This window comes from Cavia porcellus, unplaced genomic scaffold, assembly GCF_034190915.1.
Source record: "Cavia porcellus strain 051 isolate PalLab524CR breed Dunkin Hartley unplaced genomic scaffold, mCavPor4.1 scaffold_1, whole genome shotgun sequence".
Taxonomy (NCBI): domain Eukaryota; kingdom Metazoa; phylum Chordata; class Mammalia; order Rodentia; family Caviidae; genus Cavia; species Cavia porcellus.
In genome coordinates this window covers 83204629-83276717 of record NW_026947484.1, presented here as the reverse complement: position 1 = coordinate 83276717, position 72089 = coordinate 83204629, and positions in this window count along the sequence as shown.

Genomic DNA, 72089 nt, shown 5'->3' with positions numbered 1-72089 from the left:
TTTATTGCCTATGTAAATTTGGTCTTCACTGAAAGTCTATAGGAACTTTAAAATTCACATGTTGGTGTCGCAAGCCACAAAACAGCCCTGTTTTTACTGAAACTTTCAATAGAATAAATTGTTCAGTCATCTATTCAATGACTGTTTATTAAGAAGCTTTTTTCTTTTTTGGATTAATATGTATTAATTTTACATATCAAAAGGGTTCTGTGAAATATTTTAAAATATGAATAGAGTATGTACTACTCAAATCAGGGTTAGTATTTTCCTCTCCTTACCATTTCTTTCAGCTTGGAACCTTTAAGCACTGCTCTTCCAGACATTCAGAAAATAGATGATCAGCTCGTGTGAGCTGTTGTCACCCTCTGTGTCTGCTGAACACCAGAACCTATTCCTTCCTTCTCACTCTGTTTTGATACCTCTTGTGCAATCTCCCCCTCGCTCTATTTTGATATCTCTTATACAATCTCCTTTTATCTACTCTCATCATTCAATTTTCCAAACCTGTAAAAATAACTAATTTGCATTTATGTTTCATGCTTTCATAAGTTCCATGCATGTTAGAGAACTTAGGGCATTTGTTTTTCTGTGTCTGGCTTATTTCATTTACATAATATCCCCTGCTTCCATCTATTTCGCTGCAAATAGCAGAATTTAATTCTTCTTTATGGATGAATAATATTCTGTTGTATATATATTAATGCACTTTATCAACTTAGGGGGGCAGAGATTGATTCCAAATCTTAGCTATAGTAAATAACTTCATAATAATCATAAGACTATAGATCTCTTCAGTGTGCTTGCCTAATTTCTCTTGAGAATGTAGCCAGAAGTGTGATAGCTGGGCCATACTATAGATCAATTTTTAGTCTTCGAGGCACCTTCATATTGTTTATAAAATAACTGTACTAATTTAGATTCCTGTCAACAGTATGTGAGCCCTTTTTTCCCTATATCTTCACTACTATTTCTCATTTTTTTACAATTGCCTTTCAAACTGGGATGAGATGCTAATTGTATATTTGGCATGTATTTCTAATAGTTAATAGTATCAAACATTTTTACATGTATTTATTGCTCACTTTTATTTTTGTATTTTATTTTAAAGAGAGTACAACTAAATAGAACAAGACAGAAAAAGCAGATCAGAAGAAAATAATATAAGTAACACAGATTTCAAAGCAAGGCAACAGGAGATCATCACTGGCTATCATATTGTCTCTTGTTTTCTTCTAAATAGTTGTCCATATCTTCACACACAATGAATTCATACACAACAAAATAGTATTAAACTGATCAGAATAGAATGATGAAGAAATTATAGGCCTTCAAAACTAGACAATAGGAAAATCAACAATGGCTGCCATAATGTCTCTCATTCTCTTTAAAATAGCTATCCATACCTTCATTTATGTTGAAATTAAACAATACAAAACAGACTAAAATCACTCTGAACAAAGAATAATAGTATTGCTGGCTTTCAAAGCATGATGCTGCAGAATCAGCACTGGATACCACAGTGTCTCTTTTTCTTCAAAGTAGCTGCTCATTTCATCATGCATTATATTTCTTTTTGAGACGTGACTAACTCATTTGTCCATTTTTAATTGGATTGTTTATTTTTTGTTTCTAATTTTTTGAATTCTTTATATATAGTCTTGGCATTAATTCTTTGTCAAATGCATAATTGGTAGAAATTTCTCCCATTTTCTTCATTCCTGTTGATAGTTTTCTTTATTGTACAGAAGTTTCTTAGTTTAGTGTAATTCTCTTAGTCCATTTTCACATCTGTTTCCTGTGATTTCAAGATTAAACAATAAAAAATCATTACTTGGCATACATTATTGTGAAGTGGTTTCCATGTTTTTTTCTAGCAGTTTTAGAATTTTTAGTCTTATGTTTGGTCACTGATCTATTTTGAGCTTATTTTTGTTCAGAGTGAAAGTCAAGTGTTAAATTCCTAGATATCTAATTTTCTAAAACTGTTTAAAGAAGAGGTTCTCTCTCTCTAATGTGCATTTTTAAAGTTAGTGGGTTACATATGTGTGTGTTTATTTCTAGGACCGCTATTCTGTCCCACTGGTCTAGGTGTCTGTTTTATGCCAGTACCATGCCGTTTTGGCTACTATGGCTCTGTGGAATACCTTGAAATCAAGTATCATGTTACCTCTCACATTTTTTTAGTTCAAGATTTCTTTGACTCCTTAAGCAACTTTTGTGTTTCTGTGCAAATTTTAAGATCTTTTTCCTGGTTCTGTGAAGAATGTCATTAATATTTTTATGGGGATTACATGGAGTATGTAATCACTTTGTCTAATACATACATGGTAACTGTATCAAGTATTTCAACCCATGGATATGGAACATCTTTTCTTTTATTAGTGTATCTTCTTTAGTTTCTTTCATTACTGTAGATCTTTCACTTCTTTAGTTAAATTTATTTATAGGCAATTCTTTGCCAACCATTGTAAACACAGTTGCTTACCTGATTTGTTTCTCAGCAAGTTCAAGTATTGGTCGTGTTGGTGAGCATTTTATGACTGGACCAAAATATCCAACATGCGTAAATTAAAGGAGAAAAGTTTATTTTCAGTTGGTTTTAGTCCATGGCCAGTTGGGTCCTGGAAAAACCATGCCAGCAGAAAGCTGGTCACTCCCAGCTTCTAGGAAACAGACACAGAAGAAAGGTCAAAGACCAGATCTGGCCCCCACACTGACACACTCATGACCAATGCAGGCATTCTCAGAAGTATACTTTACTAGCTTCTAGCCAACTCACAGCCAGTGAACATTAACTATCACCTTTCTGTATAAAAATGCAGCTTATTTGTGAATGTTGATTTTGTATCCTACAATTTTTACTGAATTTATCCATTCTTAATAGTAATTTAATATTTCTGTGTATATAATTATATCATCCATAATCAAGGACAGTTTGACTTTAGACCTTTCTATTTGTATCATTATATATCTCTCTCTTCTCTAATTGCTCTGACTAAAATTTATACTCCATGCTGAGTAAGAGTAGTTTGAGGGACTATCCTAGCTTGTTCCAGATTTTAGAGAAACTGTTTCTAATTCTGCCTTCAGCATGGTATTGGCTATAGGCTTGCCATATATTTAATATCCATGTTACTAATTTCTGCTGTAATCTTTATTATTTCTTTCCCTCTACTAATTTCTTGTTTTTTTCTTTCCTATGTATTTGAGATGCATCATTAAGTTGTTTATTAGAAACCTGCATCAGAAATAAGCAGACCAATGGACAACATTGTGGGCAGCTGGGCACTGCAAGCAACTTGGCAGGCTTCTTCACCATCTCCGGAGACTGCTCCCTGGCCAGGCCAGAGTGCTCCAACGAGGTGGTGCAAGTCTGTGCCCAGACAACGGGGTTTCTGAGCCTCCGAAATAATTTTTGTTTTCATTTTAAAAATCATTTATGTACTAACTGATTGATAACTTTATTGACTCTGGAGAAATTTTTGAGAAAGACAAACCAAAAGCATAAGCCTCATATTATCTTTGACACAGAACAGCATTCTGTCAGCTGCTGTATTTTTCCATCCTGAGAACTTTTCTAACGGTGCTTTTCTGAAGTAACTTTTATGTGGCAGGTTCTATCTAAAATGATCTAAAAGGAAGGAAGAGAGGAAAAAAGGAGCAAGGAGTATGGCATTGTACAGATAAAGTGAAGACAAACTCTGATGACAGACAAAGATGGAAACAGAGTAGCTCTAAGCCTAGGCCTGTTGCCTTGCAAAGTAAACGCATGTACAACTGAGCATGAGAGGAAGCAGCAGATTCCACTTCAATTGGTCTCCACTCTTTCACTCGCTTTGCATGGGACTTCAGACTCCAAGGTGAATCCAAAACTACGCCATCTTTCTTCTGTGACCCTCTAAGGTGCCTGCAGTTAAGCAGAGACAGACTTTTCAGCTGCCCAGTAGGAAAGTCCCAGAGTTTTCTTCAAGAAGATGGAGATAACATTTTTCCCGCAGGTGAGGAATTTTGATGCTGAAATAAGGCACAGGTGTGAAAGAACATGAAACAGTGTATGACAGCTGGAGATCATTAGCAACTCCATAGTGGCACTATCAAGAGACAGGGTTAATACCCTGCTAGTCTGATTAATCCTATTGTGGTTACACAGTCATCAGTCCCTTGAAACTTGTTACTGTTTTTACTCTGTGACAGTACGCTTAGCTGAACCATGGCTCTGGGCTCTGGGCATGTACCGCGCCTCATCCTGCAGGAATACTTTGCTCTAGATGTTCATAGCAGCAAATGGGCCTAGATACTATTTGAACCTCCAACTAGAATCAGATTCATGGAAGACTGAGGCTCTCAGGGACCATAGCAAGCTACCCAGTTGACAATCTCTGTCTATAGATTGGAGTTACAGAGACAACTAGATACAGGTCAAAGTAGTGCGGCACATACATGCTGAAACTAGTGCTCAGGTTTTTAAATCTGCTCTTCTTCAGTTGACAGTCTTTCTTGTCTGTATATCATGTATCAACAGTCAAAAGAGTGATTTCAAAAGAGATATTTTAATGATCCACCACTTTGAACTATTCATATCAATATTTTTTCATTGGTTGCAGATAATATAAAGACAAATAGGCTTCTCTGTCAGAGCAAGAAAACATTTCCTAGTGATAATAAACTCTTTTCCTTTTACTTTTACAGGTAGATATGTGCATATCACCTGGGCAGAGAGAATCTTTCCAGACTTAATGCTACATGACCCAGATCAGTGACTCTTAAATTATGGATCACCAAACCACCAGAATCAGCCTCAGCTTGGAACTTGTTAGAAATACCAATCATTAGGTCCATCTAGGCCTACATAGTCATAAGCTCTGGTGTTGGTCCTTGTGGGATTGTGACACATGCTCAAGTGTAGAGAGCTCACTGCTTAAAGTAGTGTTTTCAAAAGTAACCCTGTCTGAACTTATCCTTAGACATGGTGAATGGACATACATTTAGCTACAGTGTAACAGATTCAAAGAATTTTCACTGACCTAATAAACTTGCAATTCTTTCTCAAAGAACAATTTACAGACAAAATCAGATACTTGTGAAATGTAGCATTTATTAAAAGCCAGTATAGATTCTTTTCATGTGACAAGCTTGCCAAACTAGAAGCAATGCAAGTACACAATTTGGTATGGACCTTTAGAGAAAATAATTTCACTTATTAATATTTAAACTAATTACAGTATAAAAATATAGTATCCTCAACTGTATAAAACAGAGGAATAAAGCAGCCCATAAACACCAGGCTGGGTACAACAGTTGTAAGAATATCAGATATCTCATTTTCACACCACCTCCTCTTGCTATCAAATCCCCCAGCAGGGTACTACAGAAAAATTGGCTGTCAACAGACAGCAAAGAATAGTATGTGATCCTTGGTATAATTCTCTGGTAATTCAATTTATACTAAATGTAGAAAGAGCCAAGGAAGGGGGTGACAGTGAGATTGGCCATGCACACTCAGAATATTAAACTCTTCAACTTATGACAGAGAATCACTCAAGTCTGTTCCTCTGTGGTGAAAGTATGTCTTACTAAATTCTTGTTCCACCCGCCCCCAAGCTTAAACTCAGACAAATCACCAGGCCTTTTTTTTTTTTTTTTTCCTTAAGGAGTACTGCTTGATTTACCACTTGTCTCCAAAGTGATCTCTATAAAGAGCTGTGAAAATCTTGCTGCAAATTAGGACATGTTTATTTCTCTCCTAATTCCCAACAATATGATTGTGGTAGGCACTGTGGGCTGCCTATTCAACAGTCATTTTTCCTTTATTCCTTGCTAAGAAAGTATAATCTTGTTCATGTTATGAAGAAGACTATTTAAATGGACCGAAAGATTATGTGATGTCTTCATTTGAAAACTGTATTTAGAACTTTTTCTTATAGAATACCTGACTTTATGTTATTTGTGCTTTTCATTGTCTTTGAGGTGTTTTTGGTTTGTTTTGTTTTTGTTTTTTCTTATTGGTACCGGGGATCGAACTCGCGACTGCCTGCTTGCAAGGCAGGCACTTAAGCCGCTGAGCTAAATCCCCAGCCCCGAACCCTGTAGAAATAGAAGTTAACTTACAGAAAATTTATACTAAATATTTCTTATTTAAAATATGAAAGTAAATTCTATTTGATGAAAATCTTAGCCAACTGTCCCTCAGACAAAGGACTTCTATCTAGAACATATAAAGAATTTGAAAAAGTAAGTCCCCCAAAATTCAAAGGCCTAACCCAAAAATGAATATCTTAGATAAATACACACTTCTTAGATGAATAAATACAAATGACATATAAATATAATGAAAAAAATGTTCAGCATCATTGGCCATTAGAAAAATGCAGAAAGAATAGCCAAGATCAAGAAATCAACTGATAATAAATGTTGGAGGGAAAAAAGAACTCTTCCCTACTGTTAGTGGGAGTGTAGACTAGTACAATCACTGTGGAAATCAGTGTGGAGGTTTCTCAGAAAGCTAGGATTAGAAGTGCCATTTGACCTAGCTATCCCACTTCTGGGCATTTTCTCAGAAAAACTGAAAACTTCATACCACAGTGATATATGTGTGCCCATGTATCTAGCAGCACAACTTATAATACCCAAATCTTGGAAACAACCCAAATGCCCATTATCCAAGGAATGGATATAAAATATGTGGTATTTTTATACAATTGAGCACTACTGAACTATAAAGAAAGATTGCATCCAGGCTTTTTAAAGTAAATGGATGTGGCTTGAGACCATACTTATAAGTGAGATAAATCAAACTCAGATGTGTGAATATTATATTGTCCCTCTAGTGCAAGAAGCTGAATAAGTAAATAAGATTCAAAATCTACAATTGATATTGTTAAAGGATAAGAATCTGCTCAAAAGGGGAAAAATAACTGGGATGGGAGAAAATAACTGGGATGGGGGAAAATAACTGGGATGGAGAAAGAAGAAAAGAGAAAAGGGAAAGGGAAAAGATACAAATTTATATATATATATATATATATATATATATATATATATATATACCTACATCCGTAAGATAGCTAAGATGATTATACTGCTAATTCTATTACTTCTTGGAAAAGAACAGTTAATGCTCTTACAATTTGATCATTTTTGCATGTCCATATCTGGCAATCTAAGTAACACGTTTGAAGATAATAATATGCAAAGTAACAACCATTGTTAAATATCATCTTGTTTTGAAAGCCTATATTGTTATTGTTTTGGGTCTTCTGTGGTTCTTGTAGTTGTTGTTTTTGTTTGTTTCTTTGTTTTCCTTTTCTGTGTTTTTTTTTCTTTAAAATTTAAAAAAAAAACAAAAAACAAACTTTCTTTCCTCATAGTGAAAGAAGCAAATTTTGCAATGATTAAATTCATTCCTGTAATCATGATTTTATATATTTGTGGGGGTTTTTTGGTGCCCTTTGGAATTGCTTGTATCTTCTTTTTTACTTTCCTCATTAATTGTCAAATAAAATCTTTGAAAGGTGTTTATTTTATATCATGGTTAAATTTTTACAAAATAATTATCCTTTAAGAATGTATCATTTAAGAGTGTATCCTTTAAGAATGCAGTGCACCAAAAGACTATGTATACCTTTCTAATTCTAGGAGATAAACAATTAGTATTCTAATACAACCATAATAACCTTATTCTCTTTTTGCTTCCTGTAGTCACATTCTGATCCATAAGAAGGAAAGAAAGAGGTCCTCAAAGAAGCTCACTTCTCTAATTACTAAATGAAAGGAAGTTGGTGGCCAACAGTGGGAAACAGAAGATGCCTCTTCTCTCTTATCTTCAGATGTTGCCATGTGAGAGCGAGAGGCTTGGAAATGCAACTGCGATCCTCAGTCACACTAAGGGAAAACCAGGGAATCTCAAACAAGCCACTTCTGGGTCTTGACATCATTTACTAAACCTCTGAATCCATCGTCGATCAATCAGTGAACTCAAGAATACTCTCAAAAGGGAAGTTTTTGTTTTAGACAATAATCCCTCGATGTTTAAGCTATGCTAATTGATTAGTACAGGTATCTATAAGCACTCTAACAAATGTCTTCACAAATTCAGATGAGAACAGTTCTCAGAAAATCGGACACACCTGATAGAGTCTGTATTTTCTTCCTGTGTGCAGTGGTGATGTTGGCGAGAAGAAAAGGATGATTATTATTAGTTAGACAAGGGAAGGGTACTGACAGAGAGTATAGAAGGAAAGGATGTAATGTGAGGTCTGGAGTGATGGTAGGCTAATTACAGTGGGGTGGTCGTGCTATGGTTTGAATGTGTATTCTCTCTCCAGAATTTATATAGTGAAACCTAATCCCCAAATCACCCACTGAGCTTAAGTCACATAGAAACAAAATTACACCAGATTTCAGATCTGTACTCCTGATCATATTATCCTCAACTATAAGTGAAAATTACATATATCCCAATGGCAGTGGTCCATGTATCCTATTCTTCATTATTCTCATTTATTTAGTATTTATTTCATGTCAGTAAATTTGATAAACATCCTACTCATTGTATACTTGTTACTTAATCTGCATAACAGATCTATGATTGATGCAGTAGATTGTAGCCCCAATTTGCTGTCTGCCTGTATCCACCCTGTTGAGTAGTCAACTCTCACACTAACTCTGGTCTTGACCAATGAAACATTATGTCTAGTGTTGACATATGTCTAGTGAAGGACAGTAATGTGACACAAACAAAAGATTATAAAGCACTCTGAGATTTTCCCTATCATCATCTTTAGAATATTGAGATTGGCATTGTGAGTAAAACCAAACTAATCCACTAGATACATGTTGTGCATTCATCTCTATGACTATAACCACCAACCCATGCCAAATAACATAGATCATCACATATGTGGGAATCATAGACCAACTACTATCCAATCAACCACCCAACTGTTTTTAGCAACATGGATTAGTTCAGATGAAGCCAGAAGGGAAACTGCTGAGCTGAGACCAAGTCAAATTGTTAGCTCTTAATGTGACACAAATAGAGGTGTATGTTTAAATTTAAAAAGTGACTACGTTACACATTTTCAATAATTCTCCTTTAAAATACCCCTCACTTTCAACACACATCATGATTCTTGCCCCTTTCTGAGCAGTTTTGGAAGTCCTTTTCTGTGAGCATCTTTAGTTGTGCTGTTTTTGCTGTCTTGGTGTTCTGAACTGATTGAAAAATATTTACCTTTCATGGTCATTGTTTTGAGGAAGAGCCAGTAGCCATATATACCACACTTCATGAATAAGGTGATTATATACCACACTGTTTTTATGAGCCTACCTTTCCTTCTCATAGCACTCAGTTGTAGTAGTCACTATAATTCTCTAGAATCACAACTTGTGAAGACACTCATGAAAGAAGACTTCCAGAACTGTGCCAGAAAGTGTGAAGAATGATGGTATAAGTGTGTTTGAAGTGAAGGTGAGTATTTTAGGGGTACTAATTGTGATCCCCCTTTTATTAGAATAAAATTCTTTAAACATTCATTGTATTTTTCAATCATGTATCTTCAGGTCACAAGTTAATATTCCAAAAGCCATGGGATACATTGGCATTTCTAATATTCACTGTACAACCCACTTCCTCCATTTTAAAGACAGGACAACTAACCAGGTATGGTGGTACATGTCTACAATCCCAGCACCCAGGAGGCTGAGGCAGGAGGATCATTGTGATTTTGAGACCAACCTGGGCTACCAAGTGGGCTCAAGGCCAGCCTGAACTGTACAGTGAGACCCTATCATATATATATATATATATATATATATATATATAGACAGGGCAATTAAATTTCCCAAGGTCACCCACACAACTAGTAAGGGTTACACTTAGGATTCAAGTCCAAGAGTATCTGATCCTAATGGACATGTCTTTAACACTAACCCCAAACAATATCTTGTGAGCAAATCACTAATTTCAAGACCCAAGATGTACCTCTAAGTCTTCTTCTTTCCCTGAATGACATAGTGAATGGGTTGGCCTTGATTTTGTCTCTTAACCTCATTGGGGGTAAGGAATATTTGTGTGTGTATGTGTATATGTGTACATGTGTACATGTGCATGCATGTATCACCAACATCTGTCACTACTAAAAAAGTGAAAAATTTTGTAAGTTTATAATCCACATGACACAAAATATTTCTTGTTTTCTGTTTTGTTCTGAATTACCTTTAAGCTTTCAGGCTTGGCCTAATTTCTAGTAAGGTTTGATCTTATGAAAAAGATCTACATTCCCTTAAACTTTGTGACTTTACCACACTCTTTTAAATACCTGTGCCATTCTTTGTGAAATTTCCTGAATGTAGAGTGTTCTTTTGTACTGAATGTAGAGTGCCCATCCTCCTCAAATAGAGTCTCATTTTGACTGAGTTCCAATCTTGCATTTCTTGAGCAGAGTTACTACCTGTCTCTGTATTTTTATGGCACTCTTCTCAAACTTCTGTTAGAGTTCTGACTGTACCCACTCATGGTGTCTTCTTCACTACGCCTATTCCACATTGAACCCTCAATGTCTAGTATAGTGCCTGGCATACAGCTGGGGTTAAACATTTTATTTGAGAGAAATGAAAGAACCAATCAATCAATCCAATATAAAACTGTTCTCAACCCACTTTTTTAGCTTTGTCTCAAGCATCTCATCTCCCATCCTCTGATTTCTCATCTCCCATTCTGTTTCTCATCTTGCATCCTTTACTTCTATTGAAGTACTTCTTCATACAAATGTCCATGAATGTGGACAAATCAGGTCACCACTGTGGTTTGAACATGGATTATACCCATCAAAACTCATGGTGAGGTTTAATCCTTTAATGTGGCAGTGCTAGGAGGTTGAGCATAGTGAAAAGTGGGTCCTGGTGGTGGAACTCCCCTGAATAGATCAATGTCATCTTTTAGGGGTGAGTTCTCACTTACATGGAACTCGATTAGTTGACATAGAAGAAAGTTACCATACAGCAAGATTATCCCTTATTTTTAGCTTTTATTTTTTAAATCTCCCTGTGCACATGCCCTTTTCCCCTTCTATATTTATCTTCCCACCCCCAGTACTGGGGATTGAACCCTGAGCTTCCCCACTGAGATTGATAAAGGGGAAAGAAACTCCCAACCAACCTTTTAGATGTCTGGTATGAGTTTGTGTTCTCTAAAATCAAAAAATGAATTTTAGGAATAACAGAAGTTAAGAGCAGAATATATTTACCAAGAGAAAGAAACTTTCTGTCCAAAAGAGACAGAGGAGGTCCCAAGTGGGTTACCAAAAACTATCTCTTCTAGGGACTTTTATGGAGCCAAACCATGAAGTGAGGTAAGTCCAAGGTTGGAGAAAAAAAGACAACTCACAGGGTGGGCATGCAGCATGATTACTGTCAGCCAAGACGATTATGAGTGTGAGTGCTCAGCTAAGATTAACGGGTAAGGGAGTCACATGGCAAGCAGGACTACAGGGCCTTCGCCTTTGGGGGGTAGTATTAGTGTTTCCTCCTTGCTTCCTCAAGGTGATCAAGGTATCAAGATGATACCTATTTAGATTATCAATCCCCGATGTTTATCCTCAGGGTGTGCATTTGTTTTACCTTTTTTCTTGAGGTCCAGCTCACAGGGAGAGAGGTGTCGGTCTCCCCCAAGATTACAAGATATCTGGTCTTTTGCACTGGCTTCTTTGAGGGTCCAGCCCTGTCTGCCTGTCTACAATAATTCTATCTAACTCAGCTGCCTATAGCAAACTATATGCCCAGATCTTTTTCTTGTTTTTATTCTGTAATAGGTTCTTATTAACCTTCTCAGGCTCTTCTTGGACCTGTGATCCTCCTATCTCAGCCTCTCAGAGTGCAGAGATTAAAAGCATGATCTGCTACACTTGGATCCTTATCCTTGTGCGGTGACTTCCAGCTTCTCGATCTGAGCAGCTACTGGATCCTGACTCTCCAGCACACAGCCAGCTACCATGGCCCCTCCTACCTCTCATCCTGTAAGCCTACCTAATAAATCACCTTGCATAACTTTATTTATGTAATTCTAAATGGTCACATATTTATATAAAAGGAAGTATATACCAATTTTATAGCAAAATTTATGGAGCTAAATTTAAATGATTCCATAACATGAACCTTGTCCTACTCATCCGTTTCTTCCAAAGCACTCAGTACAAAGCTTTACACTGACAAGACATATAGAGTATAAGACATTTGATCATATGAAAATTTGTGGTGTGTATATTAATAGTATTTCCTACTTCAAGTACATCTGTTTTTATTTTTATATGGAGAAATATTGATTTGTTTTCATTTTATTTTATTTTAGTTTAGTTTAGCTTCTTCCTTCCCCTCCTCCTTCCCTTTCTTGTTTTCCTTCTTCTCTTTTATCTTCGTTTTATTCCCGTTTTCCTCCCTCTTCTTCTTTTTCTTCACTACAAATATTTCCTTTGCCATTCTCTAAACAGTTTAAGGCCAGTACATCTCTTTTGAGAGTTCATGACCAAAATGATCCATATGCAATATTCCAGACATAGATTTCCTATTAATGTATTGAGTTAACTACTGGGGTTAGATCCTTATAAGAGATAACACATTGATTGTTTTTTCTTCCAAGACCCTAAATGTCTTTTTCATTTTGGAAATAATAAATCATCTATTTTGGGTTGATGAAGAATAATTTAAGAGTCTTGCAGAATAGAACCCATTCAGAGGGTTGGCTTTATCTATTTCATTTGAGACTCAATTCCCAAACCGGGAGTCACTTGAGGTTGGACACTCTAAGTGTAAAAAGTTGAATATTTTCTTCATTACATTGAACACTGTATGTAACATTTAGAAACAGACCTCAGAATATTAAACCCTTTGAAAAGAAGAAAAATTTAAATTCTATAGGCTTTTAAAAAATTTATTCTTGTTTGTTGCAGTCAGTGTTTTAAGGGAATAGATTTAATACAGGATACATAATTTATAGGATTATTTCATAACATTTACCCAAAAGCCAAAGATAGAAAAATGCAAGAAGATCTGTCCAACCACAAGAGACTTGAAGAATGAGGCCAAGGACCTGGATCCCATCATAATGTCGTACGTGAGTCCAGCCACAGGCCTAAAGCCAACAGCAATGTCTTATGAAATGTTTCATGTTTGTGTCAAGATTTTCCTTGTGGATAGCCCAAAAGCCAGTGGTGGAAGCTAGAAGGTCTATGCCAATGGGTAGAGGATCTGTGCCAGAGGCTGAGAGATCTGCACTGGAACCAGGAAGCAAAAGCTAGAGCTGTCCAGAAAAGAACAGCAGCCTTGACAGTGATAGAATTGTGGAGCGACGGCTGAAAAGATAAAAAGTATGAAATATAAGTGACCTTTATTTTAAGAATGCGGGGAGAGACCCTGGTCCCCTGGGGTCTAGCATCTCCCCGGGCCAGCGATCTCTCCGTGGGACACGTGGAGTAGGGGCTACGTGTAGCTTAGGGTTGGGGTGGAGCCTGAGGGGGCATTAGGGATGCACAGGTATTCGTTTGGCACCAGAGGTAAATTCCTAGGGGTGGGGAAGATAGAGTCACAGGTAAACTCCTAGAGGTAGGGGAGGTGGAGCTCCTTGGTTCCACCTGAGGTTTTACCAGCTACTAGTGTCCTGTCTGGGCCAAAACTCTTTCAGACAGCAAGAACACAAGCCCTCCTACAACTAGAGGAATTGAGTTTGTGTCAGGAAAACTAGCCACAGCAAAGCTGCCCCTGGGAAATCAGCAGTGTACAATCTCCCCCTCCAATTCGCCCTTGGCAACAATCCTCATGTGGGTCTCCCACACTCAGAACCATCTGGGCTCCAGTCAGCGGGGCAGTCCCACTTAAACTGAGCATTAATTAACCCACCACGTAGTTCTACTTTCTTATACAGAACTGAACTTAAGATAACTAGTATCCAATATAAACTAAGTTTTGATATTTCATATCTATACAGCTAAGCCTTACAAAGACTTACTATTTGGTCATGTTCTAAAAACAATGAATAGAAAACATAAACTACTCCTATACAAGACAAAACTATACAAGACAAAAACCCTGCAGAAAATTCTAATTTTGATGTCAGATCCAAAGAGTTTTATTTTCTCATTTATTTCCTGTCTTCTAGAATGATCCCTCAGTCATACCCTACGAGGGACTGGGATAGCAATGCCGTGGCATGGGAAATATAAATCCAGCTGACTAGTCAGCAAGGCCCAAGAGACACTAGAATTGTGTGGTCAGACATGGTAAAGAGAGGTGACAAGCAAAGTCAAACACTAATGAAGAGTTCAGTAAGTCTCAAAACAGAAAATATGTGCTGGACCTATTTGACAGATGAAAGGGAATGCAGAATAATGTTTGGGAATAGTCCCACAGTTAAGATAGAAAAGCCCCAAAACCGTTAGCTGAACCGCATGCACCTTGGAAAGAGAAATAGAGGCTGCAAGGACTGCTAGACGAATACATTATCAATATGAGAACAATCTCTAAAAAATTTTTATGGGAAAGTTAAGTCCAAACCATCTTCTCTTTATTGTTTTGATTCTCCATCACTCTTACTTTGTCTAATAGTAATCAATCTAAAGTACTTCTGTGATGAAGAATATACTGTATTAAAAGGGGTGTCATTGGGCCTGATTTTAAGGCCACCATTGCTGCTTAATTACCAGTTCTATGACTTTGGTCAATGTTTTTGTCTCTCTGGATCTCAGTCAGGGTTCTAAGAGGTCAGACTGTCTGATCTCTAGAGTACTTCCCAGTTCTCTAGTCTTTTGATTCCCTGATCCTTGACATCAGTCTTTTAGAAAAGACCTGTAATCCAATGAATGGGAGACAGAAGCAGAAATATTTCTGTGAGTTCCAGGCCAGCCTAGGTTACATAGTGAATTCAAGGCCATCCTGAACTACATAGTGAGATCTTTTTCTAAAAATAAGGACAAAAACAAAACTCTTTTTCTACCCAAATTTACAATCTTCAAGTCTTTCTATCACAAGTGCAGTCCAGATGGATTTCTAAGATCTTTCAGCTTCCTAAGAGAAAGCTGGTTTAGGACCCAGGAATCAACGATGTCCTACAGATTTAAAAGGCCTAAACTGAGATGAACTAGTAAGAGTTTTTCAGATGCTCTGACTTACCCTTGGTGAATTAAACCCTCAAAGCACCTTATGGCTGCCTAGAAACTGAAAATTTAAGCAGGCTAATACTTGAATATGAGACTCTGAGCTGATGAATTATTTATTATTTTCAGTAAGCAAATCTCAGAACCAGTTTCATTTGGTGTTTATAAGAAAAGCAAATTTGAGGTCGGGGTGGCATCAGGAGATGTTAGCTGCCAATCTTTCTAATGCTGGTCTTAACAAATGGAATTTTCCTGGTTCATTTATTATGGTCCATGGTGAAACCTTACTATTGTATGCTGAAGGTGTGACCTGATTATAAACCTTGGGTATATCTAGGTAAATATTAATGAGGATTCCAGAGACTTCTGTGTAAATCTGATTATTTTCATAAACTTACAGGGATTTATACATCCTGGCCATGCATTATAGCATGACTGGTACATTATTTCCTGACAAATTAGCAGTTAAGGTTGTTTTCTGAGTAAAGAACAATAATAAAGGAGTAAGCATAAAGTGGTTATTAACCAATAAAGTCTTGAGAAATTCTTCTAGCAGAGGAGTAGCCTTGCCAATGGGAATATAGTAAATGTTTCTTAGCACTTACAGACTTTGTATTAGTTACTCTTGGTACTGAGACAAAATATCCAACATCCAAAACTAAAGGAGGAAAATTCATTTGGCTCACAGTTTGTAGAGGTTTCATTCCATAATTGGCTGGCTCCAAAGCAGGGTGGTATGGCAGACAGACCTCACAGAGGAAAAAGAGTTCATGGTGGACAAAAGGTAACAAACGAACAAGGGAGAATCATGTCTATCTGTCCTTGATCTCTTATTCAGGCTAATTAGGGTAGGTAACACTCAACACTCTTAATTCTAGTGCCCCTGAGGCTAGTTTTACATCATGAATCAATCCCAGAATCACCCACTGTCTAGATATAGCCACTCTAAAAAAGACGTACTTTTGACTGCATAGAGCTTTGGGGGGACAGCTAGATACAAACCATAGCAGACATTATATTTCTGGTCTTAATTATGTGTGACTGATTCCAAGGATCTATAAATGACAGGACATATGGTAAACAAGACACAGAAGAAAGGCACTTCATTACTGTTTTTCCAAAAGTAATGCATACGTTATTTGTGGTGTGCAAGGTAATTGTGGGAGACATAATTAACTCATGTTAGAATCTGAATAACTTTTTACTTGAGTTACAAATACAATATTTCTATCGGTAAAAATCATGAAAATTGAAAGACAATTACATAACAAGTATCAAGGAAAAAAGTAATGGTGACATTTGAAGAGATTAATGTGGAGAGGAGTAGGAAAGGCGATTATTGATACAATTATGGTCAATAACATTAGAATTTTGTTAAAATGCACATTCTGATTCAATATCTCTGGAACAGGCTTTCAGATGATATTGATCTGGTTCCAGAGCTATGCCTCACATAGCAAGGAGAGTTCCAGAATCATTTCACTCCATTACAAACAGCACCCTGGTGAGCGAAAGGTAAACATTTTGATATTCAATTCTATAGTTTTATATTTATTTAATTTTACAGTTTATAGTTTCTGTAATTCTATAGTTTTATATTTATAAAAACTACATGTATGGTGTTGGTATTTTTTTTCTATCTAAATATATTTTACTAAAAAATTGAGTGTTTTCAAGATAAATATTGAGTTATACTAATACAGGTATACAGTTTAATAGTAAAAATGACAACATAAGATACACAGCTAACTTACGGAAAAAGTCTGACTTACCTATTGTCTTATTATTTAGATCGTGTGATTTTATTCTAATTTTAGTATAGACTCATGTTGTGAAGGTCTTATATTAACATAGGTTCTTATATTATGATCTTATATTTCATCTTTAAGAAGTTCATACTTTTCGTTTTAGAGAGGAAGAAATCAGTAGAATTCTATATCATTTGGTAATTTTTGAAGACATCAAGACATTATCACATGTAGCACCTTCTCATAGAGGAAATCTGCCTTCCTCTTCTTCATGTGTTTGGGTCCTCCACTTCCTGAAGATTTATGGCTAAACATCTTCTTTGCTTTGATTCATTCAGTATTTACATGGGTTAACACAATCAATAATACTTTCACCATCACTCCACGTTTTCAAAGTAATTTCCTGTATCTTTATTCTTATTCATTAAGTGTAGGTTTTTATCTTTGAGTACTCGACACATTGCTGTTGTCAGTATCTTGTGGGGTAACTGTCTGTGTCTTCCATGTATTGGTTATTTCTATCTAAATCATTTTATTATCTATAGTAGATTAATGATGGCATATACCAAACAAACTTTACAGTTTTCTCAGTGAATATTAATAACTTATCAAAGAAATATACATCATAATGACCATTTCGGGCTCTACTTTTAAGACCTTTTTACTGAGACGTCTTACTTACTTATTAAAATAACTCAAGTACTTAGACATCAACAAAATTTGGGGAAAAATAATTCTGCACTATAGGATGGTAGTAGTAATGGAAAGAATATTTAACAAGATGATTAGAAAATTGGAATCTAATACCAAATTTGCCACTGGCTAATTGTCCTGAAATAAGAGTCACTCATCACTAAAGATCTTGATTTCCTCCTGATAAAATCATATTAAGCATCAATCTTAAAAATTATTACAGCTCAACATGACTTGAGTCTTACTTCTACTTCTAAGCTAGAGCTGGGACAGATTTTTTAAGGACTCTTCTAATAAAATGTCTATTGTTTGTAATTATATACAAGAAAAATATTTCAAAAATATTTCTGCCTTCTAAATAATGTTCTGTGTGTATTGTGTGTACTATTGCCTTGGCTAATATGATCAAGAAATCAGTTATTTGATTTTAAACTGACTATATCAGAGATTCCTTCAGATTCTAGATTAAGGGTGACTTTTTATTTAGGTCACTATTTTAAACACATCACCTCTATCCATCTATATCCATATCTTTTCTTGTCTATGTGTATGTATCTATTATCTTCAATTGAGTTTAAAATTGCATTGGGATAGACTGTGTCTCTCAAGCTAGGTTAAGCTTGGAGGAAATATGTTAAAGAAATAGGTGTTTCTTTGACAGAATCATTCCTTTAGTGTACAGGAGCTCAAGATTATCAGTCACACTTTTAGGGCTCTTGAAATTAACTCATGCTAATTGATTCACAATGAGAATTAAAAATCCAACAGCTGAGGAAAACCTCTCAAGAAATCTGAAATAACTCCTCTATATATTCCCTTCTATATAAATAACCAAATCTCGTGAGATCTTTGCATTCTTGGATTAGAGCCAGAGTGACAGAGCTGGATGATTTTTAAATCTTTTCAAAATTTGAAGAGTGGTCATATACATTTTTATTGTAAACAGGTAAAATTTAATAGGAAACTTACATTACCTAGAAAGACTATTCTTCTCTGGATAAGGTTAGTGACACAAAGACTTAATATTCCTTTCCATCTTCACTTCCTTTGGTTTCCTTGAAATATCACTTTTAGCTACCATACTTCCTCTTTCATCTTGTAGAGAGCAATAGCATTACTTTTTTTTTAAATTGCAATTTAGCCCAGGAAAGAATGTTGTCCACTTACATTTCATCTAGGAGACTCCATCTAGAAATGTTGAACTTACATTTGGTGAATCACAGCTTACACAAGATGCTGACTGGGTATATTTGTGTACTGGCCTTAGCACAGGAAGGATGGGTGTCCCAGGTTTTATTAATGAGTTAATGTGTTAATATTATTTTATTGCTGTCAAGAATCCTCAAGGATTTTTACCGCTATCATATCTAGAACCAAATGATATTTCCAATACTTTTGGAATCAAAAGATTATTCCTTGTAGCCAGTGCTGAGATAATTTTCTTGCTGACTGAACAGGAAGGGATGAGTCTGTGGGTCTTGAATTCCACATTCAAGAATACTATTTCCAAAATAAGGACAGATTGTGTTGTCACCTTATCATTACCCCCTAGAGCTGGAGAAAAATAGTTAAAGCAGCCTTGCTTCATTTCCAGAACTGTTTTTAGAGTAACCACGTTGGAACCTATCCATGAGTCTGCTGACTTCTTCCATCAGACAAGAGTTCTTTCTTTCTCCAGATCACCTCTTAACACTTTAGCCCTCGTCTTGCTCACTTTACTATACAGCCACAGTGTTAGTATCATCTAGAGGTACAGAGGATGCTCCCACCAGGACTGTCACCCTTTAGGTTCTCTCTGGACATCTATCTGGATACCCTGTGAGTTGCTCTCTGACTTTATATAGGTTTTTGTTAAACGCACCCGTCTTAGAAGCCTCCTGGGATCCCAGTCCCACAGTCTTATCACCCTTTATCTCCCATGCTTAATTCTTCTACATAGCTTTTCAACACTCAGTGTAATGTATACATTTGCATATATATTTATATCTATTTAAGTAAATATCTATTCATTGTATGGTTCCTACAACTAGAGTATAAGTTTCATGAAAGAAAAATTTATGTTATTTCCTACTATGGCCCAGGAACCTATAATCGTACCTGGTATATAAAAACAACCAGAGAAGCAATGAGAAAGCCTCACCTTGTGTGTAAGACCAGCTGGATGATTCTCCTTGAACAAAAAGCAACTACCTCCACTTTGCCTAAACCTGGCCCTATCTCCACATACTGATATGTACAGAACTTACTAGGCCATTTCCTTTTCCTCTTAAATGACTTTAAGCAATCAGCTCAGGTGCTGATGATAATCTTTGAACCTGGATGACACTTGCTACTTCCAAATCTTTGTGAGTCCCAAAACATGGTTGAGCCAGGTGGGATGCACAGTTACCACTCCAGGGCTGTCAACTGGGTTTGAACCTTGAGATAAGAGGCTACAACTTTCCAGAGTAGAAAAGTTTGCGTGTCAGAGCTGAAGCACCAGCTGAAGTACCTTTATATATTAAATGCTACCTCAATTGTGTTATGCAGATTGACCTGTCTGCATATCTTTCTCTGCATATTACAGAGATGCTTTCAGGTCCCCTACACAACTCAGATCACAATACTCATATATCTCCCACTATTCTCACAGTCACTTATTCTTAAGCCACTCCCTTCTTCATGAATTAATAAAATCCAGGTTAGACCCTGGATTGAGGTCTTTGTTCCCTTAAGCCTTCATCCTGGCCCAACTTAGGACCACTGGGATCCTCATAATTATAAATATGTGTTAGTGTCTTTATTCTTGTCATGGGTTGCACTGGAAGTGATAGATTGGAGTTAACTCACTATAATTCCAATAACCTTTCCATGGGATTACAAATATAAATTTCCTAGACCACAATGAGGATGGGAAAGGATTTGATCAAGACCAGTAGTTCCTGAAATTGAGTGTCCATCGTAATCACCTAGAAGAATTTAAAAATATATCAGACTTTAGGGCTTTATCCTTGATTTAAAATGTGAGGAAAATGTTCAGGATCCTATATTTGTAGTAAGATACTTGAGGTTTGAGATGTGTAATTGACCTGGTAGTCCAAGTCACAGTTTCAGGAAAACAGAAGAAAACATAAGGTAGCAGAAGTAATCATGAGGATATTAAAATCAGGCTACATTTGACTTCCAACTTTGTCATTTGCTGTCATTATGGCTGCCTTAGTTACTTTTCTCATTACTCAGACAAAATACTCAAAACATCCAAAGTTAAAGGAGGAACAATTTATTTGGCTCACAGTTTACAGAGGTTTGGACATCAAAGAGGAGGCAAACAAGAGCCCATTAGCCCTCTTTTTGTCCTTTATATTTTATGAAGTACCCACCCTTGCACAGGTATAGTACTCATACCCTTCATTGTAGCTAGAACTATGCCAAACTAATTAGTAAACTGATTTTGGAACCACACAACTTCAATCCCAGCACCACACACTCTAGATCCAGACACTTCTGAAAAGTCATCCCCACATGACTGCATGAGGCTTTGGAGGGACATCTGGACACGCCATAACAATAGTTTACAATAGCTTTGCAAGCATCAGGTTCCTCAAACTTAAGACTGGTAGACAATGGTATCATACAATGTCAGAAACTTCGAGTTCTCAGGTCATGTAAGAGTCAGAAAACCAAATTGTCTTTCTGTTCCGGACATCAAAGGACTATAGGTTTAGGGACACGAGTGCCAAATGTTAGCACCCACACAGTGGTTCAGTTCTGGAGTATCAACCTAGAGCTAGGGCAGAGGCGATTTCTAGACTGTTGTTTAAGAGCATGAGAACCATGACTGTAGTGTCCAAATGGTTTCCCATTTTTGTCAGAAGGATCTGACACCTTACAAATAAGTGAATCTGTCAGAATCAGGAGCTGACATCCAGTCTAACTATGTGGGTGACCCTTCTTTATCAAATGTTCAGGATACTGAATAAAATCATCTTACCTACTTGCCCACAGCTTTGCCATTTGAACTGAAACATAACACAGGAAATGAAATTGCTTCAAGCTTAATTCACAATCTCTGACACCATTATCTTTCTACTTAGGCCTTAGGAAGAATTTCACTTTTCATTCCTTCTTGATAGAAAGTTCCTCTGAAATCTGTTTAGGTTGTAGGAGATGTGAGCAACCCTGTTGAGCCAGTAATTATAATATTAATCATAACTAATACATTTGGTGTTAGTGAGTATAACACCATTGTAGTTCCACGGCAATCTTAAAATTCTATTATGTAAAGACTCCATTGGATTCTCAGGCATCATCTTTGATTATGATAATGATGATGATGATGATAATGATGATGATGATGATATAGTATTATTTATTTCTGTGAGCATGTTTAGCAAAAAGAAAAAAGATCTGGTTTTGTTCCTGTTTTTGTTTCTCCTTATTAGTCTTGCATGTTACATATCACAACTAACATTCATGCAGTGAAATTTGTGTAGTTCTGTGTTCATTGGATTTCCAAAGGATTTGTGTTGATACTTTTGAGAAAAGATGAGATGCCACTCAGAAAGGAGACTCCAGTGGTGCAGAGCTCTGTGCTTCATCAGTGCACCAGGTGCATTTGTTAGAAACCATAGTCACTGTGCTCTGTATGTCTTTCCTTCCACCGCATTATAGCTCAGCCAGCTGCACAGGAGGTACCTACATATGTAATTGAAACTTTTAGAACTGTTTCTAGATGAGAAATTACTAGATGTAAGAACACATTTCCAGTGACCCAATTTGAGATCAGCAATTAATTAACTATTCATAGATGTCACTTCAAGAAAAGCCTTTGTCAATATTCTGAAATTTCTTTTATAGATTTGTGATTAACTTCTAATTATAGACTAATTACTCTCTTCATTATCAGGAAGATCTTGTGTGTTGATGCAGAGTCTATAAATGATGCCGATGAGACAAGTGTGGATGTAGTGTGCTCCATTATTGTCTAATGTGTTTCTTTCTTCATGTGAGCAAAGAGGAAAAAGACAGGCCCCATGTTACCTCAGCAGCAAGCCTGGCAGCTTGCGAACCCTGGTGTTAAAATGCAGTGACAGTATTTTCAGCAACCAGAAAAATGACTCCAGTGAAATTTCTAGTTTTACTTCAAAGAAAAATGTAAGGTGATTGAAATGGGGGAAATTTGGGTTTTGTTTTCAAATAACAGCTTTGAGGTGAATTACTGAAATGGCTGTCTTAAGACAAGAAGGGAGTATAGCTGTGTGTGTGTGTGTGTGTGTGTGTTGATAGAGACACGCAAGAACAGAGACACATACATGCAGAGATTGCCCACGTGTGTTTGAGACTTTGCCTGCCACAAGGGGAAAATATTTGTTTCCTCAGAAAATGAAAAGAGAGTTTCAAATAACAAAGAAGACAACGTTATTACCGAATCATATTTGGTAGCTGTTTCCCACACTATTGTAAAATTTTCTTCCTTTCTTACAGTAAATAAAACCATCATCCCCTGCTGCTCACTGAACATAACTGTTATTCTATAAACCTGAAAGTGACTTCTTGTTTCACCTAAGTCAACAGAAAGACAAAGTAACCCACCACAGGATGTTTGACCCAAAAAACTTTAAACTCCCTTGGGTCTCACAGTACTGCATTGGGAAGTTCAAGCAAAGGTTGGATACTATACACCACCTTTGAGATAGGGTAGAGAGTCAGGTGTTCCCACTATAATGTAAGTTTCCAAGAGGGTAGGATTTCCCAGTGTCTGGTTTGTTTACTGTGTAGTTCAATACTATACTCTGTGCGGTATTTTTCACATTAGATACTCAAGAAATACTTTTGGATTAAGGTACGTGTCCTATTTTTGTTATCTGATGACTTTTTGAAGCTCCATTTTGCAAGATACTTACAACAACAGAAATTTTTATTCCTTTCCTTTCTCTTCCTTTCTCTTACACACACACACACACACACACACACCACAACTGCTATACTGTGAAATTTAAGGCTTTATTGATCTAGCATGCACAATTATATTTTATGAATTTTGACAATAAAGACATATATAAAAATAATTTCATAATGATGCATTAAGAGAAGACACATAAAAGAATGTCAGAAGAATCATACCTGAGAAAGAGACATCTATACTGTCTTTCTCTGGACAGTTTGTTTGAAAATACTGAAAGGGGACATTTCCTCAGGTTTTAGAAACCAAAAGCTTCTTCATAATGGGAAAGATGATAGATCAGCCCTTGGGCCACCAAGAACTTTTATGACCTAAAGTTAAATGTTATAATAACCTGCCAGTCTTTGTACCCCTCTTCTGTTTCTCCAGTAGATATGAAGTCATCAGCTAACATATTTTAAATCATCAAGGGAAATATCTGAGGCTTTTAATAGTGGCACTAAGTCTATTTTATCCCAGGCCAATCCACGATCTGCCTTCTTTCTATGTATTACTTGTTTATTCATTTTATATCTATAAGAATTGAACATGGGAAAACTTGCCAATATAATGCAAAGGTTGAAACCACTTGGGGGCATAAAATTATAATTCAATGAGACTGTTAATTGATGATCTCCACTTATGTAAGAGGTAGAATGCACATAAGCCATTGAAGGCCTGAATGAATGGTTTTACTTATCTCTAATGATGGTAAGTAGTATATTCTTTACAGAGATTTAAAACAAAGCTTCAGGAGAAGACAAGGATTTTTACAAGGGAACCATTCACAAACTATAAATGTGGCATATTTCAAATAAAGTCCAGTAGATCTGAACTTACTAGACAAGCTTACCAAAAAGTGTACTAAAAGAATTTATACTTCTTCTAGAATGATACTTGGAAACCTCTTCCTTCCATGCTATATTGGCAAGCCCTATAGGAAACCTAGTTATCATAATATGTTTGTTTGGTGAGCCTGGAATCATCTAAAGGGAAGTTAATCATATACTTCAAATGTTTACTGGCCCCAGACTCTAAAGATTTTAGGTGACTTCTCCCCCATGGAATGCAAATAGGTCACCCACTGTGGCCGGAGTGTGATTCTTGTTGAAGAGAATTTGTGCAAGGGTGATGTTTGGTGTGGTGAGAATCTATGACAGAATACAAACGAAAGACCAGGGTCCCACAATTTTCTTCAAAGAAAAATCCACAGTGGCCCAAAGAACTCCCACTTTACCTCACTGACCGTGCTATGCTGAGACCTAACTCCCTAAATGTGTCTTTAGTGGACTCTCAGAATCCAAATCACAGCATATGCTTTCAAGGTACTACTTATAATTTCTTCTACCACCATTATCTACCAACGCATGCTCCATTAAAGTGCTGCTTCTGGCTAATAGATTTCCTCTCAGCTTCTGCCTCTTCATATTTCCCCATAACTCTGACATATTCAAGGACAAATTATTCAACATCTGGGCCTCTTTGGAGTCCTAGACTCCAACAGATTTCTTTTGCCTGTGGTGCAAACACTTATTTCCTTCACATGCCTTTTATTCTCTTCAATTGCCCTATATCTAAAATCCCAAATCCAAGTATCCTTCTCTTTGATTCCTACCTTTTATCCCTGATTCTTCATTTTTATCATTAGTTTGTCAAAACATTCTACAATCTTTTCTTTCTCTCCACATTTTTACTTTCCTAGCAAAACTAAAACTTTGGACAATTTCCCGTATCCCACCACAGGTCCTGAGTGCAAGCGTAAAACTTTCACATTGCTGGGATAAAATCTAGTCTCACTTCACATACAAGCTCTCACACCTGAAATTTGTCGTCAATACTCTGGAAATTTTATGATATTTTAATAGTCTCACTGTATTTTTTCTGAAACAGAAATTTCATTTCTTTCCTCAAATTTCCCATTAACACTATTTCACCGATGTAATCAGCTGATAAATTTCTCTAGAAATCATCAATGGATACCAGCCATCAGATGGGAATGACATCATCGTCTGAATAATAACACTTGCTTTCCTTGTTTCCAGTCTCTAATAGTTCATATCCTTTCTCATCACCTCAAGAATTTTACTCTTACATTTAACTGCTCTTTTTGTTATTTAATCAATCTTTTTCCATTTGCTTACTTATTCTCTTCAGCACACAAACATTTTTGGCAACTCTCATCTTAAATACACACACCATACGCCCATTATCCACAGAGCTGTTACCAGCTTCTGTATCACTTGTCTGCCCTCTCATAATAATCAAATCTCTCGAGAAAGTTGTATGCATTCAACTGCTGTCTGTACTTCTTTATATTATAGTCAGTCCTTAACCATTTCAATCTGCTGTGTGATCTCTTTGTATTTTCATCATATCAAGTTTACCAGTGAGAACACTGGTTAATCTCCTAACTAACCAAGTCATACTCCTCTGTCCTGTCACACTGGAATCCTCTGTATCATCTGACATAGTTGCCATCACCCTCATCTTCTGGCAGCCTGCTGTCTGGACTTCAGCCTACCCTGCACACCGGTTGTCTTTCTTCTTCACTGACCACTTGTTCTGTTCCTGTGTCTTCTGCTTCTCTTCTGTCTGATATCTCAGTATGGCAGATACTGATGGCTTCATCTTGAGCTATCTTCTAGCTCCACACACCTTTTTCAGGTGTGTCAAGAATCATTGGGCTTTAAGTATCATACATATTTTAATGACTTTCTCTGGCCCAGGCCTGTGTTTTAAAACCCAGGCTTAAAACACATTCAAATTCTAATTTGACAGCTCTGCTTGGATAATTCCCAAACATTTGAAACTTTCATACACAAAATGTAGCATCCCATTCCTGTGTCAAAATTATTTCCTTCTCACTTCTAACTTCTCTCTCTTAGTTGGAATGATAACTCATCAACACTAGCTCTCAAGCCAGGGAGCCTTCCATATCGAATCTATTTATAGAATCTCTCAGTTATATTTCCAAATATGGTTTACTTGTGTCACCTTGATCCAAGCCTCCATCATCTTTCACCTGAGCCATTTAGTAGCATGAAAACTAGTCTTGCTCTTTTCAAACCCATTTTGTCTAATAACCCTAAGCATGTCCATATAAATATGCAACTGGTTATGTTATTTCCTTCCTAAAATTTCTAATTGCTTTTCATAGAAATCAGATCAAATAGTACAAAATCAGATCAAATTTCCTACCATTGCCTCCAAGATTGTCCATAGATTAGACAGCTCCAAATATGCCTTACAATTGCTGTATTCTAACTGCACTATCTTTTTTCAATTACTAGCAATTCTAAACTTTATTTCATCTTAGAATTTTTGCATGAGGCCTTTTCCAAGGATGCTCTCTATAATATCCTTGTTCTTGGTACATGTCCTCCTACTCATTTTTTAAAATAATCTTGGTTTCAATATCAGAGACCCCTTCTTACTTATTCTATGTAAAGCAGCCCTGTCCTTAACCTCTTCCCACAGGAATTCACAATTGATTTCCTTAGTAATATTTAGCACAATTTGCAATTATTATGACATACATTTTAAGTATACTGACTTGTATTAAATGTGTTTATTCATTGGGGTTTAACTCAGCATTACATTCTTCATGAAAATGGTACACACTAGATTCTGAAATTGTATTTCTTAAATTAATAAATGAACATCTTCAAATAAAAATTAGAGCTATGCTTTCATATTAGCAGCATTACTCACTTTTGGAGGAAGAATTTTATAAGAAAAAAATGTAAAAATCTACTTAAGGGAATTAAAGTTAGACCTTCTGCTTCCTTTAAGCAAGTATCTCAAAGTCTCCAAAATATTCTCCTTTTGTGACTGCAGGGAAAGGAGAGGAGTGGAGAAGTGTGTTTGGAAAAGAGTGAAGAAAAACACAGATCTCTCAAGAGAGGCATACGTTTTCTAACTGAGAATCACATTCATTGCCTGCAGATACAAGGGATCTTCCTTTTGTCAAAAGAGTTCTTATTTCTGCCAGTGATTCCTCTCTTCCATAACTTGCTCTTCCTTTTCGTGTATTTCCAAAGTAACAGCCACAGAAGAGGCAATCAGACAGAAGAGACATTCCTGCCAAATCATTGCCCAGGAGGAAAGACACAGGAGGAAAAAAAAATACAGCAGAGGAAGCAGAATTGGTATTTACAAAAACAGTACAATTCTGTCAACATTATATTTCTTTATTATTAATTCTAGACTTGTAAGCATCAAGGTAGAAAGGAGAAAACATATGCAGGTACGCTAGTTTTCTATGGCTGCTATAACAAATTACCACAAACTTAGTGGCTTAAAGCAACTCAGAAGTTTATCTTAAAATTCTGGAGATCAGAAATCCAAAATTGGTCTCAGTGGGGAAAGCATGATGAACTGGTAAAGCTATAATCTTTCTGAATGTCCTAGCAAAGGATCTGTCCTAGCTTTTAGAGACTGTCTTATTTTTTTTCCCATGGCCACAATGATTTAGCCTTGCCTTCTTCTATCACATCTCTTCTGAGTCTGACCCACTTTTCCCTCTTCAAGGATTTTTGTCATTACCTCACACCCACTCTGATGCTCAAGATAATCTCCCTATCTGAAGACCTCTAGCTTAATTGCATCTGAAAGCCTCTCTTGTCATGTAAGGTTCACATGGTTCACATGGTCACAAGTTCTGGGGATTAGGACACGGCAAATTTGAGGGATCGGTACTTGTCATACCACAATTGGGCTTCAATTTTTAGTTTTGTCACTTATGTAGTACTCTGTGTAGTATAATAAGCACTTTCAAATATTATTTCATTTAATCCTCACAAAATTCCTGAAAGATAGGCGCTGTCACCTGGATTTTATATATGAGGAAAAAGGATAGGTGATACAAGGCCACTTGGTTTTATGTTCCCATATTTGTAACTCTGGTTGGGGAAATATAAACCTCTGTTTACTTAGCACCAAACTCCACACACCTAACTGCTGTATGGATAGAGGTTCTATTGCTTTCAGGTCATAAGGGAACTCTATAAACAGCTGTGCAATTTTTTTATATTAAGTGCTATTTAACTTGCAGCAATCACATGATGCCTCTGAGTGTTTGCATTCTTCATGTGACTATATATTCACACCTTCATTTATTAAATATTTACAAATGCCAATAAACAGCTAGGTACTATCCAAGAAATGCTACTGCCCAATTTGACGGAAGCAATGAACTAGTTCAGAGCCCAAAGCATAAAAGATGCCACTGAATATGCATTTTATCTCATTTCTTTTTCAGACTATAACCACCCCCCCAGACATTCTCCTGACGGTTCTGATTTGCAGTTGTTATCACTGAGAGTGGTGACTCTATGTAACATTTTGTTGAACTAGATATATTTAGCTCTAAATTATATCTGATCAATGGAAAAGTAATATTTTTTATATTCCACCATTCTAGTGGGTAGTTTGCAATTAAGTTATAGTGTGAAGAAAGTCAAGAATCATGAATTTACAAGTAAATATTGGATGTTAAAACTTGAGAGATTTATTTTTTACCATTTACTAAGCCTGCTTCCCAATACGCAGAAAGCAGGCATATGTATAAATGTGGGTACCGAGTGGGTACCAGAGTGGGGAGGGAGAGGTGAATGAATCTTTGTACTAGTTAGGAAATACGAGGGTAGAGCCAGACTCTATCTAATCATCTATGATAGGCCCAGATCTGCAAGGGAGAAAAAGATCCTGTATCAGCAGACTCACATATTACTGTAATATTGTCTATGATTTGGGATAAGCAGCTTTTCATCAACTTCCCATCACCTTTTTTGCCTTTTCACTTCCTACCCTTTTGCAGCACCATTGCTTATCTTTGCCTTGTTCCTTGTCTTGGTGAGTTATCTATTCTAATCAATCTTCACTATAAAAAATGTAATAGAAGTTGTATTTGGGTCTTTTTCCTTTTCTCCAAAATAAGGTTCTATCAAACAAAGGATTTGATGTCAATCTCTGAAATAAATCTTAGTACCAGAGTGTTGGTGAATTTACTGTCCCTTACCACATCCAAGTTTAGCTAGTGAGGCACTAACATTTGGCTCTCATGAAGTACCAGGGTGCTGTTGATGGACTGCTCAGTACTCAGTACCAATTGTCAGGAACTCATCAGGGCCCAGCAAATCCAATCTAAAAATCTTGATAATATAAAAATTTCTTGGGGAAAGTGTTATGAACAAATCCAAGAATGTACTGTCTTCTATGGATCATAGCACAGCTATTAAGGGTAGAATAGATCAGAAGAAGATTTACACTGGAAGATGAAAGCTGAGATATCTCAGTACTGAAGAATAACTTCTCTAAGGCTTAAATGTGATAGCTTTGCTTTAGGTTTTAACATTTGAGTCATTAGTGTTAAGCGACTAAGTCTAAACATGCTTTATATGACTAAGTCAATAAATACTTTAATAAAGACACACTAGAATGTCTCTAAATGAAACTCCTAACAAATTGTGATTCCTTTTTGTACTCTGTTTTTAACTGAATTTCATATAATTCTGGGTTTGTGGAATTAGCACAAGGCCTTGAGAGACGATTGAAGTAGACATTAGAAGAACTGACCTCAATATTTGTTCTGTGAATAACAAACTGTGTTATTATAAACACAATTGCTATGAGTTGTTTTATTTCTCTTCCAAATAAACAGGTTAAACTAGATACATAATAAGACTCAATTAAAACATTAAAAATAATTGGCCAATTTTCTTTAGAAAAAGTTTATCCATTTATTTTAGAAGCCCTTATTTTGTAGGATATTAATGAAAATTACATGAAAAATAGTTCTGTGGTTCAAACAAACATGAGAAATGTAGACATAAGCAAACTTCATCAGAATTCTTACTGCAAGATATTTCTGAAACATTAGTATATATATATTTCTGGTGGTCATTTAGTCCATAGACAACTATGTTTTTTTAATGGCTACCGTAATACTTATTGTTATCTTCAGAAGAACTGACTATACGGTCGAGTGTAATAACATCAAACAAAATAGTACAGAGTAAAGCCAATAAAAACAAAACAATGGAAGCAGCACAGGACTTCAAAGCAAGATAATAGTAAAACCACAGTGGGTACCATAATGCCTCTTGTTGTCTTCAAAGTAGTTCCTATACAGATATGATACAATAAAAAAAGAATAAAATCATTTGAAACAAAACAATAAAAGCAATAGAGGGCTTCAAAACAAGATAACAGGAAATCAAAAATGGCTATCATAATATATTTTGTTATCTTTGAAATAGCTTAGACAGCTATTTATTAAGTATAATGCATAAGTATCATGCATTAGACACTAAAAGTACTCTGTTGAGCAAAACCAGGCATGGTACTTGACTCTTCTTTAAGAGTTTACAATCTAGAGGAAAAGGTAGATTTTATTACATAAAACATACAAATAAAGCATAAAATTGTACTCAGCCTGCTTGGAACAGGTATCCAATAGTATAAAGTATGCACAAGAGGAGGTTTGAATCTGCTTTGGGAGGATCAGAGAGAACATCATCCTCTGTAATGCCACCAACACTTGAAGATGAGTTCAGATTGAGGAGAAAATGGAAAGAGATAGGCAATAGAACAACATGTGAAAATGCCTGTGGAAAAAAATCTAAAAATGAGAGGTGATCTTCAGTATTTCTCTTAATATTTACTATAGAAACATCACCCCCCCTCACCCCATAAAAAAGAACTTATGGAAATCACATTCCCCAGAAGAGAGCTGAAATAACTTCTTTAAGGTAATTCATTATGGATTGGTACTGTCTTGGATCTCATCTAAAAGGATTTGTTTCTGAAATGCCAGGTGGTCCTTTTTGCTTGCGCTCAAAGGGCCAGAAGTAGGCTGCTTTTCCATGCATTTGCAGGACCTCTTAACTTCCTAATGTAAAGAAGAAAAGATAATGAGTATGCAGGTGGGGGGTCAGAAAATATCCTAGGAGATTTTAGGCAATGCCAGTGAAGATTTTTATATGCTACATAGTTGTGTGGAAGGTCTTGGATCCAAGACAGGCCCCAGTAATTTCAGAAATCGTGAAAGGGGGTGTGCGAGTACTAGGTGAGAAAGATGAGAAGAGATAATAAGGAGGAAAGGCTTTCCACAAAGTTAACAGCACTTTTTCACTTTCTCCAGAGGTAGAGGACAAGCAATTTTCAGAGAGAACCTGAGGATGTATTTCTTTGTCAATGTGAAGGAAAAAAAGTGAAAGTTTTTATAAAGCCGGTTTTTTTTTTTTCTGACAACAAGAAGAAGCTAATAGACCTGTGTAATCTACAAGGGTATTAGTATTGCTAATTTTGAAGTGATATTATTCTTATAAGGTGGATAATGTGAGACCAAGAATGCTTTTTCATCTATACGAAACAAATACATAAAAAAAAGCATCCACTGTGGTTGACAGATAAGGACTCATTTTTCTCCACGTGACTGCGAGGAGGCAACTATTGATTGTAGTTTAGGTAACCAAGTGCTATTTCTTTTGTTCTCTTTTTCTTTCCTTCATGATCAGAAGATGATTGCCATTTGTCAAAATACAACATCTACATTCAAAGTAGAAAGCAGTTTTGCTCTAGAGACCCACTTTGGAAATCTCCTTTTACATTCTGTTGTCCACTGGGTCATGAGATAGCCATAGCTGCAAGAGAGTCTGAGAGATGACCGCATAGTAAAGACTGACTTGGACAAATCTTCATTTATCTCTAAATCCTAGGCACATCATTGTTCAACAAAATTAGCAAAGCAAAAAAAGGAGAGGGGGCTATTGGATAGGTATAGAAGGATGTTTGCTCCAGGTACAGATTTTAAAGAATTTTTTGATATTAATACTACTGCTGTTGTAATTATTTATTTTTTTCTCTTTCTTTCTTTTAGTCCTGGGAACTTAAGGCCCAAAGTCCAGGTGAGTGAAATATTATAAGATCACCTTTTGATTTATAGATGAGATGAGCAGTTTCCTGCTGCAAGGCTTTGGTGCCAAGTTCCTAAACATTTCCTGTCCAGTGTTCCAGCAGAGAACCTACTTCAGAAGTAATCATAGGATACTTGTTAAAATATGCATTCTGAGGTCTCCACCCTCAGAGACTCTGGATCGCTAGGTCTGTCTCTGAAAAAGAAATCCATCCTCATGACAATGCCAGGTGACACTCCTGCACTATCTGAAATGCTTGGCCTATGGAGAGCATGAGTCTGAGGACTGTGAGAATGTGAGCACGTTGGTTCTTCTTCACCCACTACACCACCCATACCCACACTGAAGTATTTTTCTGTTTTCTTGAGGCCTTCTAGATAGTTTTGTCAGAGACTGGTCTTTGTTTCTTGAGCAAATAAAAGGAAAGTCCTACAGAAAAATTTGGGGGAAGGCAGGGCTTGAGGAAAACATTTATAGGACAGCAAGGATTAATTGCAGAGTTAGCAGTTCATTACCAAATAGCTGGCTAAGATACCATGGATAGCCAGAAGACATTTATGAAATATGTTCTCATTCCTTAAGGAAAACCTAAGCAACAAAATTGGAGAAAAGGCTGCACTTCTTAGTTTAGGTAGGATGGGAGCTTCACATTTTGATAGCAGAGCATTAAAAAAAAAAGACTCATCATCTCTCAACTAAAAAGACTGAAGAAGTCTAGACGTGTAAATCACAATAACGTTTCCCAATAAGCAGGAGAGAAAGAAAATGAAATAAGTCTAAACTGAGAGCCTTTTGTGAGGTACAACCTCAATGCACTATGAGTGACAGGTACTGATTTTTTGTGTTGGTGAAGAACCCTAAATGTGGATCAAAAAGGAATTGAAAAACCACAATGTTGGCAAAGAGTAAAGACTGCTTTTGTGACAAGATCTTTATACATTTCAGATCTTGTACCCTACTCATGACAAGATTTGCCTCTCTGTAGGCATATTATATTCTGTGAAATTAGAAAGTAACACTGGCAGTTTTAGAATCTAGGAATTAGCTCATTATCACTTGTTGCTGTCACCTATTGAAATTTGTTCAATTTGTGTCTGCTAACTGTAAAAGTACTTTCCCAGCCTCTCTCCCCTGTTGTTGAGTCTGGAATACATGCACAGTACAAGGATCCTGAGAGATTTGTCTGTTTATAGGGGGGGGGAATGATGGAGGTGAAAGATAATGCATGAGGAAGTTGCTTTAGGACTTTCTGACCCAGCAAAACCTGCACAGATTATTAAACAGTTTCAAGTGACTTAACCATGACATAGTGCCTCAGGGGAACAGCAGGATTATTGTCACCACTGTCCCAGTGGGGGAAGCTGTATGACTTGTTTCCTTTCCAGCTCTCTGAAAAAATGAGAGGAAAAAGTTTCAAATGGTGTTTATTTGTCTGGGCCACTGGGCCAGGCCAGCCATTCTTACTTCTCTCAGGCACCATTGCTGTGGATACGTTCACACATTCATTTGCTTTGTGGAGTAGCCAAGATTCTCAGAACAACTTGCTGAGATATTCCTACAGAGCAGTGGGATGACTATTAAAAGTAAGGCACTGATTGTTCACTGGTACATTAATCTGTTTACATTGTTTAAATAAATGTTATATAAGTTTAGTATACGTCCACAGTAGCTATAACAGACTAGGTTATGTTACCATAACAAATAATGCTAAATATTGGTCTCATCAAACTACCAAGGTGTTCTGACTCCTGCTATATGTATACTGCATATTGGTCTCATTAACGGATAAAGAACCCAGATCGTATCCTTTAGGATTCATAATTCAGTGAGACAGATGTAAAGGAAGGGATGAAGAATTTTCCATGTTAAATTTTATTTTACACACATTTTGTTGACCAAAGAAAATCAAATGAATTTGATCAACTTCAAGGTGGTGGAGTACGATCCTCTCTTGTGCTTAGAATAGGGAAATAGTGTATCCGTGAAACAATAATGTCTGTTATAAAAATTAATGTGTTAGTATACAAAAGTCTATTCATTAACTTGATCCAATGTGCCCAAACTAGAATTTGCCTCAAGATTTTTTTATTGACAAAGTAAATTTTACCACAGTGCCAGTTCAAGTCTTCAACCTGGAATCAGACATTGCAACAGGTTATTCTGTAAGCCAGTGAACCTAGAGATATTCTTGGCAGCATCTAATAAATCAGATTTTCTGTATCATCACTACTGTCATGTGTGACTTAAACTGAAACACAATAGTCTCTTCAAAATGTAAAATCTTTCATTTTCATCATATATATATATATATATATATATATATATCATAGATACATATTGCCTCTAATTGTTTTATGCCTTATACCTGAACTTCTGTCTTCCATCTTGATCCATTTTCCATAAGTGGGGATCAGTGATTCAATGTCAATAATAGGCAGAATGAAAATACTCATTTCATATTATTTGTTGTTTAAATTTTATTATTTATCTCTAATTCAAAATTTTCAAGCTAGAGTAAATTTGTCAAAATGATTCTCATTTAAAAAGATTGACTGACCGTTTTTCAACAGGTTGTGACCCCTCCTCTGTCAGTAGGTGAGGAGAGTTTAGATGGGTTTCAGTTGCAGTAAATCAGGAGATGGGGCTGTTCTGAGGAGCAATAGTTCTGACTCCCACTGTGTGCCTTTTATCTCATTTTCATAGAGTAAAGAGAATAATAAAATAACTACAAATCTCACTGTGCAGCAGAATTGGTGTCAACTGATTCTAAACCCTAAGAGATCATGGCGTGGTGCCAAGAAGTTCATAAATTTGAGGCATAAAATGCTTAATTGTTTGCATTTATGCACATATCTCTTTTCAGAAGAAACTTCTTGGCTTTCATCAAATTCCCAAAGATGTTATGATCTATAAAATATAAAAAATCTCAATAAGAAAATAAATGAAAAAAGTCTGCGGTTCCAGAAATTTAAATAGAGCTGTAGTTTTACAGCACTATAGGACAAGTACTTGCTGCTTTACAGAATGAGTGTGCTTCCAGAATTTTATTTTATTTTATTTTATATATTTTCAGATATAAATGAAGCAATATTTAAACCATAGTGGGAATTATGTAATTAATCCTTTGGTAAGATTACCATAGTTTATTTTATAAATTTTACGTATGTTCAAATTTTTCAATAGGCACACACATACACACCTCACACACACTCACACAGCTCATGTGTACACACACACACTCATGTTCCCGATCTTAGAGGTCACAGAGCTCAGGTCAGTGTGCTTCTTGCTTTGTACTTTCTTCTTATTTTCATTCCATTTCCCTAAGCCAACTTTTTCTCATAGTCTAGGGTACTGTGATAATTTTCTCATCGTTCTCTTAATGACCAGGTCCTCTAGTTGAAAACTAATATTCATAGTGTCCTACATAAATGTAGTTTAATTTACACATGATACGATAGTAATGTTGCTTGTAATCACCTAATGAAACAGTAAATTTCTATAGTGTCCATTTATTAACAAGCTAGATGAAACCTAGATGAAAGTTTTCATTTTTTTTTTTTGAAATTTCCACATAAGGAACATAGACACTTAGAAAGAACACAACACTCAAAGTCGAGTTACTGGATTTAATCCCTAGCTTCACGATTTATCTATTTCATACAACCAAGCCACTTATCTTCCTGTGAACCTGCCTCCCCATTACAGGATGAGGAAAAACATATGTATCCAAATACCAGAACTAGAAAAATGTTATTAGATTAAAGAAAATGATGTATTTGAAGAACCTAGCACTTGGACTGGTATGTAGAAAATGCTTAAGTACTTAATAAATGTTACTTGAATCCAATTCAAGTAAAAGTTGGAATATCTTTTGGTCTAGTTTCCAAGTAGTTCCCACTGGGTCCAGAAACAACACTTTAAGAACCTATTTTTGGATTTTCCCTAATCTTCTGTTGGAATTATTTTGGACAAATAGGATATAAAATGAAAACTGGACCAAGTCTTGTTGCTCTACTTCCTGCACATAGCCTTGATCATTTATGAAAGAAATCTCTCCAACATTACGTTAGAAAAAGATTGAGCTCATAAGCTACCTCAAATGACATACTAAAAATATATAAAAGATTCCTAATGTCTTTTTTCTACAATGCTGAGGAAATTAAGCTCCACATCTTGATAAGTAATAATTGTGGAGCCAGGGATACAGCTCAGTGGCACAAACACCTGCCTGCCGTGCATGCTTCCGGAAGATCCTAAGTTCAATTCGCAGTACAAAAAGAAAAAAAAAAATAGATAATTAACATAAGTTTCACTGACTTTATACTTTGCTATTTTTTTCTGTAACACATACAGTACTTTTTTTCAGATTCATCCAGTATTTATTTTATTATAGCAAAATAACAAAATTTCTCATCTTTGCTATCTTAAGTGTACAATTTTATGGCATTAACTACATTCACATTGTTGTGTAATCATCCCACAACCATCAACATCTAAAACTATTCAAACCCCACACTGAAACAGTGTACCTATTAAATAAGAATTCCCATCCCTCCTTTCATCACTTCCAGGGAGCCCCATTCCCCTTTCAGTCTACACGGACTTGACACTTTTCAGTAGCTCTATGGATTTGACTGCTCTAGACCTACAATATTTGTCTTTTAACAGTTCACTATGACTGAATACTTTTTGATATTCCTTTTAATGATATCTTTTTCTTATTTATTGAAAAACATATTTCCTCTTCCTAAATGTATTAATTAGAAGTTAAGGGCATTTTTCTTTCTTTCATTTGTCTATGCGCCCTTCAAAATATTTTGCATATTATAGGTAGAAGGAACAACAGATAGATAGACAGACAGATAGATAGATATAGGACTACATTTTTCATGTTAGTTGTCTTCAAAAGTCTAACAATAATCTCTTCCTGCTCATATTGAAGAAAGAAGCACTGACAATTTTAGCAAATGTCTGCTGGACTTCACCAAAACAGGCTGTGTTAGTGAGAAGAATTCTTTAGTTTTCAGTATCTGTGTCTTTTCTTTTAGATCAATTGATTTTCATAGATAGAGATTCTGGACACATGAGCCTGTACACATTCATGTTCCTGAATACATGAGTCAAAGGGCCAAAGTTATATAAGAGCAGAAGAGGGAGGGACAGGGAGCCTGGGTTTCAGCATTCAGCACTGAGCAAGGAGCTCAGGAGAAGATGCAGGAAGGAAGGGGCCCTGTCATTCATATACATCCCTCTGGTTTTCTTTACAGTAAGTTTTGTCTCCAGCTGTGCTTAGGGTCAAACTTCTCAGCGTCAGTTACTTCTCAAATTAAGCCTTATTCTGCTGTCTGATTCCCACTACTAAGAACAGAAAAGTGCATTGGGGAGCTGATGGCTCCTTAAACAAACTGTAACTTGATGGCTCACACTATCATTCAGAGGTTTCTGATGCTTCTTTGTATTTCCAGAGTTCTGTGGGCACACACTGACTTCTTTTTCTTCCCTTCTACTCTGCAGATTTTGGTTTCTGCTTTCTCTACTCTGTTGCTACTGTCTCATCTACCTCCCATCTCTGAAACTTTACTGCTGTCAGTTTTCTACCTTTATCCCCTCTGCTGCTTTTTTCTTTGTTTTTATTTTTTATTCAGTTACAGTCATTTTGAAAGACTTCAGGAGAAAGTAATGATAAATATATGTGTTCATCCCTCCTAGTAAACTGGAGCCATTCATAATACTTTCTCTTACTTTTAGAATTTCTCTTTGGTCAGGAAATATTCAGTATTAATGCCAAGGGAAAAAAATCATCTCTTCTATATTTTCTAGGTCTTTGGTTTTGTTCGTTTTATTGGATTTCTCATTTTATAGAGGCATATGATTTTAAAACTCATAGAAATCTTAAAATATTCAAATTCATCATTTGCCTAAATATGTATTCTCTCTTCTGTTCTTATTAGTATTTAAAACAAATATCTAACACAACATAGACATTTGTCTATAAAAATTATGCTAAACTTTTGCTTTCCTTGAGACTCAAAACTAAAATCTTCCCAGCTCTATTCCAATTCCTAATGTCCCTTGAGCAAAGCCGATCTCACCATCTCTGCCTCTATCAATCTCTTGTTCTCCTTCTCCACCAGCTTTCACTCATGCTTTAGAACTCAGTTTACAAAGTCAACTCTTCCATAAAGTCTCCTCTGATACCTCCCTTCCTTGGCATCCCTCCACAGTTTTTTTTAACCATTATTTTATGTCACTGTAAACATTTATTTTTCTTTGGAACTATTCCTTCTTGAAGAATGGCATGGTTTCCTTCACTTCTCTCCATGGCTGAGACAATGGTTGGACTTGTGGAGATATTTGTTAAGAAGTATCACCCAGAGCATCCATGACAATTGAAAAGTATAATATTTGTTAACAAATGGGTAAAATAATAGGAAAACAAGCGTTCTTACTCAGATATAAAGGGTAAGATGATAAGAATTTCATGTGTCTTTATGTAAATGCAATTTTTTTTAAATGGCCTAAAGCGGGAAGCCAGCCAGGTGTAACTGGGCCAGGAATCCTCTGTGTTCACTTAGGCATCTCTGTCTCTGTGCGCTCTGTAGTGTGTCTCCTAGATAGACATGTCAGTGATGCCACATGCTTCCTTATGAGATTTTGCAGAGCCTATTTACAGAAAGGGCACTTAGAGTGTAGTAGGAAAAATTTATTAGTAAGGTTGTAAATAAAATACGTTTCCTTTGGCTCGAACAATCTCAAGCAGATCTGTCTGTTGCTCTGATGTCAGGCAGGAGCTTCTGAAGGGAGTCTCTGGAGGGCACTTTCAGAAGGGGGATCAGACACACATCTTTCCCTGGGCATCACTAAATCAAACATGGTCCCAATTTGGACTGGGACAATGTTAAACCTTTTTAAAATATAGAGTTTTTGATAAGACCCAAGAGGAGTAAATATATGCATATATACACATATTTCAAACCAAATAGCATGCTTTTTCTGTTCACGGAGTCAACATTTTTCACATATCTTTCTTGAGAAAAAGACTCATGCTCTGCAAGTTGTGACTTTTTGCCCTGGTCATTTGCATAGCAGGGCTGGTTTGTCAGCCCACACCTGGCCTAGGCTTCTCTAAGAACATCTCAGCTAATGATCCTCTGTTCAGCACACTCGCTCTGTGAGGAACTACTTTCTTTGAAGGACTGTTTTTGTTTTTTTTCTCTCTCTTCCTGAGATGACTTTTTCTAACTTTGGATTCTTGCTTTTTGATATGTTTTATCCCAAAATGAAGAATCTTAAAGTTTAGGACTATGGGAGAAAAAGAGATAAATGAATCAAAGAGCTACAGATAGACATACATACAGTTGGGGCTGGGGATTTAGCTTAGTGGCATAAGCATCTGCCTTGCAAGTGTGTGGTCAAGAGTTCGATCCCTGGTACCGATAAAAATGAAAAAGACAAAAAAAGAAATATATACAGTCAAATCTTGTGATTATTAAAATGTTTTTCACACATTTGATTGTCTCTGGCTCTATGCAACACTACCCCTCAGATTTCAGAAAGGAAAATAATAATATCTCACATATTTGTTGAATATTTATTTATTATATGCCATGCATTGAATAAAATGATTTTCCTATGTCTTTAATTTAATCTACACAATAAACTCTAGTTGTTATTTTACCTTGTTTTTGCAGATGAAGAAACCAGGTTTCAGGAAGCTGAAGAATTTGTTCAAGGTTTCTCAGCTAATAAATGGTAAAGCTGGGTGTGGGGGTGCACACTTATAATCCCAGCACATGGGAGACTGAGGCAGAAGGATTGCTGCAAGTTCAAGGCAAGCCTGGCTGAGTAGTCAGTTCAGGACCAGGCTGAATTACATAGTGAGGTCCTATTTCAAAACAAAAATAAAACAAAAACTAATAAATGGCAATAAACTAACACAGAGTTAATAGATGGCAAATAGAGTACTGTTATGATATGAAAGTTTGTTTCTTTCCAAAGTTCATATATAAAGAGCTAATCACCAGGGTGAGTACTATTGTTTGAAATGTGTCCCCTCTCAAACCGAATGGTTGCCAGCGTGATAGTACTAAGATATATGGACTGTAAGAAGTGATTAGACTATAAAGGCCACTTCCTCATTAATGAAGTTAAGGATCTTATGAAAGAGGCCTCTCTTGTCACAACATTTGAAAGAGTGGAAAGAATGTAACAGTAAGGGTTAGGAATGACAGGATTTCATTAAACACAGATGAGAAGGAAAAAAAAAAAACATTCATTGGTGTGACTCTCTAGTGTTTTGGCAAGAGGGAGACCAGATATCACCTTTCAATGTTGGTGGAAAATTTGGCATGACTTGTGAATAGTAAAATCTCAAGACAAAAAAAAAAGCTTGGCATGACATGGTAGAACAGTCTTGTAATCTCAGCACTCGGGAGGCTGAGGCAGGAGAATCGCTGAAAATTCGAGACCAGCCTGGGCTACAAAAGTGAATCCAAGGCCAACCTAAACCGCACAGCAACACTCTGTCTGAAAAAGATTTTTTTTTAAAAAAAGGAAAGCCCCAGGACAGTTCCTTCCCCAAAGCAAAGTTTGTAGACATTTCCCAAAGCCTTGCACATGGAATCAGTCAGAAAGTGCTGTCTTCAGTTCTTCTCATGAGAACTCAACCAAGGTTTTCGTAGGATGGTCTAGACCTGGCATAAGCCTGAAGTGTAAGTGATCCAAAAGCGACAGTAGCCACTGAGCTCTCTGTTACCGTGTTCTTTCACAGCAGTCTACTCTCATGATGCAGAGTGTGCTATTTTCTTTGCGTTGACTTCACCCTATCTAAAATAAATGTAAAACCTTGCCACTTTTTGCACTTGTCTTGACCAATTCTTTGCTTAGGATAGAATGAACCTAGAAACCTACTCTCAAAGCAGATTTCAGCACCCTAAAACCCAGTAATACTTCTACATACGCTTTAATTAATTTTGTCTATTTTCACATTAAGACAATCATGTTATGATACCTAAATGGCTCTTTTGCAAGTCCATCCTCATTATTAGACTGCCATCTTCTTGAAGGTGGTGAGTATATCTAATTTACTGCCATATCTCTGAATCTTAAACATTTGCTGAACATCGGTGAGAATAAATTAAACATGACTTACCCCTGGGCCAGGTGAACATCAATTCCTTTCTTTGACACTTGCTCCTCAGGCCACTTTCCCTGTACCAACTTAGAATTTTGCCACAATGAGATCCCTTCAGGTTAGATTCTGCTTGAAGGGAAATGCTATCACTGTCACAAAAATGAGCACAGGCTTGGAGGCCTGGGGCCTAAATAAAATCAGCCTATGGACAAATAGGAATCTTAACAGGAATTGAGAATACAAGGCTAGAACTGGTGCTGTACTTTCTCAAGTCCCTGCGGCCTGATGCCCTCAGATGTATCACTGCTGAGCCGTAAGTGAGTAAGGCAAGATCTGAGAGAGAAAGAAAGCTGCAAACAGTTGGGAACTAGAGGAGTCTAATAAAATATTTCCTAAAATTTCCCTGAAGCAATAGGATCAGCCTCCTTCCATTATCCTGACTGGAAAAAGTCTAACAAGAGCTGTGTGTGTGTGTGTGTGTGTGTGTGTGTGTGTGTGCGCATGCATGTGCACGCGCACATGTGTGTGCATGAACACAAGTGTGTGCATGGACATGAATATTACCCAAGTTAAAATAAGGAAATTAGCAAGTCTGCTTACTCTAGTTTTTCACTTTCTTAAATTCCTAATTCTTTCAAATTCTTTACACACACACACACAAACACAGAGAGAGTGAGAGAAAGAGAGAGAGAGAGAGAGAGAGAAGATAACATCTCCTTAAATAGGAAACAATATGGAATTTCTTTGACAATTTAAAGCTTGACTTTGTCATTCTCAGGGCACACATTTTGCACAACATTTATTTTTCTCAAAGTAGCAACAGAACCGAAAAATTGCTTCTATTATATGGGGACTTCAATTTCTAATAACAGTATAATGGAAAATAATCATTTCCCCTGCCCGTTGAACGCATTTACTGAGAAAGGCAAGATACCAACCAGAGCCTGCAGCTACTTATTCAGGCCCAGGAGCAGACAGACAGCAAAGGGAGGCCAGGGAAGAAGATTAAATAGTCTAATAACTACTTTTTCTGCCACTTCCATCTTTTACCTTGCACCTCTTCCTTCTATTCTTTTTTTACTAAAAACTAACATTTGCTCATTTGTCTTCCATACCAATGCTTTTGATGAAAAAAAAAAAAACCCTAGGCTGGTCCCTTTTTTGCCAGATGTTCTTCACCTAGGAAAGAGTGAGAAGTTTCTACTCCAAAAAGTGTTTCACACCTCTACTAACTCCCCACTTTACAAGGAAGGAAGGAAGAAAAATCAGTAAATGTAGCACAGTAGAATCAGTTAAAATATTGCATTGAGCAAGCACATAGTCACTTCTTATTATTTAATATTATCAACTGAATTTCAGTGTAAAAACTTTGCATCATGTAAGTTTAAGATAAAATTCAACTCTAATAACCACCGGTTCTGTGACCTAGGGAAAATAATAAGACTTTTCAGAGCCAGAATTCTAATAATTACTATTGGAATATAATAGCTTTTTATGTACATAGTATAAGTAACACAATATTAGGCTTCTGAAGGTCTCCTATCATTTGGTAGTAGTATTAATGCTATTGTTATTATTAAACCAGGTCCTCTATTCACATTGGAGATTCTTATTTTATGCTATTGATCTGTATCCTTTCCACTGATAAGAGAAGATGATCTAGTATGAGGTGGTCCTTTAGCCCATATTCTCTACCAGTCACTTAGGTACCCAAAGCTCTTGCTTTGCATAAATGGAATTGACAAGAAGACTCCTCATTATCTCTGTCCATAGTCTCTAAAATTACAGATCAAAATTACAGTGATCAAGTACCTGAGAAAAACAATCTAAAGGAGGGGAGATTTTTTGGCTCATGGTTTCACAGCTTTCAGCTTATAGTTAGCTGGTTCCAGAGCAGATGGCAAAGTAAATTTGCTCATCATATGGAAACCAGGAAGATGAGAGCAAGAGGAGCGCTGGACAAAGATATGTCCTTCAAAAAGCATATCCCCGGTGACATACCTCCTCCCACTAGACCCCACCTCCCAATCGCTCATTCAACCGTGAACTCATCATTGCGTTAACCCATTGATGAAGCTGACCCCCTCACAGTCCAATCACCTCTAGACATCTCAATTCAATCAAGTCAACCATCAGGACTGACAGTCACACAGCTGTCCAAGGGCACAGGAACACTAAGATGATGCCTTTGCTAAAAGCTCAGCCATCACTAAGTGACAAATGTTCACTCAGCAGCAGAGTCATAGAATAAGATTTTTTCTCTTGTATTCTGCTGTAACTTGATTTAATTATGTGTTAAATTACCTCTGTCCTCTAAGATCTACTTTTTCATCTTATATCTACAAGAAGTGGCATAAGACTTGACACAGAATATGTACTCGATATATGTTGATTTGATTATCTTTCTTTGTTTCCAAGACAGTCACTGCTCTAAACCAAGAATTTAGGGGATAATTCATAAGTAAAGGCTTTGAATACTAGGTAGACCTCGAATAATGTCTATTTCGTTGTTGTACACAGTCTCCTGAAATATTCATCCATTCCTAATTTTTCCATGTGTATGACAAGGTTGATCATATGTAACAACAGTCAAAGCTTTTTTTGTACTTTCTTGCGTTACATTTGTTGTGATGTATTTTATTTCTTCCCCATCCCTCTCCATCTCTTAGTGCCCTTTCATTGCCAAAAGTCTATCTCCGTATTTTCTACGGTCTGTCTTTTATTTTTCTCTTTAATTCGTTTATATTGTGGGTTTCTCATATAAGAAAAAGTACTTAATTTTTAAGCTTATGTGTCTCATTTATTTTACTTAACATGTAGGTCTCAAGATGCACCCATTTTCCTGTAGTAAATAACTCAAGTTTATACTTCTTTATGGTGTGGTAGTACTGTATTCCATTGTGCCTAAATATTGTATCTTATTTATCCATTCATCTGTTGATAGAGTGTTTTTAAGATTTAGCTATTATGAGTTGTGCTGCTATGAGTGTTGATATTCATATATTGTTGTAATATTATGTATTCTCTTGTTTTGGGAAAAGAAGGAGACCACCTGGGTCAAATGGAATATCTATTTTAAATTTTTAAAGGAATCTCTATACTAATTTTCCCAATGTACTAGTTCACATACCCACCAACATTGTAGAAGGGTTCCTTTTTCCCCACAACTTCACCAGCATTTGTCATTATTTGATTTCTTGATGATAACCATTTTTCTAGAATAAGATAGAACCTTAGTGTTGTGATAATTTGCATTTCTCTAACAATCAGAGGTACTGAACATTTTTTCATATACTTGTTGGCCATTTGTATTTCTTCCTCTGAGAAGTGTTTATTCATTTTAGTTGCCTTTTTGTCTGAGTCTTTTATTGGGGGTTTCTTATTTTTTTTAATCCTTTGTATGTTCTAGATATTAATCCTCTGTCCAAGATGCAGCTGATAAAAACTTTTCCCATTCTAGAGGTTGTCTCTTCACTTTGTTGATTATTTCCTTTGCTGTGTAGAAGCATTTTAATTTCATATAATTCCATTTGTTTGTTCTAGATGTTATTTATTCTGCAGTTAAGCTTTTGAGGGAGACCAGAAAATGGCAGCTTGGTAGGGGATCGGGCGGAGAGTCTCTCTGGAGAAATCATATTAGAAGCTAGAATATGACAACATGGAGAGGGCCAGACAAATGGTAACAATTCTTATTAACCAAGACAGTGCAGCTGGAGGATTTAAAGTCGTGCTGAGACTGTGAAGGCTGAAAACGGGAAGCTGCAAATCCAGCACCTTTAAATCAACAATTTGACCCATGGACCCAACAGGAAAAGCTGTGTTGGCTTTTGGAAACTGCTGGAAACTGAGACCTGAGATCCCGAGAAGCAGCCAGGACTGCAGGAGACCGTGAAAGGCTCTCAAGCTCCAAAGCCAAAAAATGAGCACATTTCTGACCGTTCCGCGCTGTGCCGGGAGTGCACGCTGCGCGGATCTCTGACCATTCCGCACCGTGCCGGGAGCGCGGGAAAGGTAGGCGTCGTGGACCCTGGTGAGTACTGGGGACCCCGCGGCTGCTGGAGTTGGCCAGAGAACGTCTTGGAACTGGGCAGTGCCTGCCACCACAGGGACATCAATATCACAGAGTCTGGTGGCAGCCATCTTACAGTTGGGCAGAACCTACAGCTCGGTGGCATCACTGAGTCCCCCTGTAGGGAGGGCTGGTGGAAGGCATCTTGAAATTGGGCAGAGCCTAGTACATGTTGGCTTCAGCGTCATACAGAGAACTAGTGGGAGACATCTTGAATTTGGGCAGTTCTGCTGTTCTGGTGCTCCTGTCACAGAGAGGTCTGGAAGAGAACAGCTGGGATTTGGGCAGGACCCTGTGCCATAGTGACATTAGTCAGCTGCTTCTGGTACAAAGAGAACCAGCAGGAGCTACTGGGGCTAAACCAAGCCTCTGCTTGGGGCCCAACAAGCAGATACAAAATAGTCACAACTCAGTGACATCCAGAAAGTACAGCCTAATTTGTGGATTGACTGGTGCAGAAGCTGGAGACTAGCCTGTACTGCCCCTGCATCCCAGCCTACCCCAGATAACAGCAAATTGGGGAAGACAGCAAAAACTCAAGTCAGCATGCTTCTGAAAGGCCCTAAGCAATTCGGAGAGGGCCATAGAACCCCAGAACAGTCTGAAAGAAACCAGAAACATGACAAGAGATAAAAATTTTTAAAAATCTCCAGCTGCCCAACATGAGAAAATAAGCCCAGGAGAAGTAAACACCAAAGAGAACAAGCACAGTAACCATCCATTGCTCGACACAGCATCACCCGAAATTAAAAAGTACCTTCATGATCTCATAGAAGAATTTAAAGCTGTACTCCTGATTCAAGTGAGACAAGATATAAAGAGATTAATTAAAGAAATGACAAGCCCCACCCAAGAGAACACAGATGGAAGAACTGAGGAAATCAGAAAAGAAAGAGAAACTTCTGAAGAAGAATTTAAACATAACTTAGAATGCATGAAACAGATCCAAAGAGAATACCAGGAAACTAAAAACTCCATTGAACACTGGCAAAATGCCTTGACAGAAACTAAAGACAGCCTTCTGAAACTTGAAGAGAGATTTTTGGCATATGATCGTGAAATAAAAAGCCTCTTAAAAATAACAAGGAACCAGAAAGAAGCAATTCAAAAACTAGAAGATGACAAAAAGATACATAACTTAAGAATAAAAAATGTGAGTGAGGAAGCAGGAGCAACCAATAATGAAATACAAAGAATATTCACAGATATATTAAAGCAAAATTTACCATATTTAGCAAAAAGAAATGATATCCAGATAAAAGAGGCATACAGAACACCAGCTACCTACAACCAAAACAGATCTATGCCTAGACATATAATAATAAAGATTCCAGAAATCCACCAAAAGAACAGAATATTAAAAGCAGCCAAAGAAAAGATGCAGATTACCTACAATGGGAAAACTATCAAAATAACAGCAGACTTATCAACACAAACTCTTAAGTCAAGAAGGGAGTGGGGAGAAATATTCCAAGTCCTGAAAGAAAATGATATGCAACCGAAGCTCATATACCCGTCAAAACTCTCTCTCAAAATTAATGGAGAAATAAGATATTTTCAAGACAAGGAGGAACTGTGGGAGTTCATGGCCACCAATCCAACCCTACAGAGAGTGCTGAAGGACATTACAGAGAAAGAGAGGAAGAGATACCAGGATTCCAGCAACAGTGGCAGAGAGGCCTCAGTGAACGGGGCAGACAGTGGAATGAGGGAATAAGGTGGACAAATTATAGCAGAAAAGTGGAGTAGCAGACATGAGGCAGAGACGGTAAGCTATAGTCTTTAGTATAGACAGCTCTGAAACTCTATAAAAAAAGAAAAAGGCAGAGGTCATTGTTAATGGTGTATAAAGATCTAAAAGACATAGTAGTCTTATTGACATATTTAGTTTGAATTTAATATATACTGGTCTGTCCACTCATGTCAGATTTGAGGGCACAGACATCTTGACCCAAAAATATACCATGGTTATACCATGGTAACTATCCTTACTTTCCTATTAACTTAAACTGAAATCCTACAATACTTACATTGTCTTACTGTGACTGATCTTAATTGAATCTGAATCATAAGACTATGGGTTGGTCATGGCTGATTTTATTTGAAATTGGTATGCTTGTTAGTATCAACCCTAAAAGTAGAGGCAACTACTCTGAGGATGACAAGATGTAAAGGATATCCATACTGGTATTAATTAGTAACAGCTCTCAAATCCTACAATGCTGTCAAAGTTAAGTTTTTAAAAAAATAGGTGATATTATATTTAACTATAATAAGCCAGTGTGGTGGTCAAATCTATTGAAAATAACAAGAGAAAACATAGTAACTACGGAAGATCATCTATATTGTGGTCTTATATGTCTTATCCATTGCATGTTTTGCTAGGAAATTGTTTTGCTGTCTTGCTATGACTTGGTATTCCCTATAATACAGAGAGGATAAATATATATGTAGAAATTCACACATGGGCTTTTTTTTTCTTCTTCTTTTTAATTATTTACGGGAACAGATTATATAATGCAAGATGTAATGAACAGATACTCTGAGGAAGAGACGTTAAGAAACCCGAGGCTAATTTTGTAGCATTATGATAGAAATTCTAGCAATACTATTGTTCGCTGACTAGAATGACATTGGACTGGTTTCTTGAGTTCAATTTCAGCATATGTAGAGATGGGGACAGCTATCACAAAGAGAATGAGAGATGCGATAGTAGTTACTATTGTCTTCCCTAATTTGGAACTTGAGGACCTAAAAAGCCTCCAATGATTTGATTAGTTGTATAATATACAATAAGTATATAAGGTGGGTGAAGATGGGGACAACTATTTGTAAGAAACTAGAGACAATTAGATAGACAATGAAGATCTCCTGGGCTTGCTGCGAAATCTGTATTTCTTTAAATTGTTTTTTAACTGCTTTGTTCTGTTTTGATATGTTTAATCTTACCCTCTTTGAAATGTAAAACAAATGTGTAGGACTGATAACCATATTACTGAGCTCTTGTTCGATCATAGAGCAGAAGGGTTTGTAGTGTCACTTTATGAATGTCATTCTAAATACTTTAATTCTATAACATGAACAACTATTTCTAAGATGACAATGTGTAACTTATCAACCAGCAATTTCTTACCGTTTGTTTTTCTGTAAGTTTGTATTATTTCTACCCTTTTTTATCTCCATGTATTCTTTTGTTTCCTTTTCTTTAAATAAAAAAAAAAGTTTTGGTTCAAAGAGTCTTATACGATCCCTTTGACTTCAAGAGTTTTACCTATCTTATCTTCCAATAAGTTAAATGTTTCTATTTTAATATTCAGATCTTTGAACCATCATGATTTAAGACTTCTAATTGTGACGTGCTGGAATTTCTTTCTTTTCATCAAGTAGCTAAACTGGCAAATTGTTTAAACTGCCACCTGGTGACGCTTGATTTATAACCTTAAAATCTGAAAAGCCTACCTCCCCATAGACCCAATTAACTGACTCATAAAGAATAGAACACATTTGCCACACATTTTAAATTAACCTAGACTATTTCTTAAAATATTAAGAATTGAAACAATAAAATTTGATGTCTATTATCTCATATTAACTATTATAGTAAGCACTTATTTAAGGTATACTTCTGAGAAATTATATCATAAGGAGCCAGAATAAAGCTCAGAAACCATCTTTGAAAAGATTTTAGGGTCTTTCCGTTTCCTTTCCTGTGAAATTGGAAAATATTACTTGTCCTGGTTGTTTCACAGAGTACTTCAGGGGACTCAATGAAATATTAATGTGAAAGGGATTATGATCTGTGAAGTAATACACAAATATTAGTCAATAGTGTTATTCTTCTTTCAAGCAAGCAAGAGAGGCCTTTGAGAAATGCATTTCGTTAGATAGAAGGATTTCCATGTTTATCACTATGTTCTGAATGGAACACACATGGAAAGATATGTAGCTTTCATGACATTGGGCACGAAAATGTTAAAAACGGAACATCCCTGCATTCTGGGATGCCAAAGTAAGGAAAAATGAGGTTATTAATATTTTTATCCACATGAAATCAGAAGTATCACAGCAATTATATTTTTCCCAAAGTGGCAAACAATTTTTAATATGGACTTCAATTAGGAAGTGATTCTTTCCTCCAAAGAGAGTTTCAGTTTCCTGTCCTTTACCATACTATGTTGGGAAGCAATTTGTGCACATCCCTGAGACCAGATTAAGAAAAGAGCAATATGGAAGATCATAGTGTTATTTCCCATCAGAAAGGAAAAGAAAGATTCTGCTTTGTAGTGCACTACCTACTAGCACCAGACTTGATCCACCACCCCAACAGAAACAACTAGAAACCAGAGCAAAATACATGAAACAATAGTTTTCAGGCAGTAGATGATCTACAATATAGCAATGTATTTCTGAGAGAGAATAAATAAGGGCTGTCCTTGGAATACTTTGAACATCTGCCTGGAAGCATTTTCCAACACAAACCTAAGAGGAAGAAACAACCCAAGCATAGTACAGCTATCCCAGGACATTGAGGCAAGAAAAAGCAACGTAGGTGAAGGACAAAGGGATTGAATTCGTAGGAATAGTCCTAAAGAGGACAGAGACATACAGGAAAAGAACTTCAGAAACCTGTATTAGAACACCCTTGATCTGTGGACAACACTAGGACATGCATATAAATGCTGAAACTCCACATCAGTAGGAGAATGGTTTATCTCAGGAGCTGCAAGCTAAATAATTCCAGGAGTTTACATAAGATTGAAAATGTTTGTCTTTGTGTGTGCGTGCGTGTGTGTGTGTGTGTGTGTGTGTGTGTTCGCCTGTATGCACAAACACATGGACATATATGTGTATATATGAGAGAGGGTGTGTGAGAGAGAAGAGAGGATGAAGAGAGAGAGACAGAGAGAGAGACAGAGAGAGAGTCTGAGATACAGATAGAAAACAATCAAACATGTGATATTATTGATATGTTACAATAATAGAACATATAAAAGTATTCCAAACCCAAAAAGAAGAAACTTGAACCAAAGGATAGACTATTCTTTTGGTAAAATGCCTGAAATAGACTAGAACTTTGTTTTGTTAACATATAATACTCAGTGTGGAACCAAAAATTCTCAACAAATCTTGGGTTGGCTTCATAGTCTTAAGTTATAACCCTCAGGTAGCTGCTATAAAAATAGACTTTAAGTAATTATTTTGGAGAGAGTTGGAATTATAGCCTGGAGTGGGAAAAATCAAATGAGCACAGAGCTAATATTTAACTGGGGAGCATTAATTCATTTATATCAGTCACTAATTAAGTGTCTCTAATTAAACTCCTTTTATTTTTCTAAAGGAACAACCAAGCATCCTGCTCCTCTCCTCCTGAATCAGTCTGGAACCCAGAACCTTAAGGATTGGGAACTTTCTAGCACTCTCATACCTGGTTAGATAACTTATTGCTCATGCTATTTTCCACCTGTCGATGTCCTTTAATGAAGTGATAGCTCTGAACAACCCAAGACCACAACCTGGTTTAAGCCTGAGAACTGGTCGATATGTCTAAAGATTATATCAAAATCAGAGCTGACCTTTGTGTAGCATTTCTTATATGGTCTAAATATTTCTTGTAAAAAAGATTAATAAAGATTAAGAACAGAAAATCTGGTCAGTGTAGTTTGTCTGCTTCTCACAAACACCCAGTATTTCCCTACAGAGTGGGTGTCCTGTTCCGTCATTCCCGGAATCTGACCCATCCTAGGTTTCCTTCCTTCATTAAACACTTGCTGAGCTTATACTATGGGTTAGATGTGATGCCAAGATGCAGGGGAAAAGAGGAAACAATGTGCTTTATTTACTTTCTTGTTGAAAAAAATATCTGACACTAACCAAGTTAAAGGAGGAAAGGTTTATTTCAGCTCAGGGTTTGTAATGTTTCAGTGCCTATTCAGCTGACTCTTAGGTAAGGAGACATGGCAGAATAGCAAGGGAAAAAATAAAGAGCTCGCAATAAGAAAGGCAGGAAGCATCACCCTTTCCCTTTCCCTTTTTATTCCATCAGTTATTCCAAACCTATCATTTGGTGCCACCTACAACCAGGGTGGGCCTTTCCTCTTCAGTAAGTCCATAATCCACACCCACATCTTTACTAAACCAATCAGTGGACAAGTCCAGTGCCACACATCCATGATCTTGTCACCTCCCAAAGGCCTCTCTTATGAGGGCATGAGCTTTTTTTGTGAGGGGGGTGCCGTAGAGATAACAACAGCAGAATGTAGAAATTATTTGCCTTCTTTGATAATTTCAACATGACCCGTATGCTAAAAGGCCTTTAAACAAAGAACAGCAGAATGTTTAGTGAGCTATCAACACAGATTACTTTTTTAAAGCCACTGAATTGAAATTACCACAAAATAGGATTGGGTCTCACTTACCCAGTCGTTTATTGGGCATGTAGCACATGTTCTGATACAAGCAAGTGCTCAGTAATTTTAAATTTCTTCCTACCTCTTTACTGTCTTGATCCTCACTAAAACAAATAGGTCTGTGTCATCTACCCATCCGTGTATCCATCCATGCATCCATCCATCCATGCTTGAGTGATTCTCATTATTGAATGCTGCAGTATATCTATTTTAGCTAAGACTCAATTAGGGAAACCAAACCAGTAAAAGATACAACTCTCTTTGGGTTTACTTAATAAAGGATTGATTACTTAAAAATTGACATATCCAGTTATGTGAACTAGTCCTTTCAAAGTATTGTCTTCAAGTAAGATGAAGAAGATTGAAGATCAGACAGGGGAAATAAAAGACACTTGTAAACTGAGGAATAAAATAGATCAGCCAAAAGGCACACTCACAAGAACCTGCTAGTAGCTGTTGCCTCTGATCTTAATAGTATGAGTGTCCTGCATATGTTCGAGCTCTTTGTCGCAGAGCTAAGCATTCAACTTGCCTTAGGATCTGAGAAATTAAAGAAGGACCAGAAAATGGAGAACAACTGCAGAGTTCTTCAATGAGGTGAATTCACAAATAGGCAGCAATGTACTTGAGCTTTACAATGACTGTTACTTCCCTTCCATTCAAAACAAATGCTACTTTAGCCTAACTAAACTAATGCTTTAAGGAGTCACAATGAAATACTCTTCAGTCTCATCAGAATTCTTGGAGGAAGGTGTTATTAGTCCCTTTGTATAGATGGAGAAACTGAGGCTGGGAAGCTTGTGAACATTAAGTTAATCGTGGAAACATCTGTGACTTAATTAGAAAATCCCCCTCTTACATCAGCATTATACAAAATATCCAAACAGTTGCTAAAAGGAAGCAGAGTGGACCAACACGCTGTTTGCAAAGGCAGCAAGACATAGTAATAAACACTAGGAAAGAGATAAGACTGCAGAAGTACAGTTGTAGCTAATATCCTAGCTAGCAGATGTTAGACGCATTTCTAGTATGGCAAAGAAGCCCTTAAACAGGAATTCCACAAAAATCCAATCAGTACTAAATGTCCTATGAAAATGAAGATAGGCCAAACCATTATGCAATGGCAGGGTACACAATTTTTGCAGAATATTGAATATATCTGTGCCATTAGAATTGTGCAGCACAATGGTTCTGAAGTTAACGGGCACATACTAAGCTGTTTGCCTATACACATTTACACTGCAGTAAATAATAGCACTTTGCTTAAGTTGGGACAATTTAAGAATAAATACTTAGGAGATACTTATGAAAGACAAATCTAATTTACAGAATAACTTCATGTTAATCAACCCTGCCCACACCAAAGTATAGGCAACATCCCCTAGATGCACCTTTCTAGTGAGGCAGGAAGAAATTTGAGGACTAGAATGTCACCTGAACTCTTTGACTACTGTTACTGCTACTACTGTCATACCTGTGTTTGGCAGGTTGTTTTGAAATGAAATTCTTGATGGTAATTAAACTCTTTCAGTAAATCCTATCTTATTTTGAAAAAGTAAATCTCCACATGTCATAAATCCATGCCACGTAGCTACAGTTATTAAGAACTATCCATTTCCCATTCTAAGTAAGAACAGGAAGGAAATATATGCTGTAAGACGAAGAACTATTCCATCTATGGTAATGATGAATAGCTTCAGAAAAGTGGGGTCATTTATATTAATAGGTGTCAGAAGGTTTGATGCATGGACAATAGACTGAACCCAATAATCTCAGGAGGGAAAAGCTGAGGGTTGTGACAGGCAGGCAGTCAGTACCAGGGATGCTACATGGTGAAACATTTTCCTGTGTCAGGCAAGCAGCCATCCATGATCCTGAGCTCGGGAAGTATTGGTCCTCCATCCATTGTAGGTGACTGAAGAGCAAGGGAGATGGGGGCAGGGATAAACTTTTTTTTATTGCCACACAATCCCTATGGATGGCATGCATAACCCATCCAGTTTGCAAAATGGATAATTCACTCTACTCACATCTCATGCACTCCATTTGAGATAACCGATTACAATTGAATGACTGAAAGCACTTTTCAAAACTTTGAATGGCTGGTCCTTATTTAAAATCTTTGTGAGCTGTATCTTCTCCTTGATCCCATAAGACACAGGAATTCTAGGAAATTGGTCTGAACTCTGAGAGTGAAACAATTTTATGATGAAGCAAAGAAAAGCAACCAAGACTATCTCTCTGAAAACCAGCCTACATATTTGACTACTCACCCTTGGAGACTGTACATCCTCACTCCTGCACTGCAGTGCTTTTGGAATGTCCTTTATTTTACATCAGGAAAAACTACCATACATTCAGAGATGTGGAATAATCTATTCTCTTTCACAACAGATGAATAACTCTATCAATATAAGGATCATTTTAATATTTTTGTAGCATATAATGAATAAAGAGAGAAGTCTCATTAAATATACTGGATATAGAACGTATAAAATAACATGTATGAAAGCATGAGATGACAAAGATAGTCCTCTTAGTTGGCTTGAGCTACTATACCAAAGTGCCATAGACAAAGTAGTTCAAACAAAAAAATCTATGAGGTCTTGCCATTAGTATCTCCATACTTGTCCCCACTCTGTGACATCATGACACATCAGCAAGACTGATCTTTTAATAGCCAAGCAGAAGAATGAATGGCAATCACCCCTGATAGCACATACCCACAAACTTTCTGAATATTTTCTCTTGCTCGCCAATTCCAACTCTATTTGACTGCAGAATGAGACAAATGGAGTGTTTCTTCCTCTTTCTCTCTACACGGAAACTATTTCTCCATGATTCTCACCCCCTACTACTTGGCCCCACTGTTCGAGATCATCAAAGTAGTTCAGTTAACACTAGGAATACGGGAGTCTCGGGAATGAGGCATTCTTCTTAACTCACGCTAGGAGAGTTTAATAACATAGTACCACTTCTGTAATCTCTTTACCTCTTGGTGTTCTATTGAGAAAGAAAAGCTCAGCAAGTATCTCTCATCATCCTATTACATTCATCATCTAAGTTTGAACACATTTTGGATATCTTTTTTGTACCCCCAAATGACTATGAGAACAATGCATATGAAACATGGTCCTTAAATCCAACCTTCATTTTAGTACCCTTTCTATGGCTACATTATCTGAAAAATGACTGCCATAAAAGGGACAAGGTCAGCTAGCTTGGATGAACAAATTAAACACAGCATTGCTACTATGGAGAAAAATCCAAACACAATGCAAAAACGAGGCTAATGAATACCGATGGCTATGTGGTTGAGTTGTTCTTATGATGAATAAAGACATATTTTTTATATCTCTCCATTCACATGCAGTTCTGAAACAGGTGCTTTTATTTAGCTTCTCCCGAAGGCTTTAGTCTTAATAATCACATGCTTGCAAACTGTTAATGGAATAAAAAGGTTTTATGAGAATGCAAGATGTTAAAGAAGGCATTTGGAATCTATGCTTTACAACTTCAGCTAACCAGTTCCCACATACCACACAGATGCCCAGTAAATGTTGTTGATCATCTAACGAATGTTTAAAACATCTCTGGAGACCCCTTAGGAAAATAAAATCTGAGTCCTTAACTCAAAGGTCGGTAGAGAAAAAAAGTAATTGGAGATGCTGGGTAATGAAATTGAATGGAATTGTTCACAAATCTATCTTGGAGCCGATGCCAAAATCCTGATGGGTTGAATTAATGTGGAAAAAATAGGATGGATAACGTATCACTAAATAATGAACACAAAAGGAAATTTAAGTGAAGGGCAAAGTGATGAGCTAGGGTAATTATTGACTTTGGAGGCCTTTCATGCTTTACATGTATCAGTGTGGCTGTTTAATTGTAAGGGAACACAAGTAAGCTTCTTCTTGGAAATGAGACAGAAAAATCTCCTTTCTTTGGGAAACTACTCTTGCAATGACTACCTTAGCATTAGAGTGATAATGAATATTGGAATAACTGAGAATTTTAATTTATTAACACAAGTCTTCCAGTGTTCACATCTAACGTGTAAATGCTAAAGAATAAAGTTTTCTAGTTACCTAACTATGACTTCCTAGAATGCTGTTGCATTAAGACCTATGCCTTTGAAGTATTCACCTGTGTATATGTAGCCTTTCCTGAACATGCACCAGTGATAGCAGAGAAGAAAACAATGGGCTGGAGAGGACAATCACTGCTTCTGTCTGAAGGTGCGGACTCTGCTCTGCTGCAGATGAAATCATTTGCTTGTGGTGACAGCAAACATCCCAGTGGTATTTCACGCTATACTTCACCCAGAGCTTCCTGTCAACACTCCTGTGTCTTGGAATAGTTCAGGAAATATCCCTGGTGCAAACACAGAATTCCTGTCTGAAGCTATGCACATCTGCATAGTTTGTGTGTATTCCCATGCACACCTGCCCGTTTGTGTTTATTCTCAAGGCACCCATCACAGGATGATAGCTACAGCTCTCTGTATGAGCTAAGCACATTTTTACCTGTGGCCCACATTTGACCTGCAACAAATTTCCTCATATTTCTTAGACACTTGGTATCCCATATGACTATGAAATTCTGCTTTATCATCTCCTTCAAGTTCATTTTGGGGGGTTTCATAATAGAATTCCCTGAGTATTTACTGGCTAAGGACATTTTAGAAAATCTGGTGGTATAGTGAATTACAGCAATTTAAAACTGCATCAGAAGTTGATGAAAGAGACATATATAACAAAATAAGTAAAACCATTCCATAGGTAAATTCTGAGGCTCAAATTATTTTAAGTGGATGAATTTTTGCAAACCAGAAGAAAAACTTCTAATATAGAAGACTTTTAGCATAACATAAATCATGTCTTTGTTCTCGTCTTTCCTATGTGATAAATAAGAAAGGCACTCTGTGATCAGTCATTTTGTAAGACAAGAGAAACAATAGGACAAGAGGAAAGCCAGGAAAGCCATGACCCAGGACTGGAAAGTGAGGTTAAATAACTGCCTTTTTGAGACAGTCTGGCGAAGACCTGGTTTCGTTGCCTTTCTTTTCGTTTCTGTGCCAAAGACAAAAGAAAGCTATTCTTCAGACCAAAATGGAATAGAGGATTCTGAAAATGGGGGCTTAAAACCTTCACCCTTTTGGACTATTGTACTTTTATCACCAAGATATGTCCAGGTCGGCTCAAAATCACCAACACCTTCAAGTAGCAAATGAAATTCTATGTTCCAGTCTGTCACTGGTTCAGATGTCCTACATGTCACTCAAGCATGTAGGGTGAAATTTAACACCCAGTGCTTAACTTTTCCAACCCATTCTCAGCTAAATCTCTTCCCCAGAGAATAATTTGTTTTTTTATTATTGCTTCTGGAGTCAGCTATGTAATGAAAGCTCAAACACACGTTCTGTGTTTTCAGACATCTATAACATAAATTGGGGGAATGTAAAAATGTTAAGTATACAAAATTAACTAAGAATTTTTAATATTTTCATTGTAGTCTGTTATATTTTATTTACTGTTAATATTTCTAATCTAATATAGTACAAGGATTTACATATCTAAAATTCAACTTCCAATAAAGGCCAACTGCAAATGAAGAATAAAAGCAAAAATGTCAGAAAGTATGCAATGATGTGAATTCATTCAACATCTAAAGCCTTTACAATTATAGCCAACTGATCTATTAATAAAGATAGTAAAAGAGAGAAAATGTTATATTCTTAAGACCTAACCGATTCCCTGTTTGTAACATAAATGCTTTTGGAAACTGCCTTCTCAAATTTTTTTCTAAGGTTTATAGGAACACAGCCCCATCTAGACTCAGGTGTGTGTGGAACAGGAAGTTAGGGTAGCCCAATAATAGGATCATTATATAAAAATTATTATTAGGGCTCATGCAACAGATCTAAGTCTAAGTCACTGAAATTCATTTGGGCAATATAATACCTTCTCTGTCCTAAACATTTTGCTCCACCAGTCTTCTACCTGTTCTGAAACATCCTATCACATAGTGTTTTCTTTTTGTCTTTTGTTCCTAAATATGGCAACCTTCTGCCACACCTGTGGAGAATGATGTTTTCCCACACTGTACCTTAAGCCAGTACTTAGAGAATCTTCATTTTTAACAGTTTTTCAGAAGTCCATGGGGAAATCAGTCTTCAGCTGATTAAACATTGGACCTTACTGATTTAGAAAGCAACATGAAATGTAAAAAAAAAAAGAAAGAATTCACTGAAACCAATAAGACAGAGGGTTTCTAAACTCACCACATTAATAGACAGCAGTTTATCAGATAACTACTCATCACCATGAAAAGCTCACAAAATGTTTTAATCCAAATAATTAAAAACTTGAATGCCTTTTGGGCAGGCAGATAACAAAAATAAGTGCGGGCAAGGGAATGGAACACATGACTCCTTCATTCTATATTTCATTTCTCACTTTGGATGAACACATGGATCAACAGATATCTCAGATCTCTCCTCCCTGAACTATAAGAAATACCTCTTGTTCTATAAAAGAAGCAGTGGGGAAGTGAGCTGAAGGGCCATGGGCACTGGGCTACACACCTGAGATGTAACAGGAAGACTGAGGTCTTTGGCATATATATAAAAAGCTTCTGCCATATCCAAAGAGGGAAGCTATAGTCAACTCTATTCAACTCCTGTTAATTTTCATGAGGAGACAAGCCTTGCATAAAAGGAGCCAAGATTATCAAAAGTAAATAAAAGTTAAAGAAAAGCTAGCTAGGGGCAGGGAGACCTTTGGCTCTAGTTGCATCTAGTCAAAATGAAGAGAAGACGGTCCTACTACTCTTTACCTTGGAAGTGGAAGGAAGTATGTACAGTCTCATCATATTGAGATTTTGATTCAAGAAACTAATATTTGGAAACAGATCCATAAATGGAATTCATATATCCTTGTCTAAGCCTCAATTCTTGAATTAAGTAGGAGGGAATATCTGACTTGTATGGTTGTTGTGATGTCTTTATGTGAAAATGCATATAAAGCAGCAAGTGTATGTCCTGGAACTTGACAAACAACAAATTTCTTTTTTAATAGCATATTCTAATACTGTATTCTTTACATCCTTGTCTCTGTGCAGATTTTGTAAAATACTGTTTTATCCTATCCATGTCATTTATAAGTTAAAACTACTCAGGGAGTGCTTCTTTAGATTTTTGCAGACTCTTCAAGATTTCTTCCAAGTATTATACCTGAAATTTGAAGAGAAGTCAGGCATTAAATTTTCTCCAATTCCTTTTTCTTTTAAAAAAATTTTCCATTGAATAATGGGTGATATCATTTTGGAACAATAAGAACATATGATCTCATATCTCCCTTGACATAACCTGGAATTTTTCTTTCTCACATAGCCATCTGATACAAACATATGGACACACACACACACACACACACACACACTTATTAGAGACATGACATCATTAATTATTACCAGGTCTTGAGGTTTTATTTTTCCTTTATAATTATTTCCCTAATATTTTGGAGATCTTTGTAACTTTGTTCTTTTTCTTCTAAAAAATAGAAGAGGTAAAATAGAATCTTTTTTCTCCTCATGTAGAAGGAAAATTTTCCCAGTTTTCTAATTTGGGAGAAGCAAGAGTACTAACAGCAATACCTGTTTGAGTCATTTATGTACAAACACTAAGGTCAAACACTATGTACAAACACAGTTGACTGAAGGTCAACTGTGCCTTCAAATCAGTACCTCAGTATGCATGGGAAAGGGCCAAAATAAGGCTTTCCGTACACAAGTCATCCATGTCTGCTTTTATTTAAGGATCGATTATATAACTTATAGAAGTGTAACTTGACAATACTCATGAAGGTACCATGGTGATAACTTCATAATCAGTTAGACTACCCATATGTGATCCATATGATCTACGCTCCCTAGATTTAGGGAAATCTAAAGAATAAAACAAAGGAAATGTGGCATTAGATACAGATTCATTGGGTAACATTTTGTCTCATCATTATCAACTTCAGTAGGTTTGTAATGGTCTCCCTGGTAGCAGTGTCTCTAGAATTATATTGGCACACGTCCAGTGAAGACTTTTGCAATTATTAATATACATATTATTTATTATGTATAACTTTATTCCATTTGAACCTGTAAATTTACTGGTATTTCATGCCCCTCCCCATTCTGACAAAGACTATTTGCTGTTAGCTAAAATGTATTTCCTGTTCTTCCTCATCATACAGCTAAACTATATATCCTGGCATCCACTGGGACTGGGGATGATCATGTAACCAAAGCATAGATCTGGTGTAAGAGAGATTTGTACCTTCACATATATAATCTTTCCCCTTGATACAGTAACCATAACTACACTACCATGTGTTGAAACTATCAAAGCCTCCATCAGGTTGAGTCCCAGAATTTCTCCTTGGAGAGTTACTCTAAAACCTAAACACCTGTGCTGCATGAGAATAATTGTTACTCACCCCACTGGCATTGGAAATTCAATTGTTATTGTAACTTTACATACTTTGGCTAAAATATATAGTTACTTAAGCGTCTTAAGTTTTCTTGGCACATTTGTTGAAAACCAATTGGCCATGTAAATGTGGATATATTTTTAGACTCTACTTTCCATTGCTCTCAATTCTTATATCAATGTCACAGTGTTCTGATTTCTTTAGATGTTATTAAGTAGTATGCAGTGTAAGTAAATGGACAGATACAAATGGAAGAAAGACCATTAAGTTACCAAATCTGTTAATGTAAATTACTCAATTTTTATCAAAGGCATTAAAATAAACCAGTCCTTTGTCATTATGTATAAATCTTAAAAGTAATTTGATAATACATGTCTTTTAAAGAGGCTTTGGGATTGCATTAAATATCCAAGTCAACAGAGAGCTAGTGGAGTCTTTCAGTTCACGAGCAATGGTGTGTACATTCATTTTTACTGTCTTTGACAGTTCTGAGTATTGAACCCAGGGGCATTTTAGCACTGAGCTACATTTCCAGTCCTTGTATTTGTATTTTATTTTGTATTTTAGTTTTTGTATTTTATTTTGAAATAAGTTCATGTTTACATGCCTAAACTGGCCTTGATTTTTCAATCTTTCTGCCTCGGGCTCTAGAGTACCTGTAACTATAGGCATGTATCACTACACCCAGCTACATGCCCATGTTTAAGTTACTCTTATGTTTCCCTTTTCAATGTTTGTAGTTTTCAGTATTTAGGTTTTACAAGTTGTTTTTGTTAAGTTTCTTCTGTATTTCAGTGTTATTCTGAGTGGACTTTAAATTTCCAAATTATTTTTGTCCACTGTTCATTTTCTGTTTTATTTTGTTTTGTTTTTCTTGCTTTTCTGAGACAAGGTCTTTCTATGCACTCCAGATCGGCCTTGATCTCACTATATAGGTCAAACTCAAACTCACAATCCTTATACCTCTGCTTCAATGCTGAGATTACTGGCATGTGCCATCACACTAACTTTGTATCTTGATCTCAAATCTTGGCATTAATTTTGATTCTAGTAGGGTTTTTTGTGGATTTTCTGCATATTTCTACATGAATCATCATGTTATTTGCAAATAAAGATGGTTTCACTTCTCACTTTCCATATTGTGTATCTGTTTCTTTTTCTTTTACTTATATTATTAAACAAGAATCTCTAATACTAAGTTTAATAAAAAGTAATGTTCTTGATCTTTGGTAGAACGCATTGAAACTTTCACAAATGAGTATGATGTTGAGTATAGACTTTACAAGTACCATAAATCAGACAGAATTTTCCTTCATTACAACTTTGCCAAAAGTTTCTATTGTACAGGGACATTAAAATTATTTAATCCTTTTAAACTTCTATTATTTTTGCATCTATTGAAAAACTGAAATAGTTTTACTTCTTTGTTCTACTATAGTGGAATTACAATGATTGATTTTCATATATTAAATCAAGGTTGTATTTCACGATCAGCTATAACTGTTATTTATGTATTATCTTTTAAATATATTGGTCAATTAGAAGTTTTCAATTAGAATTAATCATACCTTGGAAAAACCTCATGGCTACGATACTGTGACTATGCAAAACTTGTGTTTTTCAGTTAGATCTGCAAATACTTTACTTCTATTTTCATGAGAACTGTTAGCCCTTAACTCTGATTCTTTTTTGATGCCTTTATCTGGTTTATAAAAGAGTATTACTGTGCTCACAAGATGAGTTGGTAAGTTCTTCTATTTTACAAAAGAAATTTTTACAGGGTTGGTAATATTTTGAATCTTTTGTGTTTTGTATTATTTACCATACGTTTTCTATTATTTACCAGTGATGCTATCTAGGACAGACATTTTTTTCAACTACAAGTCATTTTCTTTAACTGATATAAACATCATTCAAGTTTCTATTTCTTCTTGGGTCAGTTTTATATTTGTTTTTTTCTGCTATTTAGCATTGAAAATTTTATTTTTAAATTTTATTAGTATCCTTACAATAACTGAAGGATCTATAATGATCTTTTGATATTTAAATTTTCAAATTCTGTGTCAGTTATTTTTGTCTTCAGCAATCTGATTAGAAATAAGTCCATTTTAAAGTCAGTTTTATTTATTTGTTCAAATGAAACCTTTTTTGATTCACTGATTTTTATCTAATATTTTTCTGATTTCTGCTTCGCTGATTTCAGTTCTTCCCATTTCCTTTGGATTCAATCTGTGCTTTATTTATTTATTTATCTTTTATTTTTGAGTAAAATTTTAAGTCGTTACTGAAAGACCTAAACATCTGAAATTCCAAATTTACTTTAAGTACTGATTAGCTCCATCTAACAAATTTTTATTGTGGTGTTCTCTTTAATATTTAATGCAAAGTATTTTTAATTTCTCCAATAGCATCTTCTTGACCCAATAATTTTAAAAAAACATTGTTTAATCTCCAAATATTTTCCTGGGTATCTCAATATTATTGCTTTCCAGTTTAATTCTGCTGTGGTCATAAACTAAAGCTAGCTTGTAAATTCATATATAATATTCATATAATATTCCTCTAGCAAAATCTAACCAATACAAGGATTATCACTTGTCTGATTAAAAAGAGATCTTTTAGAATAGGCCACAAGAATATCATTCTCAAGAACTTGAAATTTCCTTGTACAGCACCTACTTACTCTATGAGAAAAAGGAGCAAAGACAAAGAGAACTTGTCTGGTGTGATGGTGTGATTATGTACTGAAATTTACCAACTCTACACATTCCTAAGGCTTGTGTCTCAGTCTGATGGCAGTCAGTTCACCAGAAAGACTTTGGGGGAAAAAAACATAGAACTTTGATACTCTTTTAAGAGAAGATAACAAAATGATGAGTATTAGTAAGGTGTTTCCTCTATCTGTGCCTTAAGACAGTTCATGGACCTGGTACCTTCAGTCCCCAGTGAAGCTCTAGTGGGAGAATGGAGTCCAGAGAAAGAAGGTGCACTGACTAGAGCAGAAGAGAACCTAGAGGAGCAGCACGGATGGCAGAGCACAGGTTTTCAGAAGGGGTTGTGGTAACTGGAGGATATGGCAGCATGTAACTCAGATGGTCCAAAGCAAGAGGAGGGGGAATGTAACTGACAAAATTTGCTGTTGGAAGCAGTGGACACCATCTGAATGTTCATGTTCTCCCCAAAATTCATACGTGAGAATTCAATTCTTCATGTGATGATTTGGGCAACTAGGAGTTTTGGGACTGTGATCAGGTTGCGTGGACTGAGTCACCATGAAAATGAATAGAGCCCTTACAAAAGAGACTCCAAAAAGTTAACCAGTCCCTTCCACCACTCTGAGAACACAATGAGAAGGTAAGAGCCTCTCAGCAAACACGGACTCTCCTGGCACCTTCCTAGCCTCCAGAGCCACAGTTTAGTGCTATCTAGGTCATGGCATTTTCTTATAAATGCAAAAATTAACTAAAAGAAGATAGTTTTAGAAGATTTCCAGGTTGCTGGAAACTCTGAAATAACTGATGATATCAAACACCATGGCACATATAGTTACTGTCAAAGTGATCTAATCTCAAATTTTGGGCTATCTGGCCTAAGTAAATCCATTTTACAAATACATATTAACCAACTGATTAACAGTTAATTTGCAGAATTAAGATGGATAGCCAGAAAAATGTAAGGGATATTTAAGCATGATGAATATTACATATAAAATAGTGGAAGTAATGCAAAAGGCACATAGAATCAGAAGTAGTATCAATATCCAGTAACTTTAAATCATATCGATATTTGCCACCTTTCTTTCTAATAAGTAGCTGTTCTTCCACCAAGATGTTTTTATAAATAGAGGCTCACCAGGCTGAGAAGAGTAGGAAAGAGATTTAATCAAAGAAAGGATGGAAATACATTAGTATATGTTACAAAATGTGAAGGTCAATGCCTTACTTATTCTGAAAAGAGATTATTTAGATTGATCTATTAAAAGAGCTCCGTCAGTGAAGCAGGGAGACCTCTACGGGTACAGAGAGAAGATGAGGTTGGATACATGGGTGTGTTGGAAGGTGCTCTATTAGGTTTAGATTCCATTCAGTCTGCAGCAGGGTTATCTCTGAGTGCTCTGGGGCAGGAAAATGCATTGATAAATATGCTACTAGGAAGTGCTAGCAGTAGGGAAATGTGCAATGTGAAGGAAGAGAAGATGACCCCTGAAGCGCTTTCAGTAACTTATGTATAAGATGATGGGATCAGGCCCAGAATAATGACAGTGGGAGTGAAGAGGGAAACCATAAGTGTCAAGACTCATGGACAGAATAATACCATGATTAATGTCTCTTGGCTTTTAGAGGGCAAGTTTCACATCAGTCATCTTTGTATCCCAAGAGCCATGCATGGACATTGGCGCTTAGGACAAGTGCAGTCAGGATAATTTCTAGAATCTTTCTGTGCTTTTCCATAATTATTCTTTTCCCTTTTCTTATGCTGAAGACGCTTTGCTTTTTGCTTGGTGTTTGTTTGTAAGCATGGACTCTAGAAAATAATTAGGGGTCTAGAGTCAATGCTTCTGGTTCCTCTTAAAAGGAAACACATTTCAAAGATCCCTACATACTGTATTTCTGCTATACTTTGAGCTTCTATCTCTCTGGTGCTGCTATTGTAGTTTTGTCATTTGTCTGTTCAGCTCTGCCTTCTTGCAGAAATTTTCAAAGCTAGACAGTTCTATCAACACCCCTGCTTCCTGTTAAATAAATATCTAAGATGTTATTTTCTGGCAGATTACTTGATAATGTGAGATCAGATGCACTGTGATTTTCAGCAATGGGAGGTTTGATTTTAATATGACATACAGAAGGGCTCAGGCTTCAACTGACTCTTCCTGGTGGTGCACTGCCAGCTAAGTTGGGCTCATCTGACTCCCTCCCAGCATGCTACCTACACATGCTCAGCAGTCATTAACATTAAGAATAGTTACACACATAGCAGCACAGCCTTGGAGTATAAACCTATCACTAGGAGTCCAGGAGTGGAGAATGCACAATAATGAATATGACTTCAACTTGATTTTATTTTGCCATCATTTCTGAAATGGTCCCTTATCAGCAACCTAAAGCTTCCTTTGATGGGCAGGGTGTGTCTGCATGACTCCCCTTCCAAACACTGGGCCCTAGTCTGTACCATGTGCATGCATTTCCAACCCCAAATACCATCATTATAACAATTATTTTGGTGCATATCCAAGGCTAATCTCATTTGTGCCACAGACTGTATTCCAACTCAGTGCTGTGAGGAGCGTGATGTATTAAATATAAATGTTCAAATATATTAGTAAAGTAGTAGTCATAAGTTTGGTAGTAAGTTTTTGTTGGATCATTGAACACAACTGTTTGCAGTCTCACTATTTGAATGTCCACTTTGTATGCTTAATTTTGTAACTTGAACAACTATTTCTAAGATGGCAGTATGTAATCTATTAACGTGATTTCTTACTGTTTTTTTTAATTCTATATTACTTGTACCCTTTTACTGGTTTTTTTGTTTTTTTCTTTAAATAAAATTTTAAAAAACGTATGATGTAGCATAACAGAAACTAAGGAAATCTTTTCAGAAATTCTGCTCCTTTCTTTATGATATAGAAGCAACCTAATTTCTCCTTGATAAGATCGATCACACCCTCTACTGCAGAGATTTCTTTGTTTGCCTATTAAGTTACCAGCATTAAGTCAAAAATAATCTCAGGTATTATTCTCAACTTTTAGTTCAGTGAATCTCTCTCTCTCTCTCTCTCTCTCTCTCTCTCTCTCTCTCTCTCTCTCTCTCTCTCTCCTTTCTTCCCTCCCTCCTTATATTTTTTATTTTTGTATAATTGATAGGAAATTATTATCCCAGCCTGGGCTGGTTTATCTCTCAGTTCCAAAGTCTAGAAGTGGGTAATTTGAGTCTCTATTACCAATCCCAATTTTCTAGGAAGTAAAATTGACTAGATTATCTCAAACAAGTCTCTAGAGAAGAAAACTGGTGTACAAAGGAGGTACATTAAACCAGAATCTTCAACAGATATGGTGACATTTGAGAATCTACTTTAAATTCAAACATTTAGTCTTGCAGAAATGGAATACATTTCATAGAGATCCTAAAATAAAGAATTGAGTTTTAGTATTAAGAGTGGTATTGGAAAGGTGATTTCTGCTTTCTAGTGAGTCCCAGTGGACTTCCTATATTTCATAAGTACAATTTCAACAGATATGGGATGATTTTGAACTGCAAAGAAATGAAATCTCTAGAGAAAAGAGGTGGTATTCTAGAATGAGGGGAGTATGCTTTATTTTACTGTAAGTTCTGAGTAAAGTTCAGTGGTCAGAACAGGTCTGTTGCGTGGCTTCCTTTTGTCAAATACATTGATAGAAGGATATTTGTCTTACATTTATCTTTCCAATTTCTAACAGTACAGGACAGTTGCCATGTACTTGTAAAATCTGGCTTGAGTAAGTGGTCACATGGGATAATAGAAACAGGATTGAATTAAGGCATTTTGTTCCAGCCAGCCCTAATTTGGCAACTAGTCAGCTGCATGATCTTCATTAGCCTGCTTAAGATTTATAGACCACCATATCTTCAGAGTTCCTCCAAAACTGAGAAAATGGCCCAGAAAGCATGGTTAATCACAGTTAGATATGGGATACAACCTTTTATGACTCCTATTCTTATATCTTCAGCTTACACCTGATTCGGTACATCCTGTAACCTTAATGATAAGCACAGCCAAGACTAGCTGAAGTAGTGAATGTGATTTCTGAATAAACAGTAAATGTAACCTGGGTAATGCTGCAGTTGATTTAGATCAATAACAATGCAGTAATACTGAGTGTTTGTGAAGCAAATGTTTCTTTAAAGAGCACAGAATTTTGTTCAATATCTTATTTTTTATAAATATTTGGTTTTTATTGCAAATATTATGAAAGTAGTAATATAAAACCTTTACTCAAGACTAACAGAGTGAGGATGAATTTTACCAATTTATCAAATAATGATACTGATTCTCTGAGGCATGCAAGGACAAACATGAGACATATTTTAGGTCTCCAAAAATGTGGGGTGAGAATGGTTACTGGACAGCAATACACAAAATATCTGCTCACACTACCACTCAGAAATGAAGATGTGTAATTTATACTAGGCTGTTTTTTTATTTAAATAAATAGAGTAATTCCTCAAGATACACATGAAAATCACAACATATGTGCTCTGAAAAAAATCCAAACTTTCCTCTTGGCTATAATCAGATCCAAAACTATGTCTGCCCAGCATCTTTGCTATTATTGAAAACAATCAGAATAAGGCAGCCCCACAGTCTGTTTCAAGAATATAGCTTCAAGTTAAAAAATATTCACTCACTAGTCCTTTCCTTGTCTTAAGCCAGAGCTGGTAAAACTATTAGGTATCAGACTTTTCATGAAAAGTGCTCTGAAATATGTAAAGTGCTATTTGAATGTAATCTTGGTAATATTTAGACAGATGTGGCCAATAACCTCATCTGGGTTAGAGTCATAAGGCATTAGACATACAGGGTGACAGAGATGAGGAAGGCCTAACCCAGATCTATTGAAAAAAACTCAAAAGGTACATTTTTTGGAAATCAGCCAAGGACCTGGGAAGGAAAAAAAAAGGAAAGTTTTCCGAGAACACTCCATTACAGTGGTAACTGAGGAATGCGCTGAAACATTAGATGGACGTTTCAATCTGCTCCAGGATAAGAAGGAAACTGAAGCAATAGAACAAACATTAGTTAGGATGACTTGACTGAGCTGACACATGACACCTGGATATAAGCAGGCCTTGTGATAATCCCAAATATATACAGATATAAAACCACAAATGATTTTAGTATTACGAAACTGAATCAGTGACCACAAACCAAGATGTACTTTTTCATATGTGATAGTCTAACCACGTTCTGGGCCTCATCCATACATTTAAACATAATCAGCATTCATTGCAAAGTAAAGGAATTTTTCATAATGTTAGGTTAAAGACAGAGATCATCAAGGTACTAAAAAAAGTTTCAATAAACATTAAACAATGAACAGAGAAGAAAGTCATCATTGTAATGACAATGATAAAACTCAGAACTGTAAAAACATTCTTATAGGTTAATTTCATAACTTTTGAAATGAAATAACAAATTTTAATAAACATACATGAGCCAGATAGTCAACTTCACAGTGAGTTTAAATTTCAGGGATAGAAGAAACTGAAATTTCTGATCAAAAGAGAGTTGTTAGATAAAAAGAATGATAATGTGCCTTTCTTACTTTAGCTTTTTTTCCTGCAAATTTCTCTTTATCACTATAAGAAGAATCTACTTTACTGTAGGCCCCCAAACTTTTCTTGGCTCAATGACCATTCTTTATTTTTTTTTCAGGAAACAAGTTATTGTCCTGGCATGATCAATAGCCTTCCCTTGAGAAATACAACATACAGTTGAATAGATTATTCCTTCCCATTCCCACCCATTCAGGCTATGAGAATTCCACGGTCATAATTATGAATCATTTCCTACAATTCCAAAGAAGTATGGTCTGCAGTCCTTAAGCCAAATAAATCTCTTTTCTTTGTAGTCTGTTTGTGGTTATTTCATAACCTCTTGATGAGAGGTTGGGTAAGCTGATCTAGTTATTCAATTCCAAAGGAAAGAGATCAGGAAAATATGACAGGCTACATCATCTGCCAGTGATTTCCAAAATTAATAAAAGGTGAAACCAAGTTAGTGGTAATGAGTTTTTATAACCAACCAGAAACTTTCATTTCTGCATCCAGCCAGCATTTGCTTATACGATGGGAATGTTTTTATTGGGTACTCTGTTGGTTCCTCTGATGAATCATCATCTATGGATTTGGGTGTTTTTTTTTCTAAATGTAACAATGTGAAGCCTGTCTCACAGATCAGTGTCACATAGGTCCACTGATCTCTTCTGAAAAACAGTATTAAATTTTCTAACAAAAGATTTCTCTGTGACTGCAATGGTACTGTTTTACTGCCATGCAGAACTCCAGTCTTCTTTACATCCTTGCTTTCTGTATTTGTGAAATATAAGCACATAAATACACACTATGCTGAGAATTTTACATATATTTTCTAATGGATCTCTTCCCATAGCCCTATGAGCTAAGCACTATTCTCTTTTACAATTAGAATTTAGTGAAACAGTATGCCACACTATCTTAATTACTTTTCTCTCTTTTCTGAGCAATATACCTGATGCCCAAAATGAAGGAAGTAAAGGTTTATTTAGCTTAGTTTGTGGAAGTTTCACTCCATACTCAGCTGGCTCCAAGGCAATCTGGTTGTGAGTTTCAAAAGGCTTGAGTGGAGTGGATCCTGGGAAGATGGCAGATAGATAGATAGCATGGTATAAAGCCTCTCTGAGAAAAATAACTCAGATGCTGGAATTTAACACCACGGAGAAGACCAGATGAAAGGAGAGGGATTCTCATGACCCAGGAAGAAACTGAGGTAAAAGAAAAAGAAAGAAAGAAAAAAAGGAAAAATATGGACGAAAGGCTGGGCCCCAATGCACTCTCACTGGAGCCGGTCCGCGCTGTGCTGGGCGCACCTTGGACTCAGATGACTCATGGTCATGCTGAAGTCGCCATAGCACAGAAATCATGGGTTGGTGAGCCAAAGCCCTTGGCGGGAGGATGCGGTGCAATGGAGAGCAAAACCAATGTGGAGAGCTGCACTAACCCATGGTGAGTGCTAGGAACTGGGTTCCACAGTGGGGTGACTGGCTGGACAATTTATTGGAGTAGGGCAGGGCAGGCTTAACCTGGAACTGCAATGGTATCAGTCAACCACCTGTGGCCCAAAGAGGACTGGTGGGGTCTGCTGGGGCTGGGTCACACCCCTGGTCAGGACCTTATAGGCAGGGACAAAGCTGTCCCGAACCTGTGAGTTTGCATGATACAGACTAACAGGATGAAGGAACTTGCTGGTTGACTGGCTCTTCTGGTTTCTTTCAGCCAGATGTGTGGTGGAGGTCTCAGGCCCTATCCACACTGCTTATGTTTTTTCTGAAGTGTGCTGGATAGGGGATTGCTGCCCTCTCCAGTTTACTGTTGATCTATGATCAGCCCACATTGTCCCTGTGTACACTTCACAGATCAACAGTATTACTTATACTATCTTACTATGACTGATCTTATTTGAATCAAGTTTGTTAGATCACTGTTTTGTCTTGACTGATTTTATTCGAATTTGGTATGCTTGATAATATCAAGTCTAAGTAAGAGTAGAGGCAACTACTCTGAAGATGACAAGATGCAATAAGATACCCATTCTGGTTTGATTATTAACTGCTTTTGAAGTCCTATAATGTTTCTAATGTTTTGTTTTTATTAATATTACTATGTAGTGTTATGTTCAATTATATTATGCCTGATGATGTAGACAATTCTATTGAAAATCACAAGAGACATCATAGTAACCACTATAGATTACTTAGTATTGTGGTTTAATATGTCTTTTTCATTTCATGTTGTTCTAGGAATTTGTTTTGTTGTCTTGTTTTGATTTGTTTTCCCCTCTAATACAGAAAGGATAGGTATACATGTAGAGATTCATGCATGTGTAGAACTTCTAAACAGTTTATGAGATTTTACTGTTGGAATTTCTATCAGCCTTTTGATTATATAATGCATGATGTAATGAACAGATACTTTGAAGAAAAAGAGACACTACGATATCCAGTGCTAATTCTGTAGCATCGTGATGTAAAATCTAGCAATACTATTATTCTTTGTCCAGAGTGGTATTAGTCTGTTTTCTTTTGTTTAATTCCACATACATAAAGATATGGATAGATATTTTGAAGAGATCAAGAGACATTATGACAGCCATTATTGACTTCCCTATTGTCTCGTCTTGAAGACTTAAAATGCCTACATCATCCTGTTCTGATTAGTTTAGTACTATTTTGTTTGATTTGAATTCACTGTGGGTGAAGATGTGGAAAATTATTTGGAAGAAAATAAGAGACAATATGATAGATAGTGAAGACCTCTGGTGGTTTTGCTTTGAAATCTGTCTTTCTTAAATTGTTTTCTTATGATCTATTTAGTTATGTTGAATTTTACCCTCTTTAAAATTAAAAAAAAGGCTTAAGTGACTCCACACACACAGAACTTCTGGTGGTTGTAGCTCCTATGGCTTCTTTCTTGGGCTGGCTTTACCCCTCCTTGCAGGTTTCCTTAGATGAATCACATTCCTGATTTTTCTAAATTTCTGGGTTCTCCACTGCACCTTTTATTTCACATGCACAGCTTCACACACTGCTTTCTCAGGGGCACACTCTCAGGCCTTCTGAAATCAGGGTAGAAGCTTTGTTAGTCCCAGAACATCGTGCTCCGTATGCACCTAAAACCAGTGTCACTTGGATGATGCCGAGGTCTGCTGTCAGTTGGAGAAATAACCAGAGTTTACTCTTTTTTGGTCATAGAAGTAGAGTTCCTGGACCATTGAGCACTCTGAACCTGATTATGAGAAACAAATTCTCTAGGGTGCCACCATTCAGGAATCCAGTGC